Source organism: Conger conger, chromosome 16 (genome assembly GCF_963514075.1).
Source record: "Conger conger chromosome 16, fConCon1.1, whole genome shotgun sequence".
NCBI lineage: Eukaryota > Metazoa > Chordata > Actinopteri > Anguilliformes > Congridae > Conger > Conger conger.
This window is the reverse complement of record NC_083775.1, coordinates 7,038,581-7,110,440: the sequence shown is the minus strand read 5'-3', so window position 1 is coordinate 7,110,440 and position 71,860 is coordinate 7,038,581. Positions and strand designations below refer to the sequence as shown.

At 45.9% G+C, this 71,860-nt stretch overlaps 4 protein-coding genes across 5 annotated transcripts in view; 3 read left to right on the top strand and 1 right to left on the bottom strand.

The window, feature by feature from the left end:
• The window catches only part of LOC133114898 (growth factor receptor-bound protein 2), a 29,217-nt gene extending 23,596 nt beyond the window's left edge, over positions 1-5,621 (bottom strand). The window contains exons 1-2 of one of the 2 annotated variants that reach the window (XM_061224589.1): positions 5,545-5,621; positions 3,081-3,391 (exon numbers count right to left, since the gene is read on the bottom strand). In XM_061224589.1, the coding sequence (XP_061080573.1) occupies positions 3,081-3,158 (78 nt within the window). In that variant the 5' untranslated portion in view covers positions 3,159-3,391; positions 5,545-5,621. Of the gene's footprint in view, positions 1-3,080; positions 3,392-5,436 lie in introns of both variants that reach the window. The other variant, XM_061224590.1, reaches the window with a different exon arrangement.
• A 7,021-nt stretch (positions 5,622-12,642) lies between these two features.
• Positions 12,643-16,071, top strand: LOC133114281 (tubulin beta-4B chain-like). The gene is made up of 4 exons (XM_061223522.1): positions 12,643-12,814; positions 14,298-14,406; positions 14,495-14,605; positions 14,715-16,071. Exons 1-4 carry the CDS (start codon positions 12,758-12,760, stop codon positions 15,773-15,775), a joined length of 1,338 nt encoding a protein of 445 aa, XP_061079506.1. The 5' UTR covers positions 12,643-12,757; the 3' UTR covers positions 15,776-16,071.
• Positions 16,072-20,996: 4,925 nt separating this feature from the next.
• LOC133115037 (melanin-concentrating hormone receptor 1-like) lies at positions 20,997-23,487 on the top strand. Its single transcript, XM_061224748.1, has 2 exons — positions 20,997-21,051; positions 22,463-23,487. Exons 1-2 carry the CDS (start codon positions 20,997-20,999, stop codon positions 23,485-23,487), a joined length of 1,080 nt encoding a protein of 359 aa, XP_061080732.1.
• Positions 23,488-64,176: 40,689 nt separating this feature from the next.
• The window catches only part of LOC133115035 (A-kinase anchor protein 8-like), an 8,578-nt gene continuing 894 nt past the window's right edge, over positions 64,177-71,860 (top strand). The window contains exons 1-13 of the mRNA XM_061224745.1: positions 64,177-64,255; positions 66,586-66,859; positions 67,505-67,787; positions 67,923-68,282; positions 68,505-68,589; positions 69,044-69,072; positions 69,270-69,339; positions 69,817-69,898; positions 70,194-70,341; positions 70,655-70,748; positions 71,256-71,386; positions 71,582-71,677; positions 71,858-71,860. The exon at positions 71,858-71,860 is cut by the window's right edge and continues 214 nt beyond it. Of these exons, the coding sequence (XP_061080729.1) occupies positions 64,234-64,255; positions 66,586-66,859; positions 67,505-67,787; positions 67,923-68,282; positions 68,505-68,589; positions 69,044-69,072; positions 69,270-69,339; positions 69,817-69,898; positions 70,194-70,341; positions 70,655-70,748; positions 71,256-71,386; positions 71,582-71,677; positions 71,858-71,860 (1,677 nt within the window). The 5' untranslated portion in view covers positions 64,177-64,233. The remainder of the gene's footprint in view (positions 64,256-66,585; positions 66,860-67,504; positions 67,788-67,922; positions 68,283-68,504; positions 68,590-69,043; positions 69,073-69,269; positions 69,340-69,816; positions 69,899-70,193; positions 70,342-70,654; positions 70,749-71,255; positions 71,387-71,581; positions 71,678-71,857) is intronic.

Sequence of the window (71,860 nt, the reverse complement as noted above, 5' to 3'; positions counted from 1 at the left end):
AGCACACCGGTGATTACATTACAGTTACTTAGCTGACACTTTGATCCGAAGCAACTTACAGTTGATTAGACTAAGCCGGGGACAGCTGAAATCAAGCAGTGCGGGGTTAAGCGCCTTGCTCAGGGACCCGTCAGCTTATCGTGGGGGGGCTCGAACCAACAACCTTCCGGGTCGCAGTCACGTACTTTAATCACTACTCTACAGACTGATCAGAGACCAACTCTACCGTTTCGACAGGCAGCGTGGCATAGCGATTAGGAGAACTGAGCGTGAAACTGAGAGGCTGCGGGTTTGATTGCCAAGTGGGGGAGGGGGGGCACAGCCATCGTACTGCTTCAGCATGGGAACCTGCGAGAATTAGGCAAATGTCAGTTTCGAAGCCACATCAGTTATAGACGTGGCTTCTACTTCTAACTCCTGAAAGGAACATTTTATGAGTTGGAAATGTCCTTTAAGATGCCGGACCTCGATTGGTTTCCGGGTCAGAAGCAAAGCAAAAAAAAAAAAAAAAAAAGAAGTGAAGAAAAATAAGTGATTGGAAAGAGTCCGAGGACCGTCTCAAAGGCCACGAAGCTCTGACCTCACAGAGCTAAAACACCCCTCACAGGCCTGGAAGCTGTGACCTCACAGAGCTAAAACACCCCTCACAGGCCTGGACACTGACCTCACAGAGCTAAACCACCCCGCACAGGCCTGGAAGCTGTGACCTCACAGAGCTAAAACACCCCTCACAGGCCTGGAAGCTGTGACCTCACAGAGCTAAAACACCCCTCACAGGCCACGAAGCTCTGACCTCACAGAGCTAAACCACCCCTACCTCATCTCACCATCTAACTCACAATGTAGCTGGTAACCATGACGATAGTCTCCGTTCCTCAAGCTCCAATCCCAGCCCTCGCATTAAGAGCCCTGGCGACGGCCGCCCTGGTGACGGCGCTTTCCCCACATTATTCCCACATGTGATTTAGCCGACGCGTTTATCCAACGCGACCTACAGTCGATTAGACACATAGCTGCTCAAGGGCCCAACAGCCTGCGCAGATCTTATCGTGGCTAAATCGAGGATCGAACCACCAGCCGTCTACCTAGGCTACAGGCTGCCGGCACTCTGTACACACACTCATTTGTTTCAACTTTATAACGCAATAAAAATGCTTCACGTTATAAAAAAAAAAAAAATACAAAATGACATTGACACATGCAGGCGCGGTTAGCGTCAGGTTAGCATGGTCGGGTCGGCCGTTACACAGCGGGCTTCCCCCAGAAGTGGGCAGTGCAGGGGCCTTCTCTTCCCCTTTCTGTGTAAAATCAGGCCCCCGGAGCCGGTTGTGCAACCGACCTCAGTTCTGGGAAAAATGTCATGAGCCCACAGGCAAGCTGTATTTCAGACCAAGAGACAGAGTGTCTCTTCTTCTGTAACGCACAAACTTCTGCTTCAGTTCGCATGCGTTTAAAAATGGAAAACAAAAAAAAAAACACAAGAAAATTGACATCTGAACATCAATTTCCATCAGTATCACAGAAGCCATCCCTCCCGAGCCGGCATCCCCACTCCACAGGAAAAGAAGATGATCTTGTGCTTTTAGTGCGCTGCCGTGCAACAGTAATGAAGCATTTTCCCTTCTGAATTCACAGGCTCCTTCACGCCTTCTTGTTTCGGGGTAATGGATGTTTTTACGAGACTGAAATGCAAAAAGACGGAAAACCCTGCACAGTGCTCCTCACTGCTCCCACGTATAAAACCCAGACAACCTTCTCACCCCTTCCCACCCCTTCTCACCCCTTCCCACCCCATAGATGTCAGCTTATCACCGAGTCGAGACATTTCGAGGGATTTGAAACTGAATGATTTAAGAATCAGAAACAGGCACATGCACTAATTGGCAGGCCAATGTGTCCTCAGTGAAGCAGTGTTTTCTCCTTTCAGTTCTGCTGCACTAGGCAAAGCGACTTAGCCCATTTTTCAAACAGCCCCATGACAGTTTTAACGCTATGTTTTACACTGTTAGAGGTGAATGTATGAACTCTGGATAATGCCAACCCAGTGCTGGGCTCTTCAGAGCCTCTTCTCAGGATCAACCCGCCCTAAAGACCGGCCCCCCCAGGACCCTTGGATTCCTATTTCCCCACATACCTTCAAAAGAATATGCTGACTGTTCCCACCAATAGCAGATTGCAACAATTTCAGATATTATAAAATGGATGAATGAAAAATAGCTTTTAAAAAAAAAAAAGAGCAAAACCCCTCACAGCTTGGTAAAAGGAAGCGATTACCATCCTTTGCGAGATGTGTGATAAGATCTCTGTAACTTTCCTTGAAACCATTTGACAAGCACTTCCTTTTACTCTCTCTGAGTAAAAAGAAATATGCTATTGCAAAAATCTGAATGTTGTTTTGGCAAAAAATAAAAAATCTAAATAAAAAATAAAATACTTTTGATACCAGAATATGGCTGAAAACATCCAGGATTCAGTAAAACAAGCAAAACAAAACGAAAAAAATGCCCCAAAACCAAACAACGGCACAAAGTGCAAATTAAACAAAAATCTAGAATGCGAAGGCAACTAAACTGCCAGTTGTGCCGTTCCAACTGGGATGGACAACCCAATTCAGACCGACAAGGCCTCGGGAACACCTGCACAGAAACATTAACATCAGCACAACACCAACGGCTTTACCGTTGAGTATATGCAATTTGAGTATATGCAATTCAAGTGTGCCCTTCACGGCACGGCGCAGCAGGATTACAGCGAGATATGGAAAGCAGAATCAATTACACGCGGCAGAACAGAGAGTAATACCGGGGTAAGACCATCAACATCCGCTAGTATCGTGTCAAGCAATAATCATCATCAGGGCATTTGTTGCAGGGACGTAATTAAATCACGTGAAACACAGGATTGTTGAGATAAGAGCAGACCGGTTGCACAGAAACACCAAGGGCTTACAAGTTAGAAAGAGGATGAACATAGTTGGCACTTTTTTGTTTTTTTTGTTTACATCACTTGAAAGACAATGGTTACGGACACACAAGGATATCAGCAATGGACACCCACAGATCATAAAACACACGAGTTACCTTGAGGACTTCCCCGCGTTTGAAACTTAGCTCGTCGTCTGCAGTTGCTTTAAAATCGTATTTGGCAATGGCCTCCATAGTGTGTGATGCTTAACACCTGCGTGCCGCTCCGTAGAACCGGTACTGGAAATGCTTGCAGCGTCCTGGAGCGGTTAATTCCTCGGTGAGCGGAGACAAAACACTTTTTAATCTAAAAATACTATCAATAAAAAAATCCAGAATCATATGATCGTTTGTTCCGAGTCCCTCCTCCCTTCGGCAGGTCGTGCCCTGGCGGCTAGTTCCTCATATAAAGGTCGTTAGTCGGGTACCTGTAAATAAAAATAAATAAAAAAACTGCATAAATAATCCCAGGCTTGGTGAATCACAATGTATAAAATGACAGGAAGATTTAAAACACTTTCATGGAACCGCGCCCGACACGCGACTGGCGTTGAAAGGCAACGCGTTTCAAAAGAGGAAGGAAATCACATTGTTGACGTTACCAGTAACCCAGTAAGGCCGAGCTTGCACAAAGAATGCCTAATAAGAAATGAGAAAGGCTATTTTGTCCAATGAGAACGCATTTAGACAGTGAATCCTTCATCCAATAATCGGACAGCATTTCACAGCTTGGAATATTAGTTTTCAGCAATTAGTCACAATGTTAAAGCTCGCGCAAGGGCGAGAGACATCACAGTTCTGTACACAATACACATTCTCCTATATTTAAACCTACAGCTTCGGTTCAACCCTTCCTATGCGAATACGGTTATTTGTATCATTTATTTAGGGGCGCAACCTTTTTATTTGAATTATTCAATGTAAAACAACACTGTTGATTTTAGAATTTTGACCAGTCGTTCATTTTCTGCACATACATGTTCTGAATCCGGAAAATATGTTTGTTCGTAAAAACAAATGTTATCAGCACTTTATGACAGAATATTAGAAGTTAGATTTTACACAGACACATACCATAAGCTATGGAACAAAAATTTGACATGGCCTCAATGTTTATACAGAGCTCTATACTCGAACCCCAGATGGCCAAAAAATCCATAAAATCTCGATGTTTTGCAAATAAACTGCAAATGGCTAAACAAGTTTAGGTTATGTCCTTACGTCCACTGACATGACATGACATTGTCAAATCTCGTAGCGTACCCAATGTTTTGACAGCTAGTTTACCTAGTCGTTCCCTCATACGTGAAGAGAAATAAACAATTAACGTCAGATTAATATTTTCATTATCTAGCTCTATGGAATTAAATGCCTTTGGAATTGGGGTTCGAGATGTTATCCTAGATGTTAAAACAGAGGATTTTGAGGAAAGACACGAGACCGTGTTTGAAGTGGTAAAAGCGTAACATTCACACTAAACTGGCTGACGTAAGAAATAAATAGCTATATAATACTATAATACTTAACATCGTTCTACCTAAAGTTAGCTAGGTAGCTAGTTATATCATTTTACAGTCAGCAAGTTGTAAATGAAGGTTCGGAAGAAAATCGATCTAATCTTATCTTCATCGACTAATGAGCCGCAGGTTGCTTGCTAACTTGCAAGACTTTGCTAACAGTGTTGCTTTCTAGATTGTTCTGTTGTTATGCTAACAAGCTATATTGTGTAGTTTGCCAACTAATGGGTTTTGTACAGGTTGCGTATTTATACAGGTCTGGAATCACACTATGCTAGGTAGTTAGTACTAGTTGTAACTAGCTACAAGTTAGTGGAAATCTAACTTCAAGATAAATCAACTTCTATCAGACTAGCTAACGTTAGGCTAATGAACGTAAGCTAGCTACCTAGCTAAATTGCTAGTCAACGTTAGCTAGTCTAGCTAAATAACGTACCGTTCTGGCAAACACCCACGGACTGTATAAAAATAACAGTAAATTCTTCTAACAAGCATCTGGCAGGCTAGCTAGTTGTCATTAAGGTGTTCCCAACTTGTTAGCCAATGGTGGCGACTTGTCATCGAACTATGCGCTGAAGACTGGTTTTTGGCTAACGTTAGATCGCTCTGGGCAGCTTAGCGATGCAAGTTGCCAGTGCCAGGTTGGCTGGGTGGCCAGTTTGAACTGTGTGATTTATCAACGTGGACTTAACATATACTCTTGTTCTCTAGCGTACGATACTTTTGTCATTTAGCGCAAGCTAGGCTTCAATCTGCCTTCTAACGAATAATACTTAAATATGCACAGACGCTAGCTTCGTCAAAAACCGAGACAAGGAGGCCTTCAAACCGAAAAACGACAAAAACATTTTCCTCTTAGCTCGCAAGCTAACGTTAGCTGACTGACGTTAGGAAACAATGTTAGCTGGGCTAGCCTATTTAGCTAGCTAGAGAATGTAAACAAGGCAACAACTCACCCTTCTGCTAAATCGCAATAATTCAGAGTTAACTCCCACGTTTATTGCACCTAATCCTGATATATTGCTTTTAAAGTGTGTTATTGTGCATATCTGAGTAATATTTACCTTATTTCTTTTAAAATTCTATATTTTATTTCCGCTTCCTTTCAGATGCAGCCTGTTAGCTGCTACTATCGTCCGCTAGTCGGACTAAATCTCGCGACACGTTCCACTGCGCGATAATTTGGAAACGAAAGAAAGGGAATGTATTATGGGAGACTGAGTTTAATCATATGTCGGCGATCTAAAAACTCCTTGGTATTCAGCATATGGCAATGTATTTGAATAATGAAACGCATACTTTGCACCCATATTTCAATGCTACGTACGTAGAAATCTTATATTAAGCTTTCACTGCTCTATTTAATAGTGAGCATAATAGCGGAAGTATCGTTCCCGAAACATCCACTACCTCCCTGTGGTCCAGATTTGATACTGCGGAATGTAGACTACGATTAGATTAAAATGTATTCGTTGTAATCCAGTCCTGGTGCAATGCCCAGTTCCATCGTGCCATTTACACTTGGTTCTGTTACTGAGAGCAAATTAAAATATTTGTCAGAGTACATTGTTATTTTACCACATATATACTTGGCAAAACATATACTTATTGGTACTTATTGTTACGTCCTGCGTAAGATCACTGAGCGCTATTTGTGATTAACTTCCAAAACTAATAAACGATGTGCTTTAAATAATATCTCCATTTATTGGAAAGGTAGGTTCTAACAAAAAGCCACGTGCGTGCCCCACAATCATATTGTGCAATACCAAAACATGAGCAGACAGTGGAAAGAACGACATCTTGCGGCGATTTTAAATAACAGCACGAGCGTTTTCACTTTTCGAAAACTATGTGGGCTTTGACCTCAAAAAAACGTATTAATTTGGCGATGGGATTTGTTGTGTCAATTTGCTCTAAAATGGGACTACACATTACAATGTATGCTACTAGCTATGTAAAGAACAACAGGTAGAATCTGTGTAATCACCTCTCCAAAAGGGTTTGTTGCCGCTTTGGGTGTTTTTTGCTTCAGCATGGTCCTTTTTTGCCCTGGCCTTCAGATTCTTCCAGCTACCTCGGGACGCCTGGCACCTCCCCCTCGCCTCACCTGCACTTCTCGGTCACGACTGCTGTCTGTTCTGGCCCCACGGTGGTGGAATGACTTTCCTGTGGATGTCAGAACAGCAGTCTTTGACCACTTACAAACGCAGACTGAATAGTCATCTCTTCAGGCTGCACCTTTCCCTCCCTACCGCACCGCCATGATTAGCTTTGTGTATGCCATAGATTATAATGGCACATATATATATATATACATATATATATACAGTGGGAGCAATAATTATTTGATCCCTTGCTGATTTTGTAGGTTTGCCTACTTACAAAGAATGGAACTGTGTAGAATTTTAATCATAGGTACATTTTAACATTGAGAGACAGAATATCACAAAATAATCCACAATAACAACATCATATACATTTTATAAATTTATTATCGTATTTTTGCATGAAATAAGTATTTGATCCCCTACCAATCAGCAATAATTCTGGCTCCCACAGACCAGTTCGTTTTCCATTAAGAAGCACTCCTAATCTCAACTCATTACCCAAAACACCTGGGTCAAATCGTTACATCGTTATGTAGCTGTATAAAAGACATCCGTCCACACAATCAATCAGATTCCAACGTTTCCACCATGGGCAAGACAAAGGCGCTGTCTAAGGACATCATGGACAAAATTGTAGACCTGCACAAGGCTGGGATGGGCTACAAGAAAATAAGCAAGCAGCTTGGTGAGAAGTTAACAACTGTTGGAGCAATTATTAGAAAATGGAAGAAACACAAAGTCACTGCCAATCTCTCTCGGTCTGGGGCTCCACGCAAGATCTTGTCTCGTGGGATATCAATGATCATGAGAAAGGTCAGGGATCAGCCCAGTACTACACAGGAGGAGCTGTGTATGTGTTAATGACCTGAAGGCAGTTGGGACCACAGTCACGAAGAGAACCATCAGTAACACACTACACCGTGAAAGATTAAAATCCTGCTGCGCGTGCAAGGTACCTCTGCTGAAGAAGGCACATGTACAGGCCCGTCTGATGTTTGCCAAAGAACACCTGGATGATCCAGAGGAGGCTTGGGAGAAGGTGATGTGGTCAGATGAGACCAAAATAGAGCTATTTGGCATCAACTCGACTCGCCGTGTTTGGAGGAAGAGAAATGCTGAGTACAACCCCAATAACACCATCCCCACTGTGAAGCATGGAGGTGGAAACCTTATGCTTTGGGGTGTTTCTCAGCTAAGGGGACAAGACGACTTCACCATATCGAGGGGAGGATGAATGGGGCCATGTACCAGGACATTTTGGGCGACAACCTCCTTCCCTCAGTGAGAGCACTGAAAATGGGTCGTGGATGGGTCTTCCAACATGACAATGACCCAAAACATACGGCCAAGGCAACAAAGGAGTGGCTCAAAAAGAAGCATATTAAGGTCCTGGAGTGGCCTAGCCAGTCTCCAGACCTAAATCCCATCAAATCTGTGGAGGGAGCTGAAGCTTCGAGTTGCCAAGCGACAGCCTCAGAACCTTAAGGATTTGGAGAGGATCTGCAAAGAGGAGTGGACCAAAATCCCCCCCAAGATCTGTGCAAACCTGGTGAAAAACGACAACAAACGTCTGACCTCTGCCAACAAAGGTTTCTCCACTTTGTGTTTCTTCCATTTTCTAATGATTGCTCCAACAGTTGTTAACTTCTCACCAAGCTGTCCTTAGACAGCTCCTTTGTCTTGCCCATGGTGGAAACGTTGGAATCTGATTGATTGTGTGGACAGATGTCTTTTATACAGCTACATAACGATGTAACAATTTGACACAGGTATTTTGGGTAATGAGTTGAGATTAGGAGTGCTTCTTAATGGAAAATGAACTGGTCTGTGGGAGCCAGAATTATTGCTGATTGGTAGGGGATGAAATACTTATTTCATGCAAAAATACGATAATAAATTTATATGATGTTGTTATTGTGGATTATTTTGTAATATTCTGTCTCTCAATGTTAAAATGTACCTATGATTACAATTATACACAGTTCCATTCTTTGTAAGTGGGCAAACCTACAAAATCAGCAAGGGATCAAATAATTATTGGTGTGTGTGTGTAGGTGTGTGTGTATTAGATATTGTATTCGGGGTATTCTAGCTGCCAACCATGATATGCTAGTTCGTAAATTGATGTATTCTTCAAGGGTTCCAACTGTATTTGTATGGTCATGCTAGAACTCGGAACCATACTGACCTCTAGGGTCCTCTTCACACTTGTCCCTGTGTTCGATCTGCACCTCATTGTATGTTGCTCTGGATAAAAGCGTCTGCTAAATACCTTGTAATGTAATCTAAATTTCACTTGCTCAGTGGTCCTCTTCTGGCCAGACCCCATGGCATTCACATTCTGGGTGATTTCATTTTCTTTTTGTTAGTCTCTTCTCCACCCTCAGTAAAATTAAAACTTCCTACTACTGAGGCATAATGCCCTCCAGTAGTGCGTGGGTGTCTGTTAAAGTGAAATTAGGTCCTTTTGAGTCCATAGTTTCACCTCTTTGGTGTAGTGAACAGAGTTTTTAGGCCTTGGGCATGATTGATTTAATTTAACACAAGCCAAAGCTTGTGTAATGAGCGTGTGTTTGTAAAGACTAATTACACAGCCTTATTCAGTCTTTCTCAGAGGACTTACAGAGAGGCACTGACCTGGCAGGTATTGTCCATCGCCGCCACCGTTTTGGTTGGAGAGCATACCGTCAAAGGCTGTACGTTCAGCGTACAAAACCACTGGAGCAATACTCCACTGAGGAGCCGTATCCTCGTTTTGGCTTTGGGAATGCTGATATTGAGTACATTGCAGACCTTGTCAGTCCAAAACGTTAACGCAGAACCCGAAGGAGTCACGGTCTGTCTGTGGAAGAGCAGGTACTCATTTCTCTGTGCTGCTATACATCTGGGACTTTCTATCAAGTTGTTGGTGACAATATAGGAGGGGACAAATCAACTGTGAGTGATGTGGTGAAAGCTGTGTCAATTACATTTTTACATTTTTGTCATTTGGCAGACGCTGTAGGGAAAATTCACAGAGCAGGAGACCCCCCCCCCCCCCCCCCCAAAAAGTACAAATCAAAATCAGACTCTGCCCTAATGAACAAGCTGGTTCCTCCAACGCTTTCGAAAATGTAGGCTAAGAGTGTATCAATATATATGTATACACAACATATAATCCATATATGATATGTATGCTGTTTTTATTAAATTGAATGAACCTAGAACCTGTTTATAACCAAGCTTATGAAAACGCAAGAAACCACAGTGTACACTGTCGATAGGAGAGCAAAGACTGCAAGATTAAAGAATTATGTTTAGTCACTTAGAATAAAGTAGTGAGTAGATGTGTAGTAATATATATTCCATAATTTCTTTGATGATTAATGTATATCTTCTATGATGTCACTGCTGTTCAGTTTACCTATACTTTCTATGACTTACTTTTATTTTCATTTGATGTCTATCATATAATTTCTATGATTTTGATTTGACTGATGCTCAGTACATCTGTGTACTCCTTTATGACTTTTTACTGATGAATATTGTTATTAGAAATGCATAGGTGGCCCACATGTAATAATCCAAAGCTAAGTGAAATGATGAATATGAGGTGGAAATCACCAAAACTGATCTATAGGTCGTAGAAAGTTCTGGAAAACACTATATAGTGAATAGCACCGTGTTTCATATGTTTTTCATGTTAAAAACTTAAGTTTATTAGACGACACAGCCTATAGCACAAAATGTATGGAAAATGATCTTTCTTTGTTTTGAGAATCAAGGGGAAAACTCGCCACAGTGGTTTCAGGACTGAAAAGTAAACATCTGCAACGTAGCTAGGTCATATGATGGTTTTTAAGAAAGCTATTGGTTGTACTGAGATAAGGATTGTGCATAAAAAGAAGGTTTTGTCTATTATTCAAGGTTGGAAATCTGAGGATTTGAACTGGCTTTTGTGCACGTGTGCTACAATAAAGTCAAATTTTCTGCAGACTTTGCTTTCGTGGGATCTTTTCACTTCCTGGAATTGTTTTACAACTGATTGGAGATCGGACCTTGAGAGCTTCTGTTTCCTAGCAACGACAACGCTTTTAATCCAAAGCGACTTACAAATCCATAGGTTCTTCCACAGGTGAGAGCATCAAATCTATAACTAGTAAAATACACATGAAGGCCTGTTCTAAACAAAGACAGTCATTGTAAGTGCAATTGGGACATGAGGGATATCGAAGGGGGGGGGGGGGGGGGGGGGGGATCAGGAGGGAGGACTAATGTATAGTTTGAAGAGGTGTGTTTTTAGTCTGCGTCAAAATATGGGGGGGGGGGCAAGTCATTCCACCACTGAGGAACCAGAACAGAAAACAGGTGTGAATGTGCCAGGTGCTCGTAGTGAGGGAACCACAGGCGACCAGAGCTGGCAGACCGGAGTGGTCTTGCTGGGGAGTAGGGAGCGATTAAAGATTGTATGTAAAGTGGGGCAGTCCCCTTAGCAGCCTGAAATGCCAACACTAGGGCCTTGAAACGGATGCATGAGTGCAGTCAATCAATTTGTTTCATTTCCAAAGGATGACCAGATTGCTCAGACTAAGTGCAAGTTTTTTTTATTTTGGGGAACATGCCCAATACTATTGGGGTTATTGACTGCACTCATGTGCATATACCAGCACCTCATGAAAGGGAGTGGGAGTATGTCAACAGAACGGGGAGGCCATCCAACTCATAGGCAACACTGACCTCATCACCACAAACTGCGTGTTGAAGTGGCCTGGGTCTGCCCATGATGTGCGTATCCTGAGGAAGAGCACTCTATACAGAGAGCGCCAAACCAACCGGCCGGATGGCATAATATTAGGAGACAGTGCCTATCCACTCCTGCTCATTGCAACACAAGATGTGCAGGTGAGCATTTAAGTGGAGTTCTGATATTGACAGTTATTTATTTTGATCATGACAGTTTGCGGGATTAATTCATGGGGAATTTTCCCATCAATTCAATCCATCTAAAAGGTTTTGAACAACAGATACTGAAGGTTTGATCCAGATCAAAACCAACACTGTATTATGTCATCGAATCTGATTTCATATAAAATTTTTTCTTTTGAACAACCAATTTTCAATATTTGATCCAATCTGATAGCGGAAATTCAATCAGATTACTTCTGAACAACTGGATCATGTGTTTCTGATCTGCTGGAGTAGAGCCAAAATTTAGAACAAAAATTGTACCACACCCAGACTGCACTTACAATTACTGGTGACCAGGGGCATGACCAGGGATTCTGTGCCCTGTTGAAATAGCTTGCATTGGCCCAGTAACTCCAGGCCACCTCATTCTTGCACAACTAGTGTAAACACATCCTAGAACCTAATAATCGACCGTTTAACACTTAAAATAACTCGTGATTTGCAGCTCTCCTTAAGAAAAACGGGAACCCATACGGGATTAATACCCTGCAGAAAAAAACATCTCAAGATAGGTTTTGAAACAGCTGATATTTCAAGATGGTCATAGCTGGATTTTACAATAGGGTTGACATGCATTAATGGGCTAATGATAGGCTAGGGAGCTACTAGTCCGTTATTGTTTTAGATATGATCTACGAGCCCAGTGTTTAACTTGCTTGTTCGGGAGTTAACTTCTATAGCAGCACTCACTGTATCACTTGACAACAATATGTAGCTACACTCGAGTCCTGCAATAATTCATGTTCATAATTAATTGTTCACTAGTCGTAGCAAATCTCAACAATCTCAAGTTGCGTATGTTAGGTTACAACTGGGTGAAATTTATTCGGCAGCCAATTTTCTAAATTAACTGTACATCTCTTCCCTGTAAATGAATGCTGGCTTTAAAAAAAAGTACTTGTCGTATCTCGTTTCCAGAATGCAAAATTTCGGTTGCCTAACCTCCAAGAGTTTGGCTCCGTTACCACGGACGACGTGAATAACATAATTACACCAATGAGAACCCATGAGGTTAATCGTTTAGCCAATAAGGATTGACAGTTTTTGCAACCATTTGATGTCGTTATGAGTTGTTACCACAGCAACTGCTGATGGTGAGAGTTGTAGCTATAAAAGCACTGTGTGATTATTAACCGTTGAAGTGAAGCCGAGCGTCTTGTGTGAGACCAAGTATTTCTGCACATTACACTTTTTTGTTCAACCATAACTTTTATAAGAAATGAGGGAAATTGTTCATCTACAAGCTGGCCAGTGTGGAAACCAAATTGGAGCCAAGGTTGGTTAGTTGGTTGGTTGCTATCAAAGGTGGGAAGATTGTGGGGAAAAAGAACAGTAAAGAATGTTACGTTACTGTATGAAACTTTATGTGGGCTGAAGTTAGCTAAATTAACGTTCACTGAGCGAAGTTGTCCCTGAAGTCAAATAATTGCTTTAATGGTTAGTCGATTGGCTGGTTTTTTTGAGGAAATTCACGTGCTGACTAGCTAAGTTAACGTTACCAGTAACTTTACATTGACACGTGCGAAAATATTGAGCTAACTAACGTTATTTCGCGTGGTTGCTTAGTTCTTTTTTTCAACCTTAACTTACTTGGCAACGTTACGTTACTTGGTGCATGGCGATTTGAGCAGTGCAATTGGTTTGCGGACATAACTTATTTCAAAAAGTTAAAGCTAAGAAATATAACTAAACATTTTCTGTCAAATATCAGCTAAAATTGTGAGCTAGTTTGTTGGTTCACAAGCCGGTTAGCTAACGATAACTGCGGTAGCCGATTCTAATGGAGCTTGAATTGCATCGTGCCAATCGTGAACGTTATTGTCTCCTAGCAACTTAACGTTAGCCACCTTGCACACCGCTGCTTCTCGTCAAGCTAGGCTATCGGTTAACGTTGCTTAAAGCAAATGGAGCTAACGTTAGTATGGCGGCAAACCGCTGTTTTAACCTTACAGTCGCTAACTTAAATTAACGTGACTTAAATTGTCCATTTTTACAACGAATCAATTTAACAAGTTAGCTAACCGTGGCTATGACTTAACATAACGACAGTTCTCACAAAAAACTGTCTGGGTACATATCTAGCTAACGTTAACGTAAATCGACGCTGCCTGGCGCATCCTTAGAAATAGGCGGGCATAAGTTGCACATGCAGCTCTCCGACCGCCATTTACGGCTCCACCTGCACTCCACTTCTCCATTTAATGTGAACGTAACAAATACTAACATTAACTTTCCAAGTGCTTGTCAGTAGATACATTGCTGTGGCATGGTATTCAACGACCAAAATGTACATTTGTCCCTCCTTATTGAACTGAAGTGATCGTACTGGGTGGGACAAGTAGCTAAGAAAAAAAAAAGAAATTGGCGAGTTAAAAACCCCCCCAAAAAAACACGCATTACATTTCTACCTGCACAGGTATTTAGTAGCTCTTTGTCTAATGGTTACAGAAGGTAAGTAAGAGTAACGTTAGCTGTGACCGGATGCTGTAATATTATAGGTGCACATCTCCTGCTATAAGTTACCTCTCACACTACATTACTGGGTTGCTGCTACTTTAGGGCACATTGTTATTCTGGACTTTTTCAGTTATAAACCTTGTGTGGATTTTCCCCCCTCTTTGCCTTTGCTGCCCTTGTCAACTGCCATTGTCAGCTTTGCCTAGAGCCAGCCCTGGCCATGAAGAAACTGGATATGGTTAAACAGTGGGTGTCATGTAACCTGGTAGCCATATGGCACTGATGCCCCGTCTTTGTTCTAGTTCTGGGAGGTGATCAGCGACGAACATGGAATCGATCCCACCGGTACCTATCAGGGCGACAGTGATCTCCAGCTGGAGAGGATCAATGTCTACTACAACGAGGCTACGGGTGAGATCACGTTTCTGTTTCTAAATGCTGTTCAACACACTTGCACTTTCAATTGTGCAGCCTAGCCTCCTTTCAATTATTTTAACAGGCGGCAAATATGTCCCCCGTGCCGTCCTGGTGGACCTGGAGCCTGGCACAATGGACTCCGTGAGGTCCGGACCATTTGGGCAGGTGTTCAGGCCGGACAACTTTGTGTTTGGTAAGTGGAGATTTCTGAGGTGTGTAGCAGAGGGTATAATGGAACATGCGGGGAAAGGATTATTATTTGCGTCCCCAGAAAAGGTGATGCTAATTCACTGTGTTCACAGGCCAGAGTGGTGCTGGAAACAACTGGGCGAAGGGCCACTACACTGAGGGAGCGGAGCTGGTGGACTCGGTCCTGGACGTGGTGAGGAAGGAGGCGGAGAGCTGCGACTGCCTGCAGGGTTTCCAGCTCACCCACTCCCTGGGCGGGGGCACGGGCTCCGGCATGGGCACCCTGCTCATCAGCAAGATCCGAGAAGAGTACCCCGACCGCATCATGAACACGTTCAGCGTGGTGCCCTCTCCCAAAGTGTCGGACACCGTGGTCGAGCCGTACAACGCCACGCTGTCCGTGCACCAGCTGGTAGAAAACACGGACGAGACCTACTGCATTGACAATGAGGCCCTGTACGACATCTGCTTCCGCACGCTCAAGCTGACCACGCCCACCTACGGCGACCTCAACCACCTGGTCTCCGCCACCATGAGCGGGGTCACCACCTGCCTGCGGTTCCCCGGGCAGCTCAACGCCGACCTGCGCAAGCTGGCCGTCAACATGGTGCCCTTCCCCCGCCTGCACTTCTTCATGCCCGGCTTCGCCCCCCTCACCAGCCGGGGGAGCCAGCAGTACCGCGCCCTCACCGTGCCCGAGCTCACCCAGCAGATGTTCGACGCCAAGAACATGATGGCGGCCTGCGACCCGCGGCACGGCCGCTACCTCACGGTGGCCGCCGTGTTCCGCGGCCGCATGTCCATGAAGGAGGTGGACGAGCAGATGCTGAACGTGCAGAACAAGAACAGCAGCTACTTCGTGGAGTGGATCCCCAACAACGTCAAGACGGCCGTGTGCGACATCCCGCCCAGGGGCCTCAAGATGGCCGCCACCTTCATCGGCAACAGCACGGCCATCCAGGAGCTGTTCAAGCGCATCTCCGAGCAGTTCACCGCCATGTTCAGGCGCAAGGCCTTCCTGCACTGGTACACGGGCGAGGGCATGGACGAGATGGAGTTCACGGAGGCCGAGAGCAACATGAACGACCTGGTGTCCGAATACCAGCAGTACCAGGACGCCACTGCAGAAGAGGAGGGCGAGTTTGAGGATGAGGGAGAAGAGGAGCTGGCTTGAACCACACACTGCCTTAATGTCACATGCGTTTCCTTTTGCTGTCAGTGCTTGTTTCCTTGTTTCACTGGCATTCATTTGGCTTCATATTGATGCAGTCTAGCTAAAACTATGCACTGCCTAATGTCACATGCGTTTTCAACGGTTTTCTAGTTTGTCTCTGACGTTTTGTTTCTGTATTCCTCGTGTTTCCCTTTTCTGCCAGTGCTTTTTTTCCCTGTTTCACTGGCATTTAAAAGTTATAGAAATAATTTGGCTTCATATTGATGCAGTCTTTAAATAAAAAAGTTTTGATGGTGGTTTGTCTGTTTCTTCATTTTGAGTTTGACATATGCGATCAAAGTTTATCCTGACTTGTTTAGCTATTTTTACCACACAAAAGCAACTTTGATTGCGTGTTCTTGTATTCCGTATTTTGATGATTATTCAGTGTTTATACAATGAGGGAACGAACGAGTAATTGAAAATTAAATGAATGAGACTGGGCGGGGGGTTGGAGCTGAATCAGTTCTCTGTGATGGCCAACGCTGTCCTGCAGTTCTATAAGACAATCAGCAGGGGGGTTCCAAGCATGTTGGAGAACTTGCCACAGTTCTTCTGCAGACTTTGGTTGGCTCCTTGCGTCTGATCTCAAGACAGCCTTGATCAAGTTTTAATGTAAAAAGTTGTCAATTGCTTATAGTAATGTTACTTTTTCAAATTAAATACAAAAATGTCTGTGAAATTAAATATTTTGGAAAATGAATATTTGGAAATCTGAAATGTGTTCTTTTATACTAACACACACAAAAAAATAAACATATATAATAAAGTCTAGGGTGCCAAAGATGTCTGCACAGTACTGTATATCACCACTTGTCAGTTACTTTATATTTTCCTATACTCTGATTTAGCGGATGATAACATGGCAAGCACGAAGAACCGGGATCGCTAAACTGAGACTATAGTCCCAAGAGTGGCAGCAAGTGCAGATTGGATTGAGATTGCTTGCCAGCTACCCTGCTGCATACTGAAATATGCTTTCAAGATATGAATATCGAGGTTATATCAGTATCAATATAAACACACCATTTGAGAGTTTAAAAAGCATTCAGTGAACAACAACAAACCACAGGCTCTGAAAATAAAGAAGTAGTCGCAGCTAATCAGAGTCTTTGTGAAGGTAAATGGGGTGAGGGTAGAGGAGGTGAGGTGTGTTTAAAGAGGTGGGTATTCAGTCTGCATTGGAACATGGCCAACCTGCCTGCTCTCCTGGCTGCTCTGGGAAGCTCACTCCATCACAGGGACCAGAGAAGGGGGGGGGGGGGGGGGGGGGGGGGTGTCAGTCATCCGGAGGTTTTTGGAAGAGAGCAGTCTGGCCAGTATGTACGGTCTGAAAATCCTCGGAAGATATGAGGGAGCAGCCTTCGGCCTTGGTAACCTGGTGGGCTCGTATCAGTGACTCAATTTCATGCCAGCAGTGGTGGGTAACATTAATCAGTGGCAGTGGGCAGAGGGGGGGTGATGTTCTGGGAGGCTGTAGACCAGCCAAGCGGAAGCTTTCTGTTGGAGCTGCAGAGGCCTGATGGCAGGGGCAGGGAAGCCAGTCAGCCTGAACCAGAAGCCGAGAGGAACAGGTGGCTTTTCTTAATGTAGCAGAGCAGGGATGGGCAGCTCCTGTCCTGGAGGGCAGGATTTCGCTGCCACCAGTTACTCTGACTCCATCAGCTACTTAGCCATGTGTGCCCTGACCGATTAATTCGTAAATCAGACCACAATAAAATGCTACAAGAATGTTTATCAGCTGCTGCTTGTATCAAAATGTGGCTAAAATTACAGATAGTGTAAATAATTGGGCCAGTTAAATAATTAATTATTATACAATAATTAACTGTTTGTACAGTTGGGTACAGGCATTTTAGCCTTGCACCAAGTCTTGATTGAAGAGCATTCATTCATTATCCTAACCCGCTTATACTGAACAGGGTCGTAGGGGGGCTAGAGCCTATCCCTGCATACATTGGGCGAAAGGCAGAAACGCACTGCACCATCCGTGCCGCCATTGAAGAGTATAAAAAGTTAAATCACATTGTGTGAACACTTAACCAAGAGCCTACCTTTCAGAGGTGCTGTTAATCTAAATGTGGAACTGAGTTCTGTGGCAAAATGAACTTTGCTTGCAACTCCAACCCAGCTTGTAAGGCCTTGACAATAGGCAGACCTAACAGGGAAATTACACGTTCAAAAGACATTTAATTAAAGGTACAATTGGTGTTAAAACCATTAACCATTGTGTTACAAGACCATTGTAAATCCCTTCCTATCATTGAAACTGTTGACTCACCCTCTGCCTGTGTTTATAGTCCTTAAATTTGGGTTTCAAAATATATAGTTGATGGACTGACACTCTACCAATACATTTTATAGCTGTACAATAATTAGAACAATTGGTTCTAATTGCCCCAGCCAATGGCGTTTCTTGCTGCAATTCTAATTGCCACAGCCAATTGTTTGTTGCTGCAATTCCTCTCTTGAACGGTAGAAGTCCAAAATTACCTTTAAGCTAAATTGAAAAAAAGTACAAGACAAACATGGGAGTATGAAAGTCAGTAGTGCAGTTGAGTGGAAGAAGGGAAAAATATAGTGAAGCGGTGTCGTATTATTAAAACCTCAAAAAGACAACAACAAATTACACCAACAACCCTCTGCCCCGCCCACAAGGCACCTGTGAGAGACCCCAATGATCAGCACAGGTAGACAGAGCAGAACAAGGCACTCACCTGCATTGCTTCAGTACATATACAGCACTTTAAATGAACTGTATAAAAGAATATAAACTGTTTAAGCCTCTGGTCCTATGGCTGATTTGGTAGAGCATTGGGCTAACAGTGCTCATATTATGGGTTTGATCCTAAGGGACAAACGTTCATATACTGAAAACTGTATGAATTCACTTTAGATCAACCCTGGTCCGGGAGAGCTAGAGGGTCTGCTGGTTTTTGCACATATTTAATTAGAGCAGTTGATTACACAGTTAACTCACCTCACCTGGTTACCTGGGTAGGGTATCAACTGAGTGCTGGTTTTAAGGTGCAAACAAAAACCAGCAGCCCCTGTAGCTCTCCAGGACCAGACATAAAACACATAGAGCATGTGCTCAAATACTCACTAAATATTGTCCAGCGTAATGTGCAAATATACAGCTGTATAGTATATCGTCCTGGAGGTTAAGTGCCATGGTGACTAATCTGTCCATGGTACATCTTTCACCAACATGACACTTTATGTCATCATGTACTGTATGCACTGCAGATCTGTTCCGTGAAATAATAACACAAATTGCGGCTTATTCTGCAGATCCTGAAGGAAACCGTCTACAGTGCCGCTGATTGATGTTGACACCGAAATGTGATGATCCTTCATTCACCAGCTTGTTTAATGCCGCATCCATTTAAATTGACACAAAGGATACCCGTCCCTTTTGATCTCGCTAATTATGCCAGAGAGAAGCAAAAGCTGAAAACTCTCTTGATCGTTTTGTAAATATACGAATCACAGGCATCATGAAAAGTAGAATTTGCCTTACCCAATTTGAAGATGAGATGATAATTTGTCTCCCATTTCCACATTCTGTACAACACATATTTTTGTAAAAAGTACTCACCTTATACGATTACAAATCATGAAAATGCTAATGTAAGTCAGTGCATAAAAGATAAGCATGACTAATGGGCAAATTAATCCCTTCATTTACAAAGGTATTGTAATTATGCCTTTGAAAAAGCTGCTATGGAGTGATAATTACAGCTCTACGATATGCGATGGATGAAAAGTGCCTCATTGCACGGACCATAACTAACATCCCTCATTAAAATCATGTTGGATGTGGTCCTAAGTGCTTGACCCAGATCTCATTCGCCTGCATGTCTCAATTCAGAATAAAATCATATCAAGTGCCTGACCCTGCAACCATGAACTCAATAGAAATGTAGACACAAATATATTACTTTTGCCCCATTGTGGCAAAGTGCCTGATTTGCCCGATTAATTATATTACTGAAAGGCTAGGTTTTCTCCAAATGTTATATACACGTAAATATGAAATGGCATGAAGGAAAAATACCCGATGAAAGTACGGAGATTACTATTCTGAAGCTTTGCAAGCAGGACCAACAGGGATTCACAGATGCTGATGGCATATAGGCCTAACTATTGAAGCTATTATTGCTACTTATCTTGCGCAAACAAAACAATGGTTTTCATTATGCAGGTTTGAAGGCTTATTTTTCTGTTTATATGACTGAATTTACGGATAAGAAGCGCAAACAATGATTATCACACGCCGATAAAAATGCATTGCCTCCCACTGCCAGTGGGTGTCTCATTTCCTCAGGTTTTCATTATCATTAGGAAGCGGACGTGCCTTGCATCTTGACTTTACTACTCTCCATAGTACTTCACGACACCTTAGATAACTTGGTAGCACTTTTGAACAGATTGCTCGTTTATGTTGTCACATAAATTGTCCTGGAAGCCTCGATGGAGTAATACTAACTTCCACATTTGCCGGGCGAAGAATGTAAGTACTATATGTCACAGACTTGCGTTTCGGTCAGCTACTCGAGGCTGCTCCAACGTGCGCAAGACGCACACTGCCTGCGTTTCATCCATGGCTTCGTGGCGCTCTTCCAATGAAAATGTTAAGGAAAATCAAGTTAAAATCAAGTGTTTTGTCAAGATAACTAAAAAAGGAAGCTTTTAAAGGTGAAATGACTCTAAATAAAGCCAAGAACAGAGGACGTCAGCGAGACAGCAGAGACTGGGGCATAAATTAGCAACTTTATATGAATACATACATTTTTGGATCCGATGAAAATATTTCCGAGAGTATGCACTCTTTGGATTGAGAAGCATTAGGTCAGTATTCTAACGCGGCAGCATCCAGTGTTTCGTGTTGTTGACACGCTACATGTATTTTTCCTTTGCACATTCTTAACTGAGTGGCGTACAATTCATAGTGCACTGTGGTAACGCAAATATCCCTGAAGCGGACTCTTGAAATTACGCCACGAATACATTGCTGAGAACAACCTGTTAAATGGATATTCTAGGAAATTATTTATTGTGTGAAATCGTCTGGAAAGTACGTCCCACTAGATCACCTGTTTTCTCATTCGATCATAAGTGTCATGTTTGGTAACCCGTCGTCTTGATGAAACCGGATAATTGTATGGGTGCTAATAACATGTCGACTGAGAACGCAACACGTTCCTTCTCCAACTCATCAGGGAACCCGGCTGGTAAGTGCTAATTTCCAAACATGACTTTATTGCTCAGAAACGCATGAATCATGGAAAGTGGTATATGGGGGAAACACTGTATGAACTGAAAATACAGCGCATATCAAAGTAAAATACTGTAAATTGAATTCTGGATTATGGCAGTGCCTTTTTATTTATGTATTTATTATTATTATTATTATTATTATTATTATTATTATTATTATTATTAATATTATTATTAATTAGATTTAATTTCTTAAAATGAAATGAAAAGGAAAAAAAAAAGTTAAATGGAAATGTATTGGAACAGTTGTGTCAAATTGCTTATTTTTCCTGTGTACTAATCAAATTTGTATTTCAAATCAAACAGTGACCTAGAGGCGAAATTCGGTTGTCTTCACTCCCGGTCCTGGAGAGCCACGGGGTGTGCTGGGTTTTGTTGTTGCTCTGCACTGAATTGATCAGTTAAAATAGCCAATTGCACCGTTAAGTCGCCTCACCTGGTTCCTTGGGTCTGATATTGGTTGCTGATATTAAGGCAAAAGCAAAAAACCAGCCACAGGACGCTGCTCTCGCTGTTCATGAACAGCAAGCTGTGAGAGTCAGGGAATGGGTTATGCGAGAGGTGTGGTGAGGGTGGGGGTGGGGGTGGGGGTGGGGGTGGTCCCCGTCTCTAAATTTCCCATTTTTCTTCTTTAAAACCTTTTTCCAGCTCAGCTGCCATGTTCTTCCCAACAAGCTGTAAAATAATTTCAATTTGAACTCAAATTTGGCGCCGTTGGCAAGAACAGTGTGGATTGCGAGGATTGAAAATGTATTACATTACACGCATTTATCAGACGCGCTTATCTAGGGAGACGTACATAAGTGCAAATCGGAACACAGGGACGAGTGCCATGAGGACCCTAGAGGAAATGAAAATCTTTGAAGATCCAAGAACAATTTACAAATGCGATGACGACCCGAGAGAAAATGAAAATCTCTGATGATCCAAGAACAATTGCGATTGGTTTATAACCACTGATACCTTAATCGTTTTAAATGTGGCACCTGGAGCTATTCATAACTGTCAATGACATGAAGCGATGGATGTAAATGCGTGCCTGTGTTATGCATGTGGAGTGATGCGGGTGGCCTGTAGCGTAGTGGTTAAGGTAAATGACTGGGACCCGCAAGGTCGGTGGTTCGATTCCCGGTGTAGCCACAATAAGATCCGCACAGCCGTTGGGCCCTTGAGCAAGGCCCTTAACCCTGCATTGCTCCAGGGGAGGATTGTCTCCTGCTTAGTTTAATCAACTGTACGTCGCTCTGGATAAGAGCGTCTGCCAAAATGCCAATAATGTAATGTAATGTAATGAGTGAAAATGCTCATTCTGATCTGTGGTGCCTGATCCCCCCTCCCCTCCCCTCTCTCTCGCCCGCGCGGCAGCGGAACGCTCGGATCCCTACAACACCGCCGTCATGCCGAGCGTCTACGGGATCATCTGCTTCCTGGGCATCGTGGGGAACTGCATCGTCATCTACACCATCGTGAAGAAGAACAAGCTCCGCGCCCAGCAGACGGTGCCCGACATCTTCATCTTCAACCTGTCCATCGCCGACCTCCTCTTCCTCCTGGGCATGCCCTTCCTCATCCACCAGCTGGTGGGCCACGGCGCGTGGCGCTTCGGCGCGGCCATGTGCACGCTCATCACCGCGCTCGACTCCAACAGCCAGATCGTCAGCACCTACATCCTCACGGCCATGACGCTGGACCGCTACCTGGCCACCGTGCACCCCATGCGCTTCACCCACGTGCGGACGCCGCGCACGGCCGGCGCCGTCATCGGCCTGGTGTGGCTGCTCTCGCTGCTCACCGTCAGCCCCGTGTGGGCGTACGCGGGCCTCCTGCCGCTCAGCGACGGCTCCGTGGGCTGCGCCCTGCTGCTGCCCAACGCCGCCACCTACTGGTTCACGCTGTACCAGTTCGTGCTGGCCTTCGCCTTCCCGCTCGCCGTCATCTGCGGCGTCTTCTTCCGCATCCTGCAGAACATGGCCGCCACCGTGGCGCCCCTGCCGCCGCGCAGCCAGCGCGTCCGCACCCGCAAGGTCACCCGCATGGCGGTGGCCATCTGCCTGGCGTTCTTCGTCTGCTGGGCGCCCTACTACGTGCTGCAGCTGGCGCACCTGGGCATCCGCCGGCCCAGCTTCTCCTTCCTGTACGCCTACAACGTGGCCATCAGCATGGGCTACGCCAACAGCTGCATCAACCCCTTCCTGTACATCGCGCTGAGCGAGACCTTCAAGCGGCAGCTGATCGTGGCCATCCGGCCGGCGCACAAGGCCTCGCGCGTGGCCCCCAGCCTGGGGGAGGGCAGCGACAGCCTGCGTCTGGCCCCCGAGGGCGTGCCGCACAGCCGGTCCTCCGGCGAGCTGCTGCACAACCTGCTGCCCGTCACCGTGGCCGTCCACTGACGCCCGCCTCCGCCGACGGCCTCTACGGAGGTGTCTTCTGTCAGGACGCTGCCGACCGGATGTTGTGAGCGTGCCCTCTCTACTCAGTCCTGCTGGGGTGACCAGACCGGGACGTTATGAATGCGCCCTCTCTCACACTCGCCTCCTCAGTCTAGCTGAGGTGACCGGACGTTATGAATGCGCCTCTCTCTCACACTCGCCTCCTCAGTCTGGCTGGGGTGACCGGACGTTATGAATGCGCCTCTCTCTCACTCTCGCCTCTGCAGTCAAGCTGGGGGTTTGTTTGATACGAAGGACGAACTCTGGCGAGAATCAAACCTCAGTGGAACACGGTGACGCACGCAAATGTATATAGCATAGAATGTCTGTAATTGAACAGGCTAAATCAGTGCCGTTTTCAGGGGTGGGCATTTCGGTAGGCAGGGTTGGCAGTAAATTCTCGGGGGGCCGGGGGGGGGGTGGGGGTGGTAGTGGATGCCGTTTGGTATGCCACCCGTGTGGGGGTGGAGGGTGGGGGGTCTTGTGCAGTTACTCTTCATTTGCGATTGTCCCTGAATTCGCGGCAGGATAATACGCCTTTCTAAACTTCCCACTCGCTGGTCTCTCCAGGGTGGGCAGTGGGTCTCTCCAGGGTGAACTGCCAAAATGAAACTACAGCGAAACACGGTGCTGCATACAAATGTGTAAATATATCTAGACGTTCAGACGTGTGCAGGTATTCGCCAGTGGAAACAAAGTCATAAACACTGAAGAAAAACTCAAGTACATCCAAAACTCCGCACATGACTCAGCAGGCCCTGGGGGTGAGGGGTGTGGTAACTGTGAGGGTGAGGATGGGGGTGGGATGATTTCTCTTAATTCCCCCCCATTTATCTTCCTTAAAACCTTTCTCCGGCTCAGCCGGAGATGTTCCCGACGAGCTGTGAAATAGGGAAACGGCGACCAGAACGTCCCCGACTGCCAGTCAGACCCTCTTCTGCCCGAGAGCACGGCCCCCCCCCCCCAGCAGCCTCGCTTTCCCGATGAGAACTTCAGCGCTTTCATTTGCCATGCAGTCGTCAACAATCATCGCCGAGTCCCTGAGAATAATAACTAGGGAACCAGTGTGTTTCAGAAGGACACACTTCAGAGGGGCATTTCAGCAGTTCATCTTCTCTCCTTTGAGGACGTTGTCGGCTCTGTCGGGGGCTTGCAGGCTGCACGCTTCTGCAATCGGCCTGCCTGCCTGCCTGCCGGGGATCAGACGGCCTCTTGAGGCGCACCCCCGAATTCATCACTCGCGGCAGGAATGGAATGCCATTTCGCGGCCGATTCCGCGAGCAGACGTCTGTGTCCAAACTCCAAAGTGACTTGTTAACAGTGGACGACGTTCGTGGTGTTCGCCACAGGAACACCAAAGTGAGGTGGCATCACAAAGACATAGGTGGCCCATCTCTAGTCAAGAAGCCAAACAAACCAACAATTAATATTGTAAGGGGCGACCTGTAGCGTAGTGGTTTTGGTATGTGACTGGGACCTGCAAGGTCGGTAGTTCGATCCCCGGTGTAGCCACAATAAGACCCGCACAGCCATCGGGCCCTTGAGCAAGGCCCTGAACCCATTGCTCCAGGGGAGATTGTCTCCTGCTTAGTCTAATCAACTGTAAATTGCTTTGGATAAAATTACATGTAATGTAATGTAAGCAAAGGTTAATTCCACTATATTGCTCACAGCTATACGTATGACGTCATTGTCCTGAAAGGAAATGGGAGAGGAAAGACAGAGGGATTTGGAACCCATGGTTTCACTCAAAGAGCATCAGGTGATCATCATCGGATGCGAACAGTTTGCAACCAAGTGCTAAATATGGCCTTTTTCCTTGCACAACTTATTGTTTGATGCCATGTTTACCTCTGCAAAAAAAAAATATTAAGAGGAGCTTACTGTGGTCTGTAATCTATTATATGGTGCTGTATGTGCACTGTTATTTTGGGATATTGTTTGTGTGGGTTGTACTGTGCAGAGAGAGCTTTCCTTTGGTTATTACCTGTGTTTGAAGGACCTGTGTCGGCCTGTGTGTGAGGTTAAATGTCATTATATAATTGGCTGTATTATTGTGATGACATGATCTTTTTAAATATAGTGTTGTATGTATGTATGCATGCATGTATGTATGTATCTATTTATGTGTGTATGTATTTATGTATTCAGTGTGTGTACTGTCTGTACAAACATATGCATTATTTATTAAAAATGTATGTATTGCAATTTAGATCACGATTTGTGTGCTTGTGTTGGAAACAGAAACCTTCAATCATATTTTTTTGGCAGCTACCTTCCACCTAGTCATCGCCAAATTTAATTGGCAAATGTCTCTCTCCCTCTCCACCTCCCAGGTGGGTGCTACACACTTTCACTGGCTAAAGAGTCCACGCACCTTGGTCTCAAGGCCTTAAATTGGCTGCTAATTGAAAGGAAACCACAAATACTAGCAGACACAGCGGCCCTCCAGGACTGGAGTTGGACACCCCTGCTATGAAGTGTTTTGAATGTCTTGAAAAGAGCGGTATATAAATTCATTAAATCTATCTACCTATTAATTCAGCAGTGCACTGTTATCACTTAGCAGTTGTGTCATTAATGTCATAATGCCCATGTAGAGCAGTGATTCCCTGGCTGGGCCCTGCCCCCCCTGTGGATGCTGGTTTTTGTTCCAACCACAGTGGCCATCCCAGCTCATCGAATGCGCTGTCAATTAATGATGTGATTTTCATGTTCAGAGGGATTATTTGCCCTCTTAAGCCACATTTAGGCAGACATGGCTACGCATGCCGTGAAGAATGAAACTGTAGGGGCGACATGGCTCAGGCAGTAAGAGCAGTCGTCTCATTGGCTCAGGCAGTAAGAGCAGTAAGAGCAGTCGTCTCATTGGCTCAGGCAGTAAGAGCAGTCGTCTGGCAGTCGGAGGGTTTGCCGGTTCGATCCCCCGCCCGGGCTGTGTCGAAGTGTCCCTGAGCAAGACACCTAACACCCAAATGCTCCTGACGAGCTGGTCAGTGCCTTGCATGGCAGCCAATCGCCGTCGGTGTGTGAGTGTGTGTATGAATCGGTGAACGAGAAGCATCAATTGTACAGCACTTTGGATAAAGGCGCCATATAAATGCCAGCCATTTACCATTTAAAACTCCCGCGTTTGCATTGTGCTTATTGTGCTACATTACAAACAACTGCATCAAAAGTGGTATGTTCTTTTTGGTTCATCAATTAGGTTGATGAACACACATGCGTAATTTCTTTTATTATTTTTTCCTTAAATTGATCAATACAATGCAGGTTTGGCTCGTTATCATTTGCTTTGTTTGTTAATTGTGTATTATCTGCCAGGGGGTTAGTTTGAATGGCCACATTTTCACCACAGCAGGGGTTGGCAACCCTGGTCCTGGAGAGCCGCAGGGTGTGCTGGCTTTCGTTGTTACTTGGCATTAATTGATCAATGAAAGCCGTTGATTGCCCAGTTAACTCACCTCACCTGGTTTCTTGGGTCTGAATCGGTTGCTTATTTTAAGTTGGAGACAAAAGCCAGCACACCCTGCGGCTCTCCAGGACCAGGGTTGCCGACCCCTGCACCACAGCATCAAGATAAGTCAATTTGTTCATGTAATTACTTATTATTATTATTTTTACAATATGAACCTGGGAAAGGTTATTTGTCATGGCATGCCTAGCTATTTCTGACAATGTGGCTTAAGAGGGTAAATAATCCCTCAACACATCCACATGGCTGCCAACTCTCGTGCTTTCAGCGTGAGACACATTTGCATGTGCGTGTGTTGAGTGAGGGTTGGCAGCTATGCATCCAGGACACATAATTAAGAATAAATTCAGTTCTGGGATTGCACTCGTGGTTGGCTGGTGCAAAAATCGACGTACACAGAGGGTGGCCCAGGACGGATTTTGGGAGCCGCTGATGTAGAGCCTGAATGTGAATGTAGTGTCCTGATGCCTCATTCACGATCAGGTTATTTTAATTAATTAATTAATTTATTTAATGTGTATTTGAGTATGAATAGGGACAATGCCAAGAGACGTACACACATCATACTGCCAGTTTACACCGGGTCCATGGAGCTGATGTTCTGCATACAGAGATTATAGATATTGCTAGTTTCCGACTCCTGTGCCTAGTTAGGCTTTTTTTATGAAAAGAAAAGAAAAAATATTAAAAAGAAGACCGAAAGTCTTACATGGAAGATGTTAAGAAATACACGCACTTAAAATATAAACATTCAATAGATGTTAAATGCCTACACAAACATCACATTGTTACAGAAAAAAGGATAAATGCGTGTTATATATTACAAATAAAAGGTAGTAGGAAAGTATTTAATAACCAGCTAACTTGACATGATGACTAAAAATGCAAGGAGATTTTTTTTATCACATCGCACAATGGACACCTGACCGAGGCAACTTTGGAGGACAGAAAAGTTATCCTTCAAAATTTTAATCTTTTAAAAGGCGATCAAGCTGAAAATTAAATATGGCATAAGGAGAACTGTGACTTTGCAGGCATATTTCCATATTAATGTCACATTCATTACGATTCCATGTCATCCATCTACGGCCGCATATTCCCGGGCCAGGTCACGGGGGCGTTGGAGCATTTATGCGTATCCCAGTATGCACTGGGTGAAAGGCACACAGGAACACACCCTGGACGGGTGGGCAATCCATTGCAAGGCCCACGCACCATTCACTCACACACCCAATTAGCCTAACCTGTGTGTCCTTATGCTCTGGGAGGAAACCAGAGGAGTATCCAGAGGAAACCCATCTGGACAGCGGATGAACATGCAAGCTCCACACAGACATATCTGTTTCAGGTTTTCATGCCAACTGCTGGCTTTAATTACTTAATTAGCCCTAACATTATGCCACCTCAAATTTCAGCTACATTTCATGATACGCGCATGAATGACAGCTGAAAATTGTTCTGGTGTATAGCTCCTTTAGCCAGGGTAAGTGGTGGAAACAACAACCTGCAGACACACTGGCCCTCCAGGACTGCACTTGCCCACCGCTGGTCTGGACTCAAACCCATGACCTTCTTGCTTGAGGCACCGATGTTGCTGCGTCATTCAAAATGACCATTTCGTTATCAGTCGTCTCCTGTCGCTCCGAACTAGACTGGCTTGCCGTTGCACCATTTCAACTACAAAATATGATTTGTGGTAAACGCTATTGATATTGTCTGTGATCGTATTGGTCACGTGACCCTTTTCTTTGTCAAATGGAGTTGATTTTGTTTGGACTGCTGGACCGATGGGTTCAGCAGCCAATTGATTACCCTGGCTTGGCATTATACGCTTTCATCAATAGTTGCGCTCATTTCACAGACGGTCAATATGGACATCGAGGCACGGCTTACCAAGCAAGCCTCAGCTTTTGTGCGTACCCAATTTAAACGTAATCCAATTTGTTCACTCTTGTTTTCAGAACTATCGTTATGTCATTATGGCATCGTGTCTGTCCTGTGCACTGTACAGAAGATAACAGGTCAGCTTTTGTGGTGAAATTAATGAGAAGGGCCCTTCTTGCCGGTGTCTGCAGAATGACTCATTGTTAAGGTAGATGGAGTCCTGAGCCTGGGTCCGTGAGTCCGACTGTGCCTGTACCCGACCATAGCCGGCAGCCCCACAGAGCAGCGAATAATTAGGCGAAGCATTGCCCTGGTAGGTTGCGATTCAGTAAGGCACGATGCACCTCCTGCTGGTCAACCCAGAAGCTCAAAATTATTTTTAAAATCGTCATCGTCCTTTACAAGATGTCTTGGCAAGCTCAACTTGTGAATTACGGTGCGGAAGGGAGCAGTGACCGTCACGTTTCAGAGGAGAGGGCATGCTAAGCAAAGTAACTGAATGCATGTTGTGGTCAGTGCAGCTGGTGGATAATGATTGGCAGCGGATGGATACGATTGGGCAGCCGGTTGACAATGATTGGCAGCGGATGGATATGATTTGGCAGCTGGCGGATAGTGATTGGCAGCAGATGGATATGATTGGGCTGCTGGTGTTTATGATTGCTTTCCAAACTGAGGGAAAACGGGGCAAAAGCATAAAAAGTGCAGGGTTGCAGTTGTGTTGGCGTTGCATGTTCTGGTTCAGGCTATTACGATTTCCATGTTGACATCATTATTATTTATTCTATTATTTATCTTTTTCTTGTTCTAGTTCTTCTTCTTGATGTTACCACAGATTGATGTAGCGCAGATTTTACAGGATAGGTACAGAGACATGGCACAGACATGAATCTCAGGTTTCACCTTCAGGGGGTGACTACGAGCACTAAAACTCTGTTAAACCGAGCAGAATGAATGGGGGTCAACGGCAGTTTTCCATTAAGAGATAATAATCATAATTTTCATCTTGAGTGGGAGTCGGATAATGCGTACTTTAAATGTTAAAGTTCATTAAATGTTGAACTAACTAGTTGGCTCGTGGGACGTTTGCGTCGGCTCAATTCTTGTGGTAAAGCTTTGAAAGTGTAATCATCTCCGCATATAATTATCTATGGACTGGCAGATTTCCACCCAATCACATCTGAAAAACCGCCCAATAAAGATTTGGCCAACAGGAAACCATTTCAGTTATGAAGAATGCAAGACAGTTCCATCATTGTTTTAAACTTAGAATGTCTCTGAGAATATATTAAATACATTATTATTAGTTTATATTAATAATAGTATTTGCATTATACTAGTAATAGTTGCATTATAAAAATCATATATCGGTGGTTTCGCCCAGGTAAAGAGACGAAGGAGACCCGCCAATATCTTCTCTTAACTCCAGGACCGACTTAATGACAGCAGTACATTTAGTTCTGTGCATTTCAAATTCGACGAATTAATCTTGCAAGCTCGTCCAAAATCCTGATCTCCCTTTTCTAGTAGGTTACTTGCAACAGGTGCAATCCATGTTTTTAAATCAATATCTGCCTCCCACTCGTTCCTATAGGGGTTCAAATCCCCGTCGGCCGGGGCCTATCTGTGTGGAGTTTGCATGTTCTCCCCGTGTCTGCGTGGGTTTCCTCCGGGTACTCCGGCTTCCTCCCACAGTCCAAAGACATGCAGGTTAGGCTGATTGGAGAGTCTAAATTGCCCGTGGGTATGAGTGTATGAGTGTTCTCCCCGTGTCTGCGTGAGTTTCCTCCGGGTACTCCGGCTTCCTCCCACAGTCCAAAGACACGCAGGTTAGGCTGATTTGAGAGTCTAAATTGCCCGTGGGTATGAGTGTGTGAGTGTTCTCCCCGTGTCTGCGTGAGTTTCCTCCGGGTACTCCTGAGAGGTACAGTTCCAAGTGCTAGAGTGATCTCAAGTGGCTCTGAGTGGCTATGTGCCTCCGTGAGCCGCCATACACCACTGCTCCTCTCCTCCCCTTTCGGAAGAAGTCTGTCTCTGAGGCCAATATGTCTGCTAGCCACACATTCCCTGATCTCATCATTATTACAAATTGCTGTCGGTGCGAGGGTAGCATAGCGAACGCGAGTGGGAAATCAGGGAACTACTCTGGTCAACAGACGTGCTAATTCAACCGCGGTCTTCGTTGTCTTCTTCTTCGCCTTTGGGGGCGTCAAACGGCCGTTCTTTTCCCGTGTCTGAGGACGGAAGCAGTAGCTCTGACTGAACGGAGGTCACGGCCGAAGCCCACAGTGGCCTGCAGTTATCCAGGGTGCTGCTCCTGCCCGCGGGGGGGATTGAGGGGATGAGGGGAAAACATAATCATCGCTATCACTCCGAGAGCCGCTGTGCTTACTCAAGTCTTTCACAGTGTGAAGTTCCTGGGGCACGGCCAAGCTAAGCTGCGGAGACTTTTCACACAATTTGGGCAGAATGACGTGTGCCAGGGGCTGTCTTCGGCAGGTTTTACTCCCGGGAAAGTGGGGATTAGCATTTTTCCAATTACCTGTCAGGTCCTCGGGGTTGTGTTCGGTCAGCAGACCAAAGACATTTAAAAAAACAAAAAGGCGAATCAAGAGCTACAATTTATCCACTATTTTGTCTGTAATCGGACAATCCCCAACACGTTGTCAAGACATTACTAAAATCTCTTTTCCACATAGAAATTACATTACATTACATTAATGGCATTTGGCAGACGCTCATATCAAGAGCGACGTACAGTTGACTAAACAGGAGACAATCCTCCCCTGGAGCAATGCAGGGTTAAGGGCCTTGCTCAAGGGCCCAACGGCTGTGCGGATCTTATTGTGGCTATACCGGGTATCGAACCATTAACCTTGTGGGCCCCAGTCATGCACCTTAACCACTACGCTACAGGCCACCCCATGTAGTAAATGTAGGGCTACAGTGTGAGACGTGCATCTGCATAATGAGTACATAACATGTGCATCATGTCATGGTTGGAGCACAGTGTTTTGCATTCACAGATTATGAGTCCGCATCCCTCTTTAAGATAATAGCGCTTATTGCTCCTGCATTAAAGACTACACGCAATCACTTCGTTTCCCTGCCTGTGTTCTCTAATCCACGTAACTCCACACATTATGCACGAACGATAAGGCATGAACTAGCACACTATTTCATTACATGTCATGTGGATGGTAGGGCTCCTGTATATCTGGGCCGTTAAAGTCAGCCACCCATGGAGATTAATGCAAGAAGATCGAGGACACGGTCAAGAACTTGATGGTAAAGAAAGCGGACCTTACATTAGCCCTTTAAGGTGTAAAATCACACGATTTGTGTGAATATAATGTTCTTACCCGAACATTCTAACGCTGATGATGTAACAATCACCACTGGCATTTGAGTTCTAGAACACTGACTTAGAATGAAAAAAATCCTTTCTAAAGAATCTACTCTTCAAAGGTGAGAGTGACTGAATTCATGTACTTTACCCTGGTCTTAAAATTGATGCTTTAAACCTTCAAAGAGAAAAAATTTGTGTACTTTTCCAATGCAACTATTTCAATGTCAATATGGTTTAAAAGGAGCTCCTTTTTTTTATAAATGCATACTGGTAATATGCTAAAACAAACTAGAACAGGTTGTTTGGACAAAGTTACCATGACATTATAAACAAAATTGAATTTGCAGTAAGCCCAGGCAAATTATAAGCAACGTTTGCCCTACATCACATACATATGGTAAAAGAGAAGTGGCAGAATGAGCAGAAGGAAACTAATTTGTTCCAGGATTAGCAATAGAAATGACTAAAGTGCTGTTAGTTGATGTGGTATTAACACTTACACCTGGGCTGGATGTGATACTAAGAAGCTCTCCTATTGCTTGTTTTGTTTTAAGTTGGATGCATACTGTGCCTTTAGCTATGTGTGTATTAATGTTCTGCCTTCTGCCTCTTACTGTTGATGTGGTTACTGACAGCGTCGGCATTTAGAGCTTAATCTTCGACCCTGCTGGTGTTGAACGTCCACCCCCGATGCTGTCCCTCTGCAAAATAACATGTGAATACCAAATCGTACTTGTATTTTAATGTTGAGAATGTTATGGAATGTCATCTCTATTTAAGGCTGGTTCTGCTCGGTGAACTCATCATCACAAGCTGAGAAGAGATAATGATTCCGACACTTTTGACATGTTTTCTGTCAGAATTATAATGAACATATTTCAGAAATCCTATTTTCTTGAAATCAAATTATTTCTCATTTACTGCACAGCATTATACCCAAACTGCACGATTACAGAATTCTGAAGAGCTGTGCTCTGGATAATCCTATTGGCCGAAGCTAGAAAGGTTGTCAAGGCATCTAATTTTCCCATGGCAACAGAGTAGGCTGTCTGTCTGGGTAAACACAGGGAAAACAGCCAATTTTTCAGATTAAAAACTGTGGAATTATTGCATTTTGGTTTTGCTAAATTAGCCCCTGGCCTTCACATTTCCATTTTGTGAGTGAATAATGTACATATGTATCACAGACACAGCCCTCTTTAAAGAGTAGTTTTTTTAAGAGATAAGACATTTCCAGCTGGAGCCTTGAGGGCTGTGCTCATTCATGCGGGCAGAGAAACATCCTTCACAGCTTGGATTATAAAACCTTTTCACTGAATTTATGCATTTATATATTAATTAATTTCTTTATTTCTTTATTTATTTTCCCCCCAACTGAGCTGTGTTACGACATAGCCAAAATACACCATTAAAATGCAACATCCTCTTTCTCTGGCACAACATATGAGAGGTGTAGCATGGTTAGCTCAGCTAGTTCGCTAGTGAGCGTGGTGAAGTGCAGCGAAAAGCGAAGGCTAGTGACGTAACCCTCAAATTCAAAAAGAACGAGGCGAGTTCGTCTTTAGCTGACTGGTAACGCGTTCGTTCAACAAATATAAGTGAGAGGCCCGTGTTCAAATCCCACCTCGGACTCAGGCTACTTCTCACCTGTTACAGGGGCAGGAGTAGTGGACATTTCAGTCAATCTGTCCTGACACTTATGCTTAGAGTTCCTATCGGCTGTGATGAGAACGCTCCCTCGACAGTTTTAGAACATTTAGTTCAAAATAAGTTCTGTCAAAGTCACTGGAACTGCAACGTAAAGCCCCACACGCATCAAAGTTATCCTCCTGCTTTTCAGTATGTAAGACACAGCTCCCCGTGGTAACATTTACCTGTTGCAACGTCATCCGAGAATTACGCAAAAACTTGCCGTACATAATGTCACGTGGAAAATCGTTTTTCAAACAGCTCTGGAGAAATAGCAATTATGGCGCGTTCACGGAAGGGCGACGCAATTACATTACCGTCATTGCATCACAGCTGTAACTCAGACCATAGCGTGTTCACGCATGCTTGGAATAACGAGTGTCATCAAAAACAACAACAACAACAAAAAAGAAAAAGAAAACACAATGTTCAAATATGACGCATTTGTCGTGATCTCAGAAACACGGTCTACTCCGGAGGTGCCCGAGACTCCGACTCGGAATTAAGACCTTTATAGTCTTTCCTACTTGAAAGTCGGAAACTACCGACTTCCGAGATGTGACGAACATACATTTAGACCCGAATATATCCATACTTCCTCCAAAATCGCAATTGTTTTACTTCAATCGGTTTGGAGCACAAATCGAAAGCTCCAGGATGATGGAGATAAAATAAATAAATATATGTGCATGGGCCTTTAATGGGGCATTAAGCTCAGGAAACTGAGCAGGTGTATGTGCTAGAAATGTTTACAAAAAATGCTCCATGAATATTGTGAGAGCAAAAAAATAAAAAAATAAATGATAAAAAAAGGGACACACGCAGCTGATAACACACCTGTTTCATAAACACGGCACGGCACGGTGTAAATGCAACTCAATGCTACTCAGAAAGGCGGCATTTGATTTCAGACTAAACGGAAGCGAGAGGACACGGCGGCCACAGCTGAGGAAAAAAATCCCAGGGTCCGCGGCTAATGGAACAGAGACGTAAGTGTGGGTGGAAAACTGGAATCTCTCCATGTCGGTTTTCCGCCTTTCACGACAAATATGCGCGCTGCGACGGAGAAGAAGCAGACGGGTTTTGTTTGTATTAAAGGTACAATAGGTGAAAGAAATAGAAATCGATTCTCGAGCCGAAGCCATTTCCTAAGCTTCATACAGAAACTTTAAGAAGAAGAAAGAGAAAATTGCACTTTGAGGAGAGTGGCCAGTAGTTTTCATTTGTCTACAGAGTGTGTAGGCGGTTAGATGGGCAGGGAATGAATTCTACCGGGGAACCAAAAATATGTAGCATAAACCCTGCCGAATAAACAGCTCTCGGTTTTGAAATAGCTGGTTGACCAGTTCACACCAGCTCCCAGCTTGACATGGTTTAACCAGTTGACCAGTCCAGACCAGCTCACAGCTCAACATGGTTTGGCTGGTTGACCAGTTCAGACCAGCTCACAGCTCGACATGCTTTAGCTGGTTGACCAGTTCAGACCAGCTCCCACCTTGACATGGTTTAGCTGGTTGACCAGTTCAGACCAGCTCCCACCTTGACATGGTTTAGCTGGTTGACCAGTTCAGACCAGCTCACAGCTCGACATGGTTTAGCTCAGGGGTGTCAAACTGAATCCCGCAGTGTCTGCGGGTTTTTGCGGTTTCCTTTCAATCAGCTGCCAATTAAGGCCAATTAAGGCCTTGAGAACAAGGCGTGTGGATACTTTAACCAATCAGTGACTTGAAAGAACCCAGAACACCCCAAAAACCAGCTGACACTACGGCCCTCCGGGACTGGAGTTTGACACCTGTGGTTTAGGTGGTTGACCAGTTCAGACCAGCTTCACCAGCTCAATTGGTCAAGCTGCCATAGCTGGACTTTACAGCAGGGAACTCAACAGGAAAAAAAATGTGTTTTTTGTCCAGAATATAGTTTTTGCCACCTGCAATCATTTCTATCCCCTATATATATTAACAAATAGGTTCATGCATATTAATGAGCAAAGCCATTGGAAGAGAAATTGGACCTGCAGTTTACTCTGAATCTCATCTCTCAGGAAGAACCTGTCATATACCATCGTGAGAGGAAGTTCGTGAAGTGGAAGGATGATTAACTCAGTCAGTGTGAAGTGTTTTTACACACGTAATTCTCCCATTCTTCAAGCTCAATAGCAGTCAACAGAAACTGTGCATGTTAAACAGACTCTTTATTGAATTATTGAACTGTATGTCAAAGACCATTGAGATACACTTGCATGCACGCATGTACACACACGGGCACGCATGAATGCACACACACATACACATACACAGATACAGTTACAGTGACCACACACATGCGCACACACACATATGCGTACACACACACACACACACACACACACACACACACACAAACACACTGTTACACAGGCACATGCATGCACGCATGTACACACACACATACACAGATAGTTTCAGTGACTACACACACACACACACACACACACACATACACAGATACAGTTTCAGTGACTACACACACACACACACACACACACACACACACATAGATACAGTTTCAGTGACCACACACACACACACACACACAGATACAGTTTCAGTGACTACACACACTATTATTGATAAGTTAGAATCCGAACTCTCTCAGGCTTTTTTGCATTTTTGCTACTGAGTGTTTTTCGTAGCATTCTCTGTAATCTCTAAAGACTGCTGTGTGTGAAAACCACCCCGTCTCACACCAACAATCATTCCACAGTCAGTTGGATCCCATTTCTTTCCCATTCTGATGTTTAGTCTGAACAATAACTGAACTTCTTGATGATGTCTATGAATTGAGTGGCAGCCACATGATTGACTGCTCTGATATTTGCATTAACAAGCCGGTGTACAGGTGTACCTCAAAGTGATTACTAAGTGTAAAAACATTTCCAGCACACAAGCAGGGCAGATGGCTGATGCTTGTCTACCCATGCATCTAAAACCTGTCTAGCTGCTAGTTTCAATCGCACAACAAACGAGCAAATATTGGACACAGTTACTTCAGGAAAGACATCATCTGTCACAAGGGATATGGAGTCTGTTATGTGACAGCAGCAATGGGAACATGAATAAATATTTGATAATCCAATGCAATAAGCACCAAAACACATGGGCAATGGCAAAATACAAACAACTTCTCTGGGAGTCAGACAAACAATACTTTCAGGCCAAATCTGCGCTGAACTAAATAAGATCAGATAACGTTCACCCACAAGCAGACGTGTTTTGACAGTAGGTTACCCCTTTTATGAGAAAAAGGGAAGCATCTGGTGGATGTGGCAGTTATGTCCTTCACACGCACAGGTTAATGAAGGTTGTGCAGCAGTGCAGCTTTCCAGCAAATTCAAATTGAGACATTCACTAAGAGCAAAATAACAATATTGTATAATTCATGTATGACATGTTTTGCTACAAAACACACATCATAATTTTATTTTTTCAAGTGTTCAAACCTTGATGGTAACGCTTTTACATATTTAAATATGGAAATTGAAATAAATCACTCATGGTCGGGTCACTAAAATCATCAAATTTCCATGCTGAAATAAAATTAATTTAGCTATTTTTTTGCTGCTCTTGAACTAATACATAGACATTTTCCACTCTGAGGACAGCAGGAATGATAAGCCACACAGCAGCAGGACTGCCTACTGGGAGGACGGGCTGCAGACGCAGCCTGTAGCCTGGTGGGTAAGGTACATGACTGGGGCAGCCTGTAGCCTAGTGGCTAAGGTACATGACTGGGGCAGCCTGTAGCCTAGTGGCTAAGGTACATGACTGGGACAGCCTGTAGCCTAGTGGCTAAGGTACATGACTGGGACAGCATGTAGCCTAGTGGCTAGGGTACATGACTGGGACAGCCTGTAGCCTCGTGGCTAAGGTACATGACTGGGACAGCCTGTAGCCTAGTGGCTAAGGTACATGACTGGGGCAGCCTGTAGCCTAGTGGCTAAGGTACATGACTGGGGCAGCCTGTAGCCTAGTGGCTAAGGTACATGACTGGGGCAGCCTGTAGCCTAGTGGCTAAGGTACATGACTGGGGCAGCCTGTAGCCTAGTGGCTAAGGTACATGACTGGGGCAGCCTGTAGCCTAGTGGCTGAGGTACATGACTGGGGCAGCCTGTAGCCTAGTGGCTAAGGTACATGACTGGGGCAGCCTGTAGCCTGGTGGCTAAGGTACATGACTGGGGCAGCCTGTAGCCTAGTGGCTGAGGTACATGACTGGGACGGCCTGTAGCCTGGTGGCTAAGGTACATGACTGGGGCAGCCTGTAGCCTGGTGGCTAAGGTACATGACTGAGACCTGGAACGTTGGTGGTTCAAGCCCCGGGGGAGCCACGGTAAGATCCTGTTTGGGAAAAATGCCCTGAACATTTCACAGGTGAGCATCGTCTGATGAAACAGATCCCAGTAAAAACAACGATAGCTATACTTCAGTTTAACTTTCGTATTTATTTGCAAAGAAATGACAGAAAGTGAGAGCTTACCGGCTTTCTGATTTGACTCAGACATAGTTAGACTCTTGTACACACTTTTCCAGAAGGGGGGGCTTTACCAAAACAAAAAGACATGAAGCTGGCCGCAAACATTTATCAGTATTTTGTCTTCTGAATACCCCTTGTTGACCTTGCTGTAAGACCAGAATGTGCTAGCTGAGAAGCAGAGACATGAAGATCAAAGGCTGTATGTCTGCTGGGAGAGAGACAGAGAAAGACTCCTCGTAAGCACTTAATTCAGAAAGTGGTCTAATAGTAATAAGGATTATCACTGAAAGGTTATTTGTAATCATTTGATTGTCTTTATGTTAACACACATTGTCAATTAAGAATAAAATTACCCTTACAATCCGCACAGCCTTGAGCATGGCTCTGAACCCCTCATTGCTCCAGGGGGGATTGGCCTCTTTTGAGTCTAATCAACTGTAAGTTGCTTTGGATAAAAGCTAAAATGACTGCCCTGGCTGTAAGTGAGGAGGGCAGCATTCATGCAGCACACACGGGGGTCATTCCCATCACTTAGTATTCCCATCGCTTAGTATTCCCATCGCTTAGTATTCCCCTCGTTTTTCCTTGCCTTGCTGCTGACCCGAAAATCGATCGAGCTCCGCCATCCTTCTCGGAGATAAAAGTTGAAGTTAGGAACGGGCAATCTTTCCTTCGAACAAACATCAAAATCTTTTTAAAACCTGACATATAAATGATCAACCTGTGGATCCACCTCTCCCCATCAGCCACGTCTGCGACTGATGCTGCTTCGAACTGACATTTGAAAGAGCAGGGACATTCCGTTTGCCTAACTGACGTTTGAAAAAGCAGGGACATTCTGTTTGCCTAACTGACATAATAGGTGGAACTAGGGGCAAGAAAAGGAGAAAAGAAACAGAAAAAGAGGAGAAAAATTTGGGATTGGAATGAGCCCGAGGATTTGGTTAATCGCCAGATAAGCCTTTGTCGGTTTACAACATTGTCTGTCAATCCTAAATACTGAATGGAGCATAAATACTCCCGTTTACGAAGATGAAAAGAGGGAGCAGATGTCCATTACAGTAAACAGCACGTGTTTTAATGGCCCCAGCTGTGGAAAATACCAGCACATTAAAAAACCCTTCATTGTGAGAAAATGAACATAAGCCTCCAGAAGGTTATTCCATAATGAGTCACATAAAATAATAAAAATCTACCCACTTTCTAGTCAGGTTCTGTGTTTTCTGTAATCAGTTTTCTGTGTAAAAAACAGAAAAACAGTTTTCTCTTTTTCATTTACTTGTACCCTCTGTGCTTAGCGTAATCCGTTTCCTGTTCATTTTTTTCATTAATTTGTTTTGTCTGTGTCTGTAGCAGCCTGTAGCATAGTGGTTAAAGTACATGACTGGGACCCGCAAGGTCGGTGGTTTGATTCCCGGCGTGGCCACAATAACCACACCTTGAGCAAGGCCCTTAACCCTGCATTGCTCCAGGGGAGTATTGTCTCCTGCTTAGTCTAATCAACTGTAAGTCGCTTTGGATAAAAGCATCAGCCACATAACATTAGGTAATGTAATGTTTCGTGTCCCCTTCTCCCCAGTCCTTATATGTACTTCCTTCCTGCCTCCTGTCATTGAATCCACCTGTTTCTGGTTTTGTTCTCGTTTAGTTATGTGTATTTAAACCCCTTTGTTTGTTCAATTTGTCGCCAGATTGTCATGAGCCTCAGCCAGACTTTCCAGCATTATTTCCTGTTTGATATCTGTTACAACCTGTTTTGTTTTTGACCACCGCCTTCTTGTTCTGTTTTGACCCGTTGTGTTTGGACCCTTTTTGGACATTCAGTTTTTGATTTTGTATTCCGTTTCTGTTTGGACTGTCCATGTGTTTTCGACCCTTTGCTTGTGAGATCAACTACCCTTTGGATTATCCATGTGTTACCTGTTTGCCTGTGTACCAAACCTTTGCCTTGAACTGCATAATCTGTATGACTACTGTTTGTTGGAAATCGACCCCTGCCTGTCTGATCTGCCGGAAATCTAATAAAGACTTTTACTTGGATTTTGTTGCCTTTGGTCTTGCTATTGGGTCCAGTGTTCTGGTGCTTGCCACTTTCTTATGGTTCAAAACAAGTTACATTCAGACTACATTTTATGGCGTTATTATGCTATGCATTAATCATTGATGACCTAATTGATGACCAGACTAATTGATGACCAGACTAATTGATGTCTAATTGTCTAATTGTCTAATTGATGACCAGACTCTGAGCTATTGGGTCCAGATCATTTATGACATCATGAAGGACCTGACCTGATGGCCAATCAATGTTTTAGCCTCATTGCATATCTCCTCCCATAGTTTAATGAGATTTGTATGTAGAGGTTTTTTTCACAGAGGCATTTGTAGTGTGTGGAGTTTGCATTTAGCTATTTTTCAGCTCTTAATCTTCCTACCAACCTCATGCCTCTCCCAGTCTCCCGCCTCCAAAACAATTGTATTGTGGGTGCTACGAAGAGGGAGTTGAAGAGGGAGGTGGGTGGTGAGGCAAAAACTGTAATAGCCTGATTATGATTTCCATCTGCAAAGGTGAATCCATACAATGTCAAAGAAACGATGATGAATATAGCCCAAAAATACATAAAACCACTCTGAGAAAACGTGGGAGTAGCCTAGAAAAATTGAAGAAGAGTGACGGAAAAAAGGGATTCTGCACATTATTATTTTTTCTTCTTTGTGATGATGCAATTATTATATTATTTTCTATTTTATGAGTATGATTTGTTTTGCATGGTTCAATCTATTTACTGGGTCTATTGCGCAATCGCCCTTCTTTCAATACACTTGTGTAATAGCTTTCTGGTTTTCAGTGCATTAGTTTTAATTCCTGTATTGAGATAAATAAAATAAAAATCCATTAAGGAAGCAAGCAATTAACAGTACATAAAATATAATAAGCAATTAGCGGTATATAAAATATAATGAGCTTTTAACTTTCTGTAGATATCACATTCATGTTTTCTGTTTGCTATGAATTTCTTATGTCCATTAAAAAAAAAAAGGGCTTAAATGGAATCAGCTTGATTGACTTGGAGTCGGAGTGTGTACAGATGGAGTCGTGACAATGGCACACAGGCAGGTTATCATATGTCCTGTTTGGGTGAGGCATGCTGATATTGACCACTACCAAATAATACATATTCAATGTGAGATTACATTATTGGCATTTGGCAGACGCTCTTATCCAGAGCGACGTACAGTTGATTAGACTAAGCAGGAGACAATCCTCCCCTGGAGCAATTCAGGGTTAAGGGCCTTGCTCAAGGGCCCAACGGCTGTGCGGATCTTATTGTGGCTACACCGGGATTAGAACCACCGACCTTGTGTGTCCCAGTCATTTACCTTAACCACTACGCTACAGGCCCGCCGTATCAAAATGTTGCGGCATTACATTTCCTGACTGTTAGTCTGCAGCCCTGCCATTACTGACTGCAATTATGGTCCTGTAGAAAGAGGCCTGGCTTTCATGCCGGGGGAAAGGTCAGTTTTTGGGACCGGCAGTGGTGATTTTAGCACATTCCTGTAGCTCACTTTCTGTTGGACTGTTTGCCTGCTTTGTCTTCCCCTCTCCCCCGTGGAGCACTTTGTTGTGTTTGTGTTTTGTTGATTTTGTTTACTTTCTTTCATAAAGGGCAGTAAGCCAGCCCTTATTTGGACGTTTAGTGTCTGTTCACCACACGATGCAGCCCGGCACGATGACCTGTATATTTTTATATAATATATATATATATATATATATATATATATATATGTAATACAGAACTATTTGGATTCCTGACTGGCAAATGTACAAACTGCACAAACAAATACTTTATAATAAAAGGTAGTGTTGCCAGGGTGGCTCAACAGCCTAAGATGCAGCAAACTTCACTGTTGTAGTTCAGTTCATTGCAGCGGCACACCGAGGAGGAGGGTTCGATTCCCGGGCCAAAGGCTGAGTTTGGTCGGCTCACGTGGAGCGGCATAATTGGCTCGGCGCTCCGAGGGAGGGGGGAGGACTCGGCAGGACTCAGCGGGGCGAAGCTCAATAACAGTGCCGTGATCGCCTCAGAATTACAGGGTCACAGTCACGGTTGGAGATGATGCGGCTTGGAGAAGCTCAGAGTTAGATCCATTCGCGCTGCCCCGGAGGTGGTCGTATGTATGCGGTGTGTTCTAGATAACATGGGTAATTGGTCTAGGTAGGGTGCGAGTGGGAGAAAAATGGGAAAATCTGAAATCCATCCATCCTTAACCCGCTTATCCTGAACAGGGTCGCAGGGGGGCTGGGCTGGAGGGGGGCTGGAGCGATGGACTGGCGACAGGTCGACACACACCATTCACTCACACTCTTGGGAAATTTAGACTCTCCAATCAGCCTAACCTGCATGTCTTTAGACTGTGGGAGAAAGCTGGAGAACCCGGAGGAAACCCACGCAAACACGGGGAGAACATGCAAACTCCACACAGAGAGGCCCTGGCCGACTGGGATCCGAACCCAGGACCTCCTTGCTGTGAGGCGGCAGTGCTGCCCACTGCACCATCCGTGCCGCCCAAAATCCGAAATGCATTTATAAATGAAAAATAAAGGCTATCTCAGGTGCCAGACCTTAATACAATCAAAAACCTGCGGGCTGAACTGAAGAGGGCAGTTGATAAGCGCAGACTCAAGAAAGTGAAGGATCTTGCAAGGATCTGGTCCCGAAATCCCTCAAAATGGGTTAACCTGGTCAAGCATTACAGGAATATACTCCAAGCTGTTATCGTATGAAACCAGGGGTGCGTACAAAACCAATAATTATGCAACCTTGATTTTGGTGAAATCTAATTTTTACCAAATGAGTGGTTGATCTTGGTTGGTTCCATTGATACATGAAGTACAGTTTTGTGCACATGTTCAGCAATTTGAGTTTATCTCAATAAATTATATTGTTTATTTTTTGAAGTATTTTTTTTGTACATTGCCAGTCAGGGGTGCCTCTAATTCTGGAGCCCACTGTAAGTGAAATATTATGGTGGTTTCTCAAAATGACGTGCACTGGTGTTCTTGTAAATGTAATAATAGCACTCACGTTGCTGTAGCTGTCATAATAATAATTGATATTCTCTATACTGGATACTGTGATACGGTACATCTCCATGAGAACAGGTCTCGGTAAACATCTGTGAAGATCTGTCTTCGGGAGATTCAGAGAAAACTGCAGACTAGAGATTCAAACACACCTCAATACTGGCGGTGACATTGTCATGGTCTGTGTTTTCTCTGGCTCCGTTGTGTTTCGCCTTTTGTTAACCTCTGTGCTTGTCTTTCTGTTCATTCATTCATTCCCTATTCATTTATTTAACCCGTTTTCACTTCCTGATTGTTGTACTCACCTGATTCTCATTTCCCCTTGTCTATACAAACCTGTTTGTTAGTTCTTTGCCGGACTGTAATGTGCTCCCACCATTCTCTCCAGTGGTTTTCAGTTGTTTTTAAAAAATAACTTCTCGGTTGTCTGATCTGTTTGTGTACCGACCCGTTTGGTTTTTGACTATCGCCTTTTGGACTTCCCTTCTGTTCGTGTTTGACCCGCTGTATTTGGACTCTGTTCGGATTACCGGTTCGTGCTTTTGGATTTCACTGCTGTTCATCTGCCTGTTTGGACCTTATTGCCATCGACCTCTTGCCTGGCAGCTACGTTTCAGATTTTCTTTGTTGTATCTGTTGGCCCTGCTACCGAACCCCTGTGTGGATTATCTTTTACGAACTGTCTTGTCGTCAACGTTCCTGTTTGCCTGTTATCGCCCCTCACCTGTTTGACCAGCCCCAAAGTTAATAAAGACATTAACTGGAACTTCTGTGGGTGACAGACATATTCAAAGCAATCAATGTCACAAGCAAGAGATTCACTCCTGATGAGAAAAGCACCTTATTACAATCATAATTATGATTATCATCATCATCATCATCATCATCATCATCTGGGGTCTTGCACAAATCTTCAAAAGCAGTCTCTCTGGGTCCATTTCCTGTTTGATCCAGCAACTCTCCCAACTTCCAGACGACTCCTCACAGTGGGGGGGGGGGGGGGGGGGATAGTGACCTGCGGGGGGGTTTGTTCCTGCCCTGGGTCTGTTAAAGTGTCCCTGAGCAAGATACCTAACCCCCCAATTGCTCCTGATGCGTTGATTGGTACCTTGCATGGCAGCCAGTCGCTGTTGGTGTGCGAGTGTGTATGGATGGGTGGATAAGAGGCATCAGGTGAAGTGCTTCGGATAAAAGCCCTCTCTCTGCAGTCCATTTGCCATGTACCATTTCGGCAATAACTGCAATCAGAGGGAAACTGTACAGCCTTACTGTACAGTACTGCAGCTATGTTTGCCGGAATGTTTTTCTTTTTTCTTTTTCTTTTTTAAAGAGAAGAGACTTCTTCAATCTTTCTAGAACTTTGCTTTCAGTAACCAGCAGTGGGCATTACATCAGCATTAGAATGTTCAGTTTCAAACACTCTAATCATTACCTAATGTAATATTTAATCTTACATAGTTTTAACATTCTCTGCATTGTTTTGTCACAAGTGGCATCTTTTGCATAAGTTGTCTTAAAGGGCATTGATTTGTTGTAGGCGTCGCTCATCTTTATCGTGTTAGGCCGATAGTCTTATTGCCTTGACCATTGGACTTAAGGAATGAAAAGTCATTTACGGAATAGAGAGGACAAGCAGCCCACAAGTGAGCCGAGCTTTTGAAAGTATTAAATGACATTCTGCAAGCGTTGACTCATAAAGCCGTTGAGAAAGGGAATTTTAATTTAAACCAAAAGCTGTCCCAGGCACTGCAGGAGATAACTTTGGCATATTCCACAAGAGCCACTCGCATTAGTGTGGGCAATTTAAATTCCCAGCTATTGACAGAAATCAGCTCCAATTTATTGCTTGCTGCCTGTGAAGAGCATGGAAATAAAATGAAAACTTTGGGGTGACATTCTCTCGATTCTCCCAGCGACCGCCTTCCTCGGAAGGATCAGACCAGTGTGACGTCCCCACTGATATTTATATTTGATATTTGAAGCCTTTCTCCTTTTGTATTTTTTGAAAACAAAACTGCCTTGTACCCCAAAGATGGAGTTCTGCTTCCGTCTGTCATTCCCTCCGTGACGGACATCTCTGGAAAAGTAATGGCCAGATTGGCATGTCGTTTGCTGTGTACATTAATGTTCCCGAGAGGAAGGACCTTTTCGATTTTTTGATTTTGGTGGTGGCGGCACGGATGGTGCAGTGGGTAGCACTGCCGCCTCACAGCAAGGAGGTCCTGGGCTCGAATCCCCGTCGGCCGGGGCCTCTCTGTGCGGAGTTTGCATGTTCTCCCCGTGTCTGCGTGGGTTTCCTCCGGGTACTCCGGTTTCCTCCCACAGTCCAAAGACATGCAGGTTAGGCTGATTGGAGAGTCTAAATTGCCCGTAGGTATGAGTGTGTGAGTGAATGGTGTGTGTGCCCTGCGATGGACTGGCGACCTGTCCAGGGTGTATTCCTGCCTTTCGCCCAATGTATGCTGGGATAGGCTCCAGCCCCCCTGCGACCCTATTCAGGATAAGCGGGTTCAGATAATGGATGGATGGATGGATTTCGGTGGTCCCGCCACCTTTACTCTTGCGCCCGCATCCAGCTAAAAGTAATGATTAGATCTGCGATGACACTTTCTGCAGACATCCACGGGAGGGGAGCGCTGGCAGTCTCGTACGCGACTCAGTGAATTCTTTCCCCTCTTTACGCTGCTCTGTCATCACGCGGCTGCTCTGTCAGCTTCTGTTCTGAGTGTGTCTGAAGTCATTCAGTCACAGGGAGGGGGGGGTCCCCCAGCCCGACCCTTATCTCACACAGCCAACACTTTCAACAGAGCACAGGTAATTATTGTTACGGGGCTGTGCCAGCTGCTTCACGCCTGCGGAGTGATTGTTCCGCGTCCTCACAGAGTGTGAGGCTCTCTAGCCTGGGGAGGCTCTCTAGCCTGGGGAAATGGGGGGTGGGGTGGGGGGGTGGGGGGGGGTGGTCAGTGCAACACAGATTTCTGATGGAGTTGCCATGGTTTGAACCACCCCCCCCCCCCCCCCCCCCCCGGCCTCTCGCCTTATCACCTCCACTGCAGAATACAGTCTGCAGCAGCAGGTAGAGGGACAGCTCGGTCTGTAGCAGCCTGGCAGCTGTAAGCCGCCAGTGCTGGAGTCTCTGTCTGTTAGGCTTTTCGGCGTTCTCGAATGTGAATCTTTTTGACAGCTCAGATCCTCTGCTGTAGGCTAACTGGGTTTCCAAGTAAAAAAAAAAAAAAAAAACTTTTCAGTTTATTCCCCAAAACTGTGGAACTGATCATGCTGGGGCGACACAGATTGTCTTAACCTTTCAACCCTTTGATGAGTACTGCAGTTGGAATGTTTCTATTTCTCTTCAAAACTCTAAAATAAGTTTTCTAGAACTTTGCTTTCTGTCACCATTAGTGAGTGATACATCAGCATTAGAATGTTCACTTAAGGACATTCTAATCAGATACGTGTGTCAGCTTACACCTTCTCTTGCATAATGTTATATTTATGTTACACATCTTCCAATATGTAATATTGTACGTCTTATTGAACCATTTTCAAATTTTCTGTGTTGTTTTGTCAAGTTTGCATAAATTAATTTGCATACAATGTCTTAAAGGGCATTGTTTTATTGTAGGCGTTGTTTGTTTTTATTGTGTTAGGACTACAGTCGTATTGTCATGTCCTTTGGACCTGTGGCATGAAAAATTATCTACGAATATGACAGCGCCTTATTGCTGTAATATGACATACAGAAAGAATGAAGTATGGTGTGACAGACTCAGTCTGCTTGGCTGCCAGTGGCTGCTGTTCTGTGTCTTACCTCCAGGGGGCGGTAGAGCTAATGCAGAGCACCTGCGACCCCAGTGGCATTCCCTCTATAAAGGCAGCTAAGGCTTTGAGGCTTAAAGGTACAATAGGTAATCTCAAACTTCTAACGGTCAAGAGAGGAATTGCAGCAACAAACACCCTCAAACCACAACACTGTTTATCCCTCCCCCTTCTCTGTGAACGCCCTGACGTTGAAACACCATTGGCTGTGGCAATTAGAACCCATTTTCAACCAATGAGCTTGAATTATTGTACCGCTATCCAATGTTTTAGTACAGAGTGCCGGCCCATCAACTGCATATTTTGAAACCCGAATTTAAGGACTATAAACACAGGCAGAGGGTGAGTCAACATGTCAGTGAGGATTTTTCAACCATAGGAAGTTCTAAGTTTCTAAGTTCTCTTAATCATGTGTTGTCTCCCTCCTTCCCTGGCTTGGGTTGTGACAATGTGAGTTAAATAAATAATCCAGAAAGGTCCCATAATTGTATTTATCCTCTTCAGAAACTCAAATTCCCTGGAAGATAAGTTAAGCACATTTTACCTATCCTTTTTTTTTCATGCAAAACTGAAGTGTTTTTTTCCTTACTGATTTTTAATTTGACTGCCAAGTAGTTACTGGTCCAGCGCACACACATACACACACACACACACACACACACACACACACACATATAAACCAAACCAGACCAGACCAGTTTTCTCCACCTAAAAAGAATAATTATCTAAATTTGAGAGAAATAACTTCAATCATGGCAGACCGGTGTACCGTGCCTCATTAATTGCTGTAGTTAAGCTTGCTTCTCTCTGACTGAGCCTGTCTGATTGCGGCAGACTCTTTTATTCTCCTGTCCTTCCTCTAAATGCACTTTATCTGATTACTCAAGGACAAAATAAGAGAAAATAGAAAAGAAACTGTCAGATTCCTGAAATATCCCGTTTTTTTCTGCACTGTATTCGCCTCCTGCATAGATGCCCTCCGTTTAAGCCCTGGGGAAATTATCATACATTCTGCACCTGGTGGATTTTTTTTATTCCACCAGGTGATGTGCGAAAAATGGATTTCACAAGAACAGAGAAACACACACACACACACACACACACACACACACACACACACACACACAGTTTGGCTGCTCTGTGGCCGTTGGATGTTCTGTGCGGGGGCTGGTGACTCAGACAGAAAACATCTAAACTGGAAGTAAATAATGGACTAAGGATGTTTACTTCTCAGTGTCCTCTTCACCACCATTCTCTTCCAAACTATTATCCTTGTGCTGTCTTCCTAAAAGGCATGCCCCCCCCCACCCCTTCAAAAACGTGCCCCCCCTCACCAGCCCCGCTGGGATGAAGCCTTCACATTGCTTTTTAAATCCTAAACCAAAATGTTCATGTAGAGACTGTCACTCAACAATAAATCAGTGAATAACTGTCCAACTTCACAGTCCAGAGAGACCTCAGTCAACACTGCTAGTTTTTACTACAAAACATCATTATTTATTTTTTTGATTTATCTTTTACTTTTTTTGCTGTAATAGTCATGTGGCATTGAACCTTTTTGATCATGACTTCTGATTTCATATGCTCAAGGTTAAACTTATGATTCTATGCTGGTACCCTGATGGTGTGCCACTTAAAAAAAAAAAGAAAGAAAAAAATATCAAAACTGAACTGAAATGATACGCTCAGTCCAGGGAAAGTATTCAAATTTTCTGCATAAAAATAGTTTTAGGGGGGTTTTCAGTGCTGGTTGAAACAATCCAACCGTACAGCAGCTGTGTTCAACCCCTCCAGACACAGGCTGTACCTTTTCATAATTGGCTTAACCTTTATAAATCGGCTCAACAGAGCCAATGAAGGAGACCTGGGCTGACCCCTGTTCTGCCACAGGTGAGCATATGTCCCAGGGTTCTGTACTGAAAAACAGCTCAAGCTAGGTTTTTGATACAGCTGGTAACTGGTCGACCAGTTCAGACCAGCTCCCAGCTCAACGTGGTTTAGCTGGTTGACCAGTTCAGACCAGCTCCCAGCTCGATACAGTTTAGCTGGTTGACCAGTTCAGACCAGCTCCCAGCTCGACGTGGTTTAGCTGGTTGACCAGTTCAGACCAGCACCCAGCTCAACGTGGATTGACCAGCCCAAGCTATGTTTTTAAACAGCAGGTAGCTGGTTTGGCCAGCTACCAACTCAGACAAGCTACCAGCACTAGCTGGTTGACCAGCTCATACCCAGCTATACCAGCTTATGGCCAGCTTGACCAGCTCAATTTTCAAGATGGCCAAACTGGCAAAGCTGGGTTTTACCAGATGTTCTGTGTTTTGTTATCGGAATGTTCCATTTTCAAATGACTTGGTTTTTCCACCGCGCCCGGACGATGTAGTGTCCGGTCTGAGTGACTGATTTAATAATATACCTTTTATTGAACCCCATGGGGTAATTTGTCCTCTGCATTTGACCCATTCTAGTCATGAGGAGCAGTGGGTAGCCACAGTGCAGCGCCCGGGGAGCCTCGCTCAAGGGCCCAACGGCTGTGCGGATCATTTATTGTGGCTAGACCAGGATTGGGACCACCGACCTTGTGGCTCCCAGTCACGTACCTTAACCACTACGCTACAGGCCGTACCTTAACCGCTATGCTACAGGCCGTACCTTAACCGCTATGCTACAGGCCGTACCTTAACCGCTGCGCTACAGGCCGTACCTTAACCGCTATGCTACAGGCCGTACCTTAACCGCTACGCTACAGGCCGTACCTTAACCGCTGCGCTACAGGCCGTACCTTAACCGCTACGCTACAGGCCGTATCTTAACCGCTACGCTACAGGCCGTACCTTAACCGCTACGCTACAGGCCGTACCTTAACCGCTGCGCTACAGGCCGTACCTTAACCGCTACGCTACAGGCCGTATCTTAACCGCTACGCTACAGGCCGTACCTTAACCGCTACGCTACAGGCCGTACCTTAACCGCTACGCTACAGGCCGTACCTTAACCGCTACGCTACAGGCCGTATCTTAACCGCTACGCTACAGGCCGTACCTTAACCACTACGCTACAAGCTACAAGCTGCACCTTAACCGCTACGCTACAGGCCGTACCTTAACCACTACGCTACAAGCTACAAGCTGCACCTTAACCGCTACGCTACAGGCCGTACCTTAACCACTATGCTACAGGCCGTACCTTAACTGCTACGCTACAGGCCGTACCTTAACCACTACGGTACAAGCTACAAGCCGCACCTTAACCGCTACGCTACAGGCCGTACCTTAACCGCTACGTTACAGGCCGTACCTTAACCGCTACGCTACAGGCCGTACTTTAACCGCTACGCTACAGGCCGCCCACACTACATACAAACACACACACGCATGTAAACACACATACACGTTAACACACACATGTAAACGCACATACGCGTTAACACACACATGTAAACACACATACGCGTTAACACACACATGTAAACACACATACGCGTTAACACACACATGTAAACACACATACGCTACAGGCTGCCCCTGTTTTACATCCTCTTCATTACCGTTTGTAATGAATTTTCCTGTGTCGTTCACTTTGCGATCGGACGTCAGTCCCGGGGGGGAACGCTCGCGTTTAAGCCTCTAGCCACGCAGGCTGTCCAGTATCGATAAACTCTAAACCTGGCAACGCTCGCGTAGGGAGGGAACATCGCCATGACTCACCGCAGCCAGCGAGGAGGAGCACACCTCTCTCGTTCCTGCGGATCGCTGTATGCCACCCACGGTGGACAGGGAATGACATTGCACGGTGCAACTTCTGTTCTTGGGGAGCTAATCGCCACCTGAATCGATTGCCTTGGCGTGGCGTGGCCTTGGCCTGGTCACAGTAGTTTTCTCCAAATACTGCTGTGAAGTCATTTCGGGCTCAGGAGGCAGAATGTCATCTCAACACATCGAACCTTGAACGGTGGAGAACGAGTGAACATCAATACCTCGATTATAGCCACAGGGGACATATATACGGGGGGGGGGGGGGGTTGGGGGGTTCAGGTCCAGGTCCTGGTTTTCTCTGGAATGTCTTATTTTGCCGATTGCCCCCCTTTAAAAAAAGAAAGAAAAAATAAATAAACTCTGTTTCTCTATTAGATGCTCACTAGACCTAGATTTTCTCGCTCTATACCAGGGCAAATCGTCAACTGGCACAAAGGCTCTGATTCACTGAGCCCTGATAGCATCTGAGAAAGCTTTCAGCGCACACAAAGCCACACGGCAGCGACGAGCCCCAGGGCCCTTTGCGCTAAAAGCTCTGGAGAGGTCCCTCTCTGCGTGTGAAGTGTGCACTGCGGACCGTCCCGAAAAGCGTCTGCCTGACGCGGGCGCCCCGCGTCCGCTCCGCCCCCTCTCAGCGGCTCCCTTCTCCCCTCTGGCAGCAGCCGAGGCAAAGCAGTGTGACAAAGGCTCTCTCCCGCCGTGTCTTTTACAGGAATTGACTTTGAAATACAAAGAAAAAAACACCATGAACACCCTGGAGCGATTCCCAGTGAATGCGTACAGTAACGTTGCCAAATTTTTTTTATTTTTTAAATAGACTGCTGTGAAATGCATTTATACATTTCTTTTCAAATTCCACACGCATACAATACGTATTGCAACAAATTCCGTGGAGGGTCTGCCTTGTTTTGGAAAAAGAATTTGACTGAATCTGTAAATGCCTAGTTCTAGAAAACACCCAGCCAACCAAGTTCTAGTTCTCCCTGGTTCTCAAACTTGGTCCTGGGAGACCCCTGTGTTACTGCAGGGGTTGTGGCGAGCCGCTGGTTGAGAGAGAGAGAGAGAGAGAGAGAGAGAAAAATTGGTGCACAAACAATGATTTTTATTTTTCCCACACGTGCCTTCAGGGCACTCCTCAATTATTCAGCACAGCCAGGTGCTTTCTTTTCAAAAAAATAAAATCAAAAGAAAAAAGTCCAAAAAACCAAAACCGTTCGACCCCAGTGGTGTACCGATCGCAGGTCGGACCACCACATTTCCTCCCCCTCAGCTCCCAGCCCTCGGTGGGAGCGTTACCGTATAGGCCCTCGTTCATCCTGGACAGGGCGTCCGCATTTCCCTGGAGTTTCCCTGATCTGTGCTCCACCTTAAACTTGAAGCTTTGTAACTCTAGGAACCACCGGGTCACTCTGGCGTTCGTGTCTTTACACCGATACATCCATGTTAGGGGGGCATGGTCAGTGACTAGAACGAATTCTCGCCCCAGGAGGTAATATTTAAGCTTACCGACTGCCCATCTGATGGCCAGGCACTCCTTCTCCACGGTGCTGTAGTTTCTCTCGTGGTTTAAGAGTTTGCGGCTGATGTACATTATGGGGTGCTCTGTCGCATCTTGTATTTGTGACAGGACGGCTCCCAGTCTCCGAGGCGTCCGTCTGCAAAACAAATTTCTGGGCAAAGTTGGGGGTGGTTAACGCGGGTTCCTGGCCCAGGGCCGCTCTCAGGTCCAGGAAGGCTTGGTCCGCCTCCTCAGACCACTTCACGGTATGGCCTCGGTCCTTTTTCGTCAGTTCGTGCAGTGGGGCTGCTCTCGTGGCGAAGTCCCGGATGAATTGCCTGTAATAGCCCCAGGAACGCACAGACTTGCCTCTTGGTGGTGGGTCGTGGCCAGTGAGCGATCCCGTCCACCTTCCGGCTCTGGGGTCGAACACATCCTCGTCCCACCGTGTGGCCTAAGTAGTCCTCCTCCAGACCCAGGCGGCATTTAGCGGGGTTAGCGGTTAGCCCGGCCTCTTGGAGGGCCCTCAGCATGGCCTCCAGCCTCCTCAGGTGGCTCTCCCAGTTGGCGCTGTGGATTACAATGTCATCCAGGTAGGCGGCGGCATACTCCCTGTGTGGTCGTAGGATCTTGTTCATCAGGTGTTGGAAGGTGTCGGGGGCTCCATGGACTCCAAACGGCAGAACCCGCTACTGGAACAGGCCATCTGGGGTGGCGAAGGCCGTCTTCTCCCCGGTGAGGGGTACCTGCCAGTACCCTCGGGTGAGGTCCAGAGTGCTGATGTATCTGGCCGGTCCCAGCCGCTCAATCAGTTCATCTACCTGGGGCATGGGGTAGGCATCATACTGGGAGATCTTGTTGAGTCGCCAAAAGTCATTGCAGAAATGCCAACTGCCGTCCGGTTTTGGCACCAGCATGACCGGGCTGGACCAGGCACTTTGGGACTCTTCGATCACCCCCAAGTCCAGCATCCTTGCCACCTCCTCCGGGATGGCCTGCCTTCTAGCCTCCGGGATCCGGTAGGGTTGCAGCCACACTTTCTTCCCGGCCTTGGTGACGATGTCATGGTGGACTAGTGTCGTCCGGCCCGGGAGGGGGGAAAACACGTCCATGTGTCGGCTCACCATCTCCCGGAGATCTTGTCGCTGTCGGCCTGTTAATAGGTTTCCCGTGGCCACCTCCGGAAGTTCCGGTGGTGCCCCCTGCTGCCAGACAGAACGGAGCAGTGTTGTGCACGGGCTCATGCCATCTTTTTAACAAATTGACGTGATACCTTTCGAGGGTGTGTCTCCTCCCTACCTGTCTGATGGTGTAGTTGACCGGCCCTACCTTGGCCACCACCTCATAGGGGCCATGCCATTTGGCCAGGAACTTACACTCGCTGGTGGGGATCAGGACCATTACCTTGTCTCCAGGCCGGAACTCACGCACCTGGGCATTCCTGTTGTACAGCCGGGCCTGCTCTGCCTGGGCCTGGGTCATGTGCTCCCGGACCATTGGCCACATTTTCGTCATCCAGTGGTCCATGTCGTCCACATGCTCCACCAAGGAGCGCTGTCTGGACGGCTGCTGTTCCCAGGCCTCCTTCGCGAGGTCCAACAGCCCCCGGGGCCGCCTCCCATAGAGTAGTTCGAAGGGGGCGTATCCGGTGGATGCCTGGGGGACCTCACAGATAGCAAACATTAAATAGGGCAGTAGGTGATCCCAGTCCTTACCGTCCGTGTCTATCATCTTCCTCATCATAGCCTTCAAGGTCTTGTTGAAGCGCTCCACCAACCCGTCTGTCTGAGGGTGGTAGACCGAGGTCCGCAGCTGTTTGATCTGGAGTCATCACTCCAGACATAAAACATGACCCCTGGTCAGTCAGAACCTCCTCAGCTATCCCCACCCGGCTGAACAGCAGGAAAAGTTCCCTCGCGACACTTTTCCCTGTCGCGGCCCGTAACGGCACGGCCTCAGGGTAGCGGGTGGCGTAATCTAGGATTACCAGGATGTAGCGGTGGCCCCGGCTGGACTTGGGTAGGGGTCCCACTATGTCCATGGCAATCCTGCAAAACGGCACATCTATGATGGGGAGGGGTATTAGGGGGTTGCGATACGTCACCTTCGGGCTGTGAAGTTGGCATTTTGCACACTGCCGGCAATAGTCCTCCACGGCCCTCTTGGCGCCCGGCCAGTAGAAACGGGACAAAATCCTCTCCTGTGTCTTCCCCAGGTGCGCCCAGGTGCGCCCCCAGCAGGTGAGTGTGGGCGAGATACAGGACCTTGGAGGTGTGAGTCTGGGGCACCAGTAGTTGCTCCACTTTCTCCTCGTTAACCCTACAAACACGATATAGGAAACCATTCTGGACTTGGAAATAGGGTAACGCCGGCCTACTCACCCCGTCTTGTGGGACACCCTCGACATAGGCGGTGGTTTTCCAGGCCTGGGCAAGATTGGGGTCTTGCAGCTGGGCAGCGCCAAAATCTGTTGGGGCCCTTTCTGTCTCTGGTTGGAATTCCGAAAATTCCCTGGTGCTGCTGGGTTCGGCCACCAGGGGGTGCGGTGGGGTCGGGCCCTCCGGGGAGGTGTCCGTGGTTCCCGTGGGGGGTCGTGATGTGGGTCGTTTCTCTACTGGGGTTGGGGCCCTACGGCAGGTTCGGGTGGTGGTGGCTGGTCTCCCCGATGTCGGCCTCTCATCCCAGTTGGTACGGAACAACGGGCAGTCTCTCCCCAACAGCTCCCCCACTGGTAAGTGTTCCACCACCCCCACCTTCCCCGTGAATTGCCCCCTAGGGGTGATTATGGTTACCTCGGTGGTGGGGTAGTGTCGCACGTCACCATGGATACAGGGCGGGCCTCACCAGCGTGATGGCGCTCCCAGAGTCCAACAGGGCCTCCGCGTCTTGGCCCCCGATCCTGATGGGTAGTCTCGGGGCGGCCGTGCCCTGGTGGGCCCAGCACGTGGTGAGGTAGTGACAGGGTCGGCCACTCTCTGGTGCTGTGGCCATGGACTCCTCCCTGCCGGGGCAGTCCTGGCTCAGATGGCCCTCCCGGCCGCAGGTGAAGCACCGCCTCATCTCCCTCCTTCGGGTAGCCTCCACCCGGTCGTCCTCTTTCCACTGGGGTCTGGTCCGAGGCTCAGGTCGGACCGCCGCTGGAGGTCTTCTTGGGCTGTCCGTTTTCATCATCCGGATCATCTCCTGCGCCACCTGGTGGTTCTCAACTAGACTGATCAGGCCAAGGTCAATGGTCCGGGGCCCCTGTTGGGCCACATGCTTTTTAACCTCCGGGGCCAGGGCCCGGACACAGTGGTCCAACACCACCCAGTCGAGGAGGGGCGGTCCGTCACCCTCTACCAGCCAGCTCTTAGTCAGCCGCCCCAGGTCCATCACCTGGGCCCGCGCAGGGAGGGCGGGTTCATATCCCCACTGATGGAACCTCTGCACCCGGGCTGGCAGGCTTTACCCGTACTGGGCTAAAATGGTAGCCCTCAGGGTGGAGTAAAATTGGTGCACAAACAATGATTTTTATTTTTCCCACACGTGCCTTCAGGGCACTCCTCAACTATTCAGCACAGTACAGCCAGGTGCTTTCTTTTCAAAAAAATCTAATCAAAAGAAAAAAGGCCAAAAAACCAAAAAGAAAAAAAACGGGAAAAAATATCAGAGGCCAAAAAATTAGGGACGGGAGAAATCCGTTCGTCCGTCTTTAGTCCGTTGGATCTGTTACATTTCTGCGGGGTCCCGGCCGCCTAGTCGTCCGCCTGGGATGCTCCGTTCTAGGTACAGAGAGGGAGAGATTTGCTGGGTTAGGGGGATGGTGATTTTCTCACGTGACTCCGTGATTTTGGAGGTTTCGTCCGCGGGGTTTCGTTTCGTGAAACGGGGCTCTCGTCCGTCCAGGATAGTTCCGCTTCTTTTGCGGCGTGCTTAGCTCGGGGGTTCAGTCGTAGGGTTCACTCACTCGGGCTGCGGGTAACCCTCCTCCGTCATGAGCCCCGCTTGGCGTTTGTGTTCTGCCTTTTAAATGGCGCCGCTCCCTTCCCCGAACTCGGCTCAGCTGTGCCTGTTCAATCAGAGAAGGTTAGTATTTTTCAGTCACATTCCTCACGTGTCTCGCCTCGGGGGTGCTGGCCTTGGTGCTGATACTCCTCCCGGCCTCTCCCCAAGATGCCGCTCTTAAATATGCCAGGGGAAAATATTCGGCGTTAATTCGTTTCCCCAGCTCTTGGCGCCGGCGCACGGGCCGTTCGACCCCAGTGGTGTACCGATCGCAGGTCGGGCCACCACAGGGTGCACAACTCCGGCCCTGGAGGACCGATCTACACGCTGGTTTATGTTCCGACCAGTTACCTGAATTTTAGTTTTCTGACCGCTCTAGAAACTACACTGGTTGACTCCTGTACTGGACTGCAGGTGCATTAAGTCTTTAGGATACACTTGCAGTCTACAGTCTGTGACTGTGGCTGGTGCTTATACAAATGACCAAGATATGCAGTGTGATTGAGCTCATTAAATATTTAAGAGCAGAAGTTGGCACGAAATCCTGAAACAGATCGGCCCTTGCTGTGCACCCCTGTGCAGCTAATCTCTTGCTCAATAAGGCTGTATATGTTTCTTTCATAATTCCTTTCTTTAAACGTATTAACACAAGGCAAGGATTTGACTTGTTTTCATTTACGTTGTCTTTGAATTCTTCTACCAAATTCATTGACCAAAATGGTTAGTTTTAGTGGCCAAGAGTCCACTCTTTCACCATTGATTGATTCACCTCAGTCCAAAATTTGATCAGTAAAAAAAAAAATGTTTTATGTGGCCGTTTGCAAAATAAGACAATCAGCACAGTGCAAGCATAGAACATTTATTCTTCATGGAATCATACCTATTTCAAAGAAAATGTGGAAAAATAGGGTACATGGACAGGATAATGAACAGACAGTGGACAGGTAATGGACCGATAATGGACAGTTTAAGGGGATGTTTTCTGCCTTCCCAGTTTTCAGCTCAGGAGCCGCCACTGGTGTGTGTGTGTGTGTGTGTGTGCGTGCGTGCGTGCGTGCATGTGTGTGTGTGTCCTGTGCATGTGCACATGTGTGTGCCTGTGCCTGTTATTGAAAGACACAACTGCTCACCCTTTTTCAAAAGCAGCAAGTACAAGTCCCTAATATGATGGAGCACATGGGGAAAAGGACAAAGACTTCTGTCTTTGTACTAGTGTGCCCCTCCGATTGCAGACTGATATTACAATACTGTACAGCAGGGCTGCCCAAACCTGTTCCTGGAGATCTACCGTCCTGTAGGTTTTCACTTCAACCCTAATTTGGCACACCTGATACTACTACTAATACCTACTAAGTAGCTCAATGAGATCTGAAGCTGTTGAATGAGGTGTGGCTTTGTTAGGTTTGGAGCGAAATCCTACAGGATAGTAGATCTCCAGGAGCAGGGTTGGGCAGCCCTTGCCGTACACTGTGAAGAGGGCATTGTCAGCCTTCAATGGTCCACGGACAAGGCAGTCCACACTAAGTCGTAGAGTAAACAAATAAACGACTGTTTCTATGACGACCTGTGAGTCAACTGTAACGTTAAATCACTGATTGTCCTAAAACTCTGCGCTCAAGGCTTTTAGAAACACCAGACGCCGAAGGCCTATGAATTAAGGCTAACCTGCAAAAAGGCTAACCTCGGCCTGTATATATGTAAACAAATTATGTAAGCATCGGCTATTTAAATGTATCCGCTCAGGAGGGAATTTATGTTTGCTGTCATGGCAACGGAGGATATATATGACCGTGAGTGTCAGATGAACACCCCCCCCCCCCCCCCCCCACCATCTCCATTTTCCAAGCAGACAGCTGATGTTTATGCATGTTTAGCTTCAGAGGATGCTAAAAAGCTACTGTGTCCTTTAACGGTTTTAGAATCATCAAAAGCGTTTTTTTGTATGTGTTAGTATAAAAGAACACATTTGAGATTTCCAAATATTCGTTTTGCAAAAGATTTTATTTTGCAGAGACGTTTTTGTATTTAATTTTAAAAAGTCACATATTACTGTCAGCAATTGATTACTTCTGGACAGAATGTTAAACAGATGCCTAAGACTTCTGCACAATACTGTGTGTATATATATATATATATATATATTTTTTTTTTTTTTCAATTACTCAGACCGTATATAATATGCATACATAAGTATATGTCTACAAGCTGGGTATGTATAAATACCTTGAAAACCAGACAGTCTGGTAGAAAACCTTATTAGCTCATATTTCACTTCACACTGTGTGTGCGATCAGCTCTTCTGCACACAATGACTGTGTCGGAGCTGCATTGTAATTGTTGATCCATTACCTGTCCATTACCTGTCCATTACCTATCCATTACCAGTCCATTACCTGTCCATTACCTGTCCATTACCTGTCCATTACCTGTCCATTACCTATCCATTACCTATCCATTACCTATCCATTACCTGTCCATTACCTGTCCATTACCTGTCCCCTCTGCTGTGATGGGACCATCAGGAAAGCCCCGGCTGATCATTTGTAACCATTTTTGATGTAAGATCACGCAACAAGACATGTTTAGAGGGATTACTTACCCACTTAAACGAAATTTTGTCAGATAACTATGCATACCATGAATAATAAAATTCCATTATGTTTATATTGTGCTTATCAGGCTATATTGCAAACAATGCAAACATTTTTCAGAAATATAGCATAAAAAGTGGTAAATTAATTTTAACCAATCAAATTAAGCACTGAAATTGAATCAGTAGGCTCCTAATTTGTGTTGACACCTGGCCACCAAAACTAACCATTGAAGTAAAATGTAATTGCTCGATGCAAGATCATGGGAATGTTATTCTTATTGCCGTTGCAAAGCCGTTTCTGGCATAATGCGGTATAAGGTCAATAATACAAAATACAATACTACAAGATTTACCTCAGAACTGCTCCAAGCCCCTCGGCCGCCTGTTCCTGCCTGAAGGAGACAAAGGCATGGAGGCAGAATAATTTCCCTCAACTGAACAGCAGCAAAACTGCTTATTGGCAGAGCACCCCCCCAGTCATTTCAGAACTCTCCCATAACCCTCCTCACCATTGCAGGCAGGCCAAGTCATTACACAATCCACATCAGTCACCAGCCTGGGTGTGAAACTTGATTCCTCCCTCTGTTATGAATTTCACAACAGCCATATTAGAGACGTAACTTTTTTTTTGACATTTTACTAAAACCGTCTTTTTTTGTATTTGTATTGAAAAAAAATAAAAAAATCTCTTGATCTGTTTGTCTTTAATATTATATCTCATCTAGTGCCTTGGGATTGTTCACTCAATGAAAAGTGCAGAATACATTTGATATATTGACATATGATATATATAGGGCGGCCTGTAGCGTAGTGGTTAAGGTGACTTTAAAAATATTGATATTGCATGACTGGGACACGCAAGGTCGGTGGTTCTAATCCCGGTGTAGCCACAATAAGATCCGCACAGCCTTTGGGCCTTTCTTGAGCAAGGTCCTTAACCCTGCATTGCTCCAGGGGAGGATTGTCTCCTGCTTAGTCTAATGAACTGTACGTTGCTCTGGATAAAAGCGTCTGCAAAAATGCCATTAATGTAATGTAATGTTAATATATTATTATTATGATTATGATTCATTGTTACAGTGAGGTAGGGAGGGAAAGGTGCAGTCTAGTTTTTAAATAAAGAGAAAATGAATAAATAAGTGAGTCTGTGTGGCTTTGCCTAGCCCTGGAGACAGGTCTGGACAACGGGGTTGGGGGGTGTCGTTCCCTCAAATCTGAGAGTCTAGCCTATCATTGCTCCCTAAAAAACTTTCACACCGCCCCCTTTTGTGACGTGTCTCAGTTCATTGGTTAGTTGGGTCAACGGCATACAGTGGGCCTCATTTATCAATATTTTGGTAAAACCGTGGGCCAATGTGTGTAAATATTTTTAATCCGAAATTTTAATCCGCCAGATTTATCAAATACGAGTAGACAGACCTTTTTTCTTTTGGTATTCACGTGTGTATGTTGATAAATACCAAACGAGCCAAAAGCGCATTCACAGAACTTGTGATTTGCATAAATTGATGGCTATAAAATACTATATAAGGAGCTTGGAGTTCCCTTGCAGGCAATTAAAAGAGATGAAGGAGCCATGAAAAGACAAAGGAAAAACAACCTCTCTGAAATTCAGTGGAAGTACAAGCCAAACAATATATTTTATTCAGTAGCAGTCAGATTGTCAGATTGTCAGAGCTGGGGAAGACTAAAGCCTGACAAGATATAGCTGTTGCAAACACTGTCTCAAGTCCCACGCACTATGCAACAGATAAAACAGAAATATTGATGTTTGATATTAAAAAAAGAAAACTTGTCCTCATCGGCTGCAGGAGAGGGTTAGGCTTTGGCCCCGTTGTGAAGCCCTGTCAGAATTACAGGAGAGATGTCGCTGTCTGTCAATGTCAGAATTACAGGAGAGTACTGTATGTAAAGCTCTGCCAGGGAACCGCGTGCCACTAAGCCCGGTGAAAGCATCAGTTCTCGAAAAGGTGTCGCAGCCAAAGCAATAAGGCAGAAAGCAATATGGATACCATGAGGATAGCTTTTAATTTTCTGTTAATTATATCTACTAATGCAGCGATTGGGCAACTCCGGTCCTGGAGGGCCGGTGTGTATGCAAGATTTTTATTGCTTCCACCAGTTACCCTGGTTAACCACCAGTTATCAGCCAATTAGTGCCATGACTGATTCACTCACTCCTTAATTAGACCACACAAAAAAAAGCTGCAAGACAAGAACATTTATCAGCCGCCGTTTGTATCATGGAATGTAACTAAAATGACAGATCATATAAGTGACTGGGCTAATGAAATAACTAAGAGTTGAAGTTGCTCTGAAATCCAGAAACAGATACGGCCCTCCTTGCCCATCCCTGGACTGGGCTATACGGACAAGCGGAGCATTTCTGCACTTTTCAGCTGTTGGCCTGTTGTAATATCAGGCTGTGCTGCTATTGTGTTAAAGCATAGCCTGTCGTGTAATTTCACGTGACTATAATGGCACAATGTATGAATGCAAACACTATGTACTTACATTATGCCATTGTCCAGGCTGCTACGGCCTGCGCATTAAAAGCGATTACTCATGCAAGCAGAAGATGGCACAGCTGCAGAACAGGACAGACGTGTGAGAGCCAGGATGCCAGTGCCAATCCCAATTTCTCATTATTTTAAGAGGTCTAAATCAAGGACCCTTCAAGATCTGCATTTCTATTTTAGGTACTAAAATAGAAGGCACCATTATCCAGGGTAGGGGTGGGGGGTGAGGATTGGGGTGGGGTGGGGTGGGGGGTGGGGGGGGTTTGTGCTGCAGAGAGTCAATCCCTACCCAGTCAGGGCACCGGGGGAGAAAGAGGTTCAAATGCATTTCAAACAAGCGGGCGAAATTTCAGTCAATTATTCAGATAAGACATTTATACTAAACTGGACCTGAACGAATAACTTCAAGACCAGACATTCCGGTCCAAAAAAACCAGGCACCTGGCAACCCGGCGTACATACAATCCGTTAACACAGCAGGCATTTCGCTGAAGCGATTGAACTGAAATACTTTGCCGAAGTTTGCCGACAAGGTCCTGTCATCACTCTCCTCCCTTCGGTCGAGTGCACGTCTGAGAGGGAAGCTCGCTCTGTGTAAAACGGCACTGAAGAGCTCGCTGCTCACAGGTGGCTACGTCCCAGTAGGGTACTACTGCAAAATGCATTTTGTGGAGGAATGAGGCAGAAGGATGTGACTAAAGGGGTTTATTCCAGGACAAACGCTTCAGTTCAGTCTAGACTTCCGATCAGGAGGAGATAACAGGAGACTACAATCCTTCCACACGCTGCCATCCTCCCAGAGCTGCTCCGACCGATACCATCTCTGTGATAGGAGGTTAACGAGCAGTTGAGCACTGCAGTTCTGCACAGAGGAGCGTGCTTGAATGCCAGCCGGATGGGCCGCCATATCCGCCGTGTTAAATCTGCCGCAGTGCACCACCACGCGTGGGACACTGGATCAGACCGCCTCCCTCCATCGCCCGGGTAACAAAAGAGGGGACTCGGGACACTGTTAGGGGGGGTCAGGGGTTCACCTCATCATCAATGTTACTGTTCGTGAGGAGAGGGTGCAAGGTTGTTGGGATTTAAAGGCTGATTGGCGACTTTTTCTTTTAGCAACATGGATGCTGAATTTCATTTTTAGGCATGGGAAATTTGTCATTATATATATTTATGTAATATAAATGGTAAATGTTGGAAAAATGTATATAGCGCCTTTATCCAAAGCACTGTACAATTGATGCTTCTCATTCACCCATTCATACACACACCAACGGCGATTGGCTACTGTGCAAGGTACCAACCAGCTGGTCAGGAGCATTTGGGGGTTAGGTGTCTCAGGGACACTTCGACACACCCAGGGTGGGAATCGAACCGGCAACCCTCCGACTGCCAGACAACTGCTCTTACCGCCTGTGCCAATGTCGCCAATATAAAGAGTGTATGTATGCTTATTGGTGTACATTACAGTGTGCTTGTGTGTGACTGTTGTTTATTTGTGTATTTATGTATATGTTTACAGGGAGCACAAAGACAACATGACATTTGGGGTGGTGTCAAGCTTTTCTGTGCACATGTAGGATAGTCAATTCCAGAGCCTGATTTCACGGGAAGTCGTGATTGCCTCTGAGTGGATCATCAGCATACGTCAGGTAAAAAAAACCAACAGGATGACTGAAAGGCACCCCAAAACAAACTAGCCAAAACCTGAGCTCACTGGCATAAGTCCACTGAAAAGTATGCAAATAGCACCACCTTCTGTCCAGTTTTATTAATATTCCGGGAAATTAATAACGGAAATTAATCTATATTTTTACAGCCCATAATGGAAGTTTTTTTTGCGTTGTTTCACTGTAATAAGGTTTAATATTTGTTTGAGCCACACAATATTACTCATATTAAGAACACACGTGATTTTGACCACTATTTTATTAACAAACAAATTAACTGTGTGATTCATAAAAAAGTTATTCACCAGTCGTGGTCTTGAATATTTTGGGAAACCTCGACTACATACACAATATGTGTGCTGATCTGGTGACTATTGAGAATCTGTGCCTTTTGAAAATCTTGCTGTCTGACCCGGAATTACTTCAACTGCGTTTACGTAGGCATTGTCCAAATTCAATTCCGAAGTTTTGTTGCAAGCACAACTTCGAGACCGCGACCGCAAAATGTGGCGACGAATCTGAAGTATTTCGTGTCACCAGCACATTCTACACCTTACCATTTAACTACAGAGTGAAACTGCATAACCATGGTAGCAAACGCCTTCGTTATTAGTGCCCGGTGCTACCAAGATGATCTTCGTGTTGTACCGTAGCTTCCCAAACACAGTAACGTCACTTTTCTATAGCCAATAGAACTGTACCTTTGAGTTGCTTATTGGGAAGCTGGTTGTTAAAAACCAATCATAGGGGAGCTGCCGCATGCTTTGAAAATTATTCATCATAAATCTTGACCAATTAAGTATGGACAGGGCGGGGTGACCGGGTCTTGGCACTTTCCTTCCGGAGCGCTGATTAATTCAATGGGAAGATCGAGAAAATGGATAGCAACGAGTACCGAGGTCAGTAAGGCGAACTACATGACGCATATAACTTAGCGTTATTTGCTGATCCCCATGAAGTAACCGACAGCTGTTTGCTATCAACTTGCCACCCGCTAAACAAGGTTTAATCGGACAGATCATTTGTGTGGCTTGTGTTGTTAATGTCATTGCAGTGTGGTCGTAAACACTCAAGACTTGCCAGGAAGCAATCAGCTAGCTTGATAGCTGGCTACGCACTTGCGATTTTAATAATTATGCAGCAAAACATTTGCGCCCCTTGTCTTGGGCTCTTGTTGCGTCTTTCATCGCGAGAAAGCCATGTTTTCCATTAATTGTTAACGTTAGCCAAGACAAACTGTTTAAGTTATGTGTCGAAGTTGCAAGTAAGTAGCCAGTGCAAGTTGGATGTTCCCGGTAGACATAAACGTAGTCCTCGATTACTAGCCAAGAATAATTTGTTTATGTCCTGTGCAATGAATACACTTTCAATAAAATTATGAGAGCAGTAGCTAACCCAAGGTTAGTACTGTGGTTGTGATTATGACAACAACGATGACTGTTGTCCGCGAGTTCACACGCATGATCACGTATGATCTTTGCTTCACTGAATATGCGAGTCATTAGCATATTCGTGAGTTAGGTAATGTTAGCTACCTAATTTTCTAAACCGTATTGTGTTGTCATGACTGTGCTTATTTCGTCTCTGTCCACCCAGCTAGCAAACTAAGTTGGTTGACAATATTTCTTCAGGAGTTGTACAAAGCAAGTTAACTGTCCAGGTGGTCGGATGGCCGTCTGGCTTGCTGGCTTGGTTTACCTCCTGTGTATGCAACTGTCAACAGTACCGTTAACCATCTAGAAGTGAACCATGTATTTAATTACAGTAATTTAGCAGACCCTGTTATTCACGGCGATTTATGTTTCTATTTGTGTTTTTGTCAGATCTCTATTTAGAGCTGAATATAGCTGTATATGTCAGTTCATATTCATCCACTCCGACCGCAGCTAACGCAAAAATGTTCTCCCAGTGTCACTGGAATGTTTTTTCAATGTTATACCATTGTCATGACGGCAATATAGTGAGAACGTTTTCTGCCAGTTGGGTTTTAATGGCAATCTTTACATTAAGCTCTCAAGTTTCTTGGCGTTTCCGTGCTCTGTAGACGAGCTGTATCTAAACGTTTCAGAATTTGAAATAACTGTTAACCAGTCACGATCAGATCAGAAAATGTATCAATCATCACTTGCCTACATAACTCAGAGTTTGCATACAAGGACGCATACTCTGACCGACACATCGGCATGCTGGATGCAACTGAAAACTGATTAGGTACCCTGCTTATTATTAGACTTATTTTTTGTATGTATTGGTCTTCTGCTGCTGTAGCCCAGCCACTTCAAGGTTCGCGGTGTTGTGTGTACAGAGATGCTCTGCTGCATTCGCTGTTGTAACGCGTGATTTCAGTTACTATAGCCTTCCTGTCAGCTTGAACCAGTCTGGCCATTCTCCTCTGACTTATCTCATTTTGCCTACAGAACTGCAAAAAACTCAAATCACCCTGCCCAGCACCTACAATCATTCCACAGCCAAAGTCACTTTGATCACATGTCTTCCCAATTCTGATGTTTGGTCTGAAGTGTACCTCTTGTTTGTTTTTACATTTTTATTGACAAGTTTATTGTTTCATTATTACATTATTGGCATTTGGCAGACGCTCTTATCCAGAGCGACGTACGGTTGATTAGACTGAGCAGGAGACAATCTTCCCCTGGAGCAATGCAGGGTTACAGGCCGCCCTACGTTTCAGGGTCAGCATACATGAATCAACTGGAAATGTGTCAGGACTATCCATCTGCCTAGTTGTCAACTGCAGTCCCTGTCTGCATGCCTGTATGCATTGAGTTGCTGCCACATGATTGGCTGATTAGGTATTGTCATTGACGAGCTGGTGTACAGGTGTGCCTAATAAAGTGGTCACCGAGTGTATTCTCCATTTCATTCACTCGTTTATCTGCTCTGTAATGTGGCTGGTAACTGCTGCCAGTGCACTGAAAGGGCGGCCTGTAGCGTAGTGGTTAAGGTACGTGACTGGGACCCGCAAGGTCGGTGGTTCGATCCCCGGTGTAGCCTGATAAGATCCGCACAGCCGTTGGCCCTTGAGCAAGGCCCTTAACCCTGCATTGCTCCAGGGGAGGATTGTCTCCTGCTTAGTCTAATCAACTGTACATCGCTCTGGATAAGAGCGTCTGCCAAATGCCAATAATGTAATGTAATGTAATGTAATGTAATGTAATGTAATGAAAGACTACAGGATGGGCACATGAGGACTGTGTGCTCTTGCGTGCAGGTTATGAAGGCTATGGCTACTACAACACCAGCAGCAGTGGTGGTGCAGATTCGCAGGCCTACACCAGCTTCTGGGAGACCGGGAGGCCCAGCGCTGGAGGAGGGGCCACCATGAGCAGGGGGGGCGGTGGAGGGGGGGCCTCGGGGCCGCAGGGACAGAGGGCCCCGGGCCCCAGCGGGAAGTCTTCAGAAAGCCCAGACTCCATCATCGCCAAAATCAACCAGCGCCTCGACCTGCTGTCCCGAGACAGCGGGGGGAAAAACAGCCAGGAAAGGTGAGCGCACGCACGCTTAGACATGCACACACGCACACACACTTAGACACGCACACACGCACACTTAGACACGCACACACTTAAAGTAGTAAGTTAAGTGTCACGCACTTACAGACACTCACACACTTATGTACACACAGGCACACACACTCACGCATATTTATATGCACAAACATGCTTACACACACACTTATACACATACGCACACACGCACACACACACACACACACACTTATACACACATGCACACACGCACGCACACACACACACACACACACACACACACACGCACACACACACACACACACACACTTACACACACACACACACACACACACATACGCACACACACACACACTTACACACACACTTACACACACACACACACACACGCACACGCACACACACACTTATATACATACACACGCACTTACACACACACACACACACACACACTTATATACATACACACGCACTTACACACACACTTACACACACACACACACACACACACACACACACACACACACACACACACACACACTCGTCCAGGACAGTCAGAATGTACGGGTCACACAGACTGAGATCGTGCCGCTGCTTGAGCTTGTTCTGAGGCTGCAGCACTGTTCTTTATTTACCCTTCAGCTCCTTCAGCTTCGAGGCCTTCCAGTCGTACATGCCGGTCAGTAAGGAGCCGTACCGCTTCAGCACGGAGACGGGGGGGTGCAGCGAGGGGGCAGCCGGACCCCCACAGACCCCCGAAAACCACTCTGCCGGTCGCCCGGGCAAGGGCGGGGCCAGCCGGCGAGGAGGGGGCTCGGGGGGCAACAAAAACAGGGGAGGGGGCAACCGAGGGGGCGGGAGAGGAGGGCACACCCAGCAAGGCAGGGCCCAGAACCGGCGGAGTGGAGGAGGCGGGGGCGGGGGTGTGGGGGGAGGAGGAGGAGGCGGAGGAGGAGTTGGAGGGGGAGTTGGAGTTGGAGTCGGCGTCGGGGGTGGAGGGGGAGGTGGCGGTGGTTACTATGGCCACCACAGAGAGAATCCCCCCCCGTCCCACTACCAGCCCCAGTACCCGCCGGCCCCTGACCCCTACATGCGCTACGGGATGCCCCCCCCGCCCATGCACCCCCACCAGCTCTCCTCGTCCAAGCGCCTCTCGGCCCGCTGGAACGAGCTCAACTACATGGGGCCCCATTCCGGCATGGGCCCCCAGGGCGGGGCCCTCGGGCAGCTCCCCTCGCTGTTCCCCGGACGGCCCCTGGCCCCGCCCGACTTCATGGGCCCGCCCGGGCCCCAGCACCACCCCCCCGCCCAGCCGCACGGCATGATGGGACCGCGCTTCCCCGCCTTCCCCCCGTACGGGCTCCCCGGGCCCTGGCAGAGGCCCGGCAGGAAGCGCTCCCGCTCGGAGAGAGAGGCCCGGGTGAGTGGAGCATGATGGGATACGGGGGCCGTAACCATGCCGATGCCTTAAAGGGCCGGTACACCCGAGACTGAAATTAAAGTATGTCGTAAATTATTCACAGCTCAGCGAAACTGGGTGGATAGATAGGCAAGTGTGAACATAACTTAATTTTGTTTTCGGGTGAACTGTGTGTGTGTGTGTGTGTGTGTAAAGTTAAGTGTTTGCGTACCTCTCTCACAGCAGAAAGCACGAGGCGGTGCCAAGAACACCGAGGGGAAGAAGAAGCGCCGTCGAACAGAATCTGACGGAGAGGAGTCTGAGCACAGTGAGACACACACACATACACACTCGCACACACACACACACACACACACACACACACACACAGTGACACACACACACACACACACACTCACACACAGAGTGAGACAACAAGCGCACGCATACACGCACAAGCACACACACACACACACACACACTCACACACACTCACACACACACAGACACATGCGTACACACACACACACACACATATATACACGTGTACACACGCACATACACACACACACACACACACAGACACACACAGACACATGCGTACACACACATATAAACGTGTACACACACACACACATACACACACACATATATACACGTGTACACAATCACACACGTTCTTGCACCATAAAGGAATAAGGAGCTCACAGGAGCTCAGTATGAGGTCACCAGGCTTTAACTTCTCTCTGTCATAAAATGGCTGATTCTCTTTTCACTTTCAGGGGAGGATGAGGAAGACAACGCCGATGGGGTGAGTAATGAACATGTTAAATAAGCTACACGGTATACATGACTATGCGTTATTTTTGCCTATTATATAAAGAATATTGATCCACCCGCAGTGCTTCTGTAACTTTCTGCCCAATTGCGCCTGTGACCAGGAACAGCTGGGCGGAGCCTTGCTCTGATTGGCTGAAGTGATTTTGGGTTGAAAATGTATTTTTTCAGGTGCCAGAGGAGGTAACAGGGCCGGTAACAGGGCCGGGAACAGGGGAGGAGGGAGAGAAGAAACCGACGGGTGAGCAAGTTATAAAAAATTTCCCAAACCTGTCCTCCGTTCATAGCGACCCAGGCTGTGTGGTGTGTGGTGTGTGGTGTGTGGTGTGTGGTGTGTGGTGTGTGGTGTGTGGTGTGTGGTGTGTGGTGTGTGGTGTGTGTGGTGTGTCCCGTGTCCCTTGTGCCGTGTGTCCTGTGTGTTGCGTCGTGTGTGTTAAAGACGGAGACAAAATGCTTCTGCCTTAAACCCTTTCAGTCCCAAGCCTAACTACTGTAAAATCCCAACTCTCAGCCGTATATATTTTAAACCTATCAAAATGACTATGCTATCGTTTTGGGCCCCTATTAAAACCCCACTGAATTCTCCACTCTCTCCGCCAAAGCCAAAAGCCCTTCGCGTGGAGCCACTTCACATCGGGTTTGGCACTGAACGGGTTAATGATGATGTCACCCCCACTGTTGCTCTGGGTGACTGTGGCACTTTGCCGTTTGCTTTCAGCTGGCGGCGAGGAAGAGGAGGAGGAAGAGCCGAAGAAGAAAAGCAGGGGGCGCAGAAGTAAAGAGAAACAGCAGAAAGAGAGGTGATTCGCCGTTCGCTCCACCGTGCACATCCGCCAAAGTCCGCCAAACAAACCCGTAGCTTTGACGACAGGAAAAAAAAAAATCATTCAATTCCTTTTGTCATCTTCCGCACTTTCCCTCTTTTTAAATCGATCGCAGCAATCGCCGGCAGACAAAACATTGCTGTTTCTTCTCATTTTGCCGCGTCTGCCATCGATTGCTGCTTTTCTTCGGAAAGAGGTGTTTAGCCCCCGGGCGGACGGACCCGGTTAAGGGAAGGTGAGCTGAACGGATGCGTCCCTCTGTTCCCCGCAGGTCGAAGATGCTGTTCGCCTGCTCGCTCTGTAAGTTCAGGACGGCCGACTCCACGGAGATCCACACCCACCTGGAGAGCCAGCTCCACAGGGACATCATCGGCTTCCTGGAGGGCAAGATGCCTGATGGCACCGCCAAGTTCCTGCAGGTAGGGGAGGGCCTGAGGCACACACTTCCTGTGGCTTAGCACAGGAAACAGGAAGTGGTAACCGCAGAGGAGACTTTTTTTATACGTATGTAAGTAAAGGGCACCTGTATACGCACCAAACCTTTTGTTTGTCTTGAGTTCAGTGTGTTTTGTAGTCGTAATGGAATTGGCTTGTTGATACCATGAAGATGTCATGCCTTTAACTATGTCAGACTGATCGGGAAATCGATGTCCACTGACTGACATTGTCTGACCTTTTTCTTCTTGTCTGTCTTCCTCCTCCTCCTCCGTTCCTCCTCTGTCTCCTGAGAAGGAGTACACGGTGTACCGGAACAAGAAGATCCTGAAGAAGAGGCAGGAGGTGTTTGATAAGGACGGACGAGCACAGAAAGCAGATCCTTTCACAGGTAACGGAGACACACACACACACGCACGCACGCACACACACACACACACGCACGCACACACACACGCACACACACATGCACACACACACACACATGCACACACACACACATGCACACACACACATGCACACGCACACACTAGCACAACATATATATAATATTAGAAATAATAGAGAGACAGACACACACCTGGTGGCTCATTTCCTTCACCATGGACTTGAGGCACTAGAAATATTATTATTATTTGTTATTATTGAAACAAATAATAACTGGACACCGGAGGAGAGACGCAGGTTAAAGAAACACTGGATTCTCAAACTTAGCACTCTATTTCCAAGAGGACTGAACAAACGCACATAGAACACCAACACAAGAGGGTCCAAATTCTTCCTACTTTAAGGCTTCAGTACTCTGAATGGCCAGTGCAAACTTTTATTTCCCAAGAGGCCCTAATATGGGACAACTTGGGAAATAAAGATTTCCTACTTACCTAACCCCTCTTGGCAGACCTGGCTCAGGACGAGTTCTGCCGGCGCATCGAGGCAGCGCACTGCATGGCGTGTGACATGGTCATCCCGGGACTGAGGCATCTGCTGCAGCAGCACCTGGCCTCCAAGGAGCACCTGAGGAACCGCCAGGTAACCGTGACGACCCGCACACCAATCCCTGCGTAGGAATGGTTCTTATAATCCTGTGCATTCATTTCGTTGGTTTTCTTTAAAAAATCTTTTGTCTTCGTCTCTTTCACGCTCTCTCTCTCTCTTTCTCTGTTATCTTTATTTTTTCTCTCTCTTTCTCTTTCTGTGTTTGACTGTCCATCTTTCCTGACGTAGGCCATCACCGATCAGTTCAAGATGTCCAGTGTGCAAATAGCCAAGAGCATCCTGAGCAACAAGAACATCAGCCAAATGCTGGAGAAGCATTTAAAGGTATTTAAGAGTTTCGCACGCACGCACACACACACACACACACACACACACACACACATCACCCAGGTGTCCTGACGGTGTTGGCAGCCATGACAGAGTCATTGTTTCCGGGACGACCCAAAAACAAAATGTCCGCTCCGGTTCATACCATTCACGCGCGGCTCCCCTTGGCCTCCTCAGGGA

Bases quoted from the DNA above. Each gene is read 5' to 3' on its own strand.
- LOC133114281 (XM_061223522.1), top strand. From the start codon at position 12,758: ATGAGGGAAATTGTTCATCTACAAGCTGGCCAGTGTGGAAACCAAATT. The intron at 12,815-14,297 runs GTTGGTTAGTTG...TCTTTGTTCTAG, and splicing joins GAAACCAAATTGGAGCCAAG to TTCTGGGAGGTGATCAGCGA. The intron at 14,606-14,714 runs GTAAGTGGAGAT...CTGTGTTCACAG, and splicing joins GCCGGACAACTTTGTGTTTG to GCCAGAGTGGTGCTGGAAAC.
- LOC133115037 (XM_061224748.1), top strand. From the start codon at position 20,997: ATGTCGACTGAGAACGCAACACGTTCCTTCTCCAACTCATCAGGGAAC. The intron at 21,052-22,462 runs GTAAGTGCTAAT...CCCGCGCGGCAG, and splicing joins CTCATCAGGGAACCCGGCTG to CGGAACGCTCGGATCCCTAC.